The sequence below is a fragment of the Platalea leucorodia genome, assembly GCF_965183815.1.
Source record: "Platalea leucorodia genome assembly, chromosome: 21".
NCBI classification, from domain to species: Eukaryota; Metazoa; Chordata; class Aves; order Pelecaniformes; family Threskiornithidae; genus Platalea; species Platalea leucorodia.
Genome location: NC_138843.1, coordinates 4,840,189 through 4,903,505, shown reverse-complemented (window position 1 = coordinate 4,903,505; position 63,317 = coordinate 4,840,189). Strand labels below are relative to the sequence as shown.

The 63,317-nt window shown below is 53.7% G+C and overlaps 1 protein-coding gene across 1 annotated transcript; it reads left to right on the top strand.

Annotated features, from left to right (window-relative positions):
- The first annotated feature begins 3,938 nt into the window (after positions 1–3,938).
- Positions 3,939–63,082, top strand: ADAMTS10 (ADAM metallopeptidase with thrombospondin type 1 motif 10). Its single transcript, XM_082331103.1, has 25 exons — positions 3,939–4,071; positions 16,640–16,978; positions 22,355–22,719; positions 27,648–27,807; positions 29,906–30,123; positions 31,377–31,460; positions 31,839–31,984; positions 34,960–35,003; positions 36,217–36,322; positions 36,491–36,637; positions 38,427–38,568; positions 42,080–42,187; positions 45,381–45,526; positions 45,965–46,028; positions 46,866–46,968; positions 53,848–53,981; positions 54,857–54,980; positions 55,541–55,621; positions 57,070–57,233; positions 57,666–57,792; positions 58,756–58,885; positions 59,435–59,639; positions 59,865–60,041; positions 60,773–60,929; positions 61,344–63,082. Exons 2-25 carry the CDS (start codon positions 16,891–16,893, stop codon positions 61,451–61,453), a joined length of 3,330 nt encoding a protein of 1,109 aa, XP_082187229.1. The 5' UTR covers positions 3,939–4,071; positions 16,640–16,890; the 3' UTR covers positions 61,454–63,082.
- Positions 63,083–63,317: the final 235 nt, after the last annotated feature.

Sequence of the window (63,317 nt, the reverse complement as noted above, 5' to 3'; positions counted from 1 at the left end):
AGCTCTCAATCCTGAGCCCTCAGCAAGGCTCACCTGCACATTTGTCCTTTGCCCAAAATCCCCACAAAGTTTAGGCAATGTACAATGATCTTGATAATCACTGACCACTGCGCTTTCAAAGCTAGTGGTGGCTCTTTCAAGCTGGAATTACAAGTTTGGGAGACACCGACCCAATTTTATCTAACATCTGGGATTAATTAAACTGAGTTTTACTGTTGGGCAATTAGTTTGCATGTCTCTACACTAGTGGAGAAACAAAAACATTTGTTTGCAGCTGGTTTCACTTGCAGGTTCTCAATCTGCAGTATTTGGGCTACAAACAAAGCAGAGTAGTTTGTTTATTGCAGCAGTACCTAAAAGACTGAATGGAGCGTTGTTGTGTTAGGTACTGTACAACCATAAAAAGGGTTAGTCAGTGGCTAAGTAGCTAGTCCCAACGTGGACTTGGGGCCAGACTGTGATGTAGAGCCAGTGCTGGGAACTTTGCCCAGGCCCTGCAGTTTAGACGCAGCAAGAGAGAGTTTTTTTTATGTTGTGTACAAAATGGTTATACAAAATTAACCCGTCAGGCCTCAGCATCTTTCCCTATGTGTTTTAATGGCTACCAGGACAGAGTTTGCAGCCTTATAAGCCTTAAAATGACCACTGGCCTCAGTGTCGTGCAAGCTGGTGCTGCAGCTGGGCATGCTGGATACATCTGGGCATCGGCCAGCACCACTGAGAAGTGACGGTGCCAAGTTTGCCTGGAAGTGTTGCCCTTTGTGCTTCCCCAGGGTTCGGTGTATCATCCCTGCAGGGTTTCTACCAGCCTGGTGCTGAGCCTGGACCTCGCAAGATCTGAGCGCGCAGCCTCTGCCACGTGTAGCCACAGGAGGGTGCAGTGTCACCGGGCTGCTGAGCTTCGGGGACTGGGTCCTGGTGCTGTGCTGAGCACAGGGCTCCCCTCCATCCCAGGAGCGAGTGAAGGTGCAGGGGAGCCGGAGGGAGAGGATTTCAAGCATCTCCTGGAAGTGCATCATCGTCGTCTCCTCCTAGAAAGAGAGGAAGCGTCCGGCTGGCACTGTTTGATGTTGGAGATGAATTGTAGTGGCTGTCGGTTGCCTGTGAAACCCTTTTTTTTTTTTTCAGGCAGAGTCCAATACCCTCTGCCTCTTTTCTGTGAGTATCTGGTCCCTTTACCTTTCTCCATTTTCTGGGCTTTTGTGTAGGTGATGGGGGCCTTGGCTTGGGAAGGTGTGTGCAGCGCCAAGGTGGCTCCATCACCCCTTCAGAGACAGGTCCAGACTGGAGCAAGCCCTGGTTTTTGAGTTGAGTTTGCATGGCCTGGTACGAGTATGAGCGGATCCTCAGAGCAGTACTGCTTTTGGGTACAGGGCTGGGGGGGGTTGGTCCCAAGCACACAGATTGTGTGTCAGGAGTGTCTAGCACTATATTTACCATCTAGGAGGGACTAGAGACCCTGCACATCAGGGAAAAGCAAGCTTCCTTGGGAAGGGAGAGGGACAGGCAGCACCGAGCCGCTCACTGCTGAGCAGGGAAGATGGGCATCTGCAGCCTCTGTCCCTCTTCGTTACGCACCGAGTGTGTTTGAAGACAAGCTGCAGCAGACAGAAAGCCCCTGGCATGGCACTGGGCCATGCTTTCAGCAATTAGTTTTTCCCTGGCCAGAAGCAGCATCATTCAATTAAACCCGAAATACTTTGTTTAGTTGATCTCTTATGTATGTGCTTTGGGGGCTCAGACAATGGCTAGCACGGCCTGGGGAGGAAGGAAACTGCTCTTTCCACCCAGCCAGGGAACCAGCCAAAAATCCAGCCCAGCAATTGCAATCCCTTTGAACTCAGTTTTCAAATGGAGAGCCAGGCCTTTCCAGTCCAAATGCCTGTACAGAGTTGCCCTTGTGCTTGCGTTGGGATGCCCCGGGGTCTGGGGCAGCACTGGGAGTGGAGCCGGGGGCTGTGAACTCCCACCGTCAGGCATCTCCTTCTGGGAGCAGAGGATGTTTTTCCCTGTTTTTTCAGGGCTGTTAGGATGAGCATGCCTAGCAGGCAATACAGATTACTTCGAGACCAGCGGAGGCTCAGGAGGTCCCTCCCAGGCATCTCCTGCTCAGGTCGCACTGCTGCACCATCTGAGGAGTGGAGGTCAGTAAGGATTTGCACAAATTCATGGAAGAAAATGAGTTATGGCTGTTAAATGCAAAGATACAGCTCCTGGCCTAGGTTCAGCCTTGCACTTCACTTACTGATAGAGGGTGTAGGAGGATATACCGCAAAAAGTACCACAGCTTCTTGCTTTTTTCTTAATCCCTTTCCTTAAGCAGCCCATGGCCAGCATCCGATTAGGACGTAGGGCTGGCCAGGCCTTTGTGGTTTTTCCTTTCTCCATCCCCATCTAATGGTCAGATGGTTACAGACTAGTGCTGGGTCAGCCTGGGTGGCACCCAGGAGCATCGCCAAGAGCCCTGGCTGCTCAGGCCTGCCCCAGGGCCGGATCCTGTGGATTTGGCAACGTACCTACCTAGAAGGGCCACGGCAGGACACGCAGTCTGGAGGGGCTGGCTGTCCTGCAGGCTCGGCATCCACACCACACTTCACAGGGCTGCAAACCCTCCAGAGCCCCCTCTTGCAATCTGCTCCTGGGCAGAGAGGGTCTCATGTCCAGAGAGCTTGGTCTAAGACTTAGGTTACATCTTCCCCTGGCAACTTTTCACCCCCTTACTCTTCATTCAAGTTCTCTTCTACTAAAAGCCTCCTTGGGGACGATTTTGGGGTCTCTCTGTCCCCATTGATGGGTTCAGGGTAGAGGTCCGCTGCCTGGTGCTGCCATCCTTTCCCTGTGTCCTTCCTCAGGGCTTCTCTCTGTATCCAGAGAAAAGCAGGGCAGCGCATGGCAATTTGGAAGGGCTCGTTTTTATGGTATTTGCAGAATTGCCAGGTAATTCTCTCTTTACCACGGCTCACATATTCAGTTTTCTAATCTCAAAGACGACTTCAGAAGGAAGAAGGAAATGAGCTCCTGCCCTTTATTGTTGCTTATTGTTTTATGTGTCCTGAGAGGGCTTTGTTTTTAAACAAGCAGTATTTTATTATTTGTAATGTTTGTTCTTTACTTTAGAAATGCATTGTCCTCTGTAGGACACTCCACGGTGGCAGCAGAACAAGAGAAATTATGGCATCACAAGAGCCAGCAGGGCGAAAATGATGTAACTCGGGAGGGGACTTCTTAAAACATTAGCAAATTCTTGAGGGCTTTTTTAAATTTAAAGCCAATACCTAGCATTACCGTAGAGCACAGCTGCCTTTGTTAAGGCCATTTCATCAGACATGCACTGGCTTTTTAAAAGCATTTTGAAAGCTATGGTTAAAATGAAGGATGGGAGTGTTGTTCGTTGTTGGGGAAAAAAAACAAAACCCAAAAATCCTGGCTTGCTTTATCTGTTTTGTCTGCCGTCTGCCACCGTCAGCATGACCTCTTTGCTTTATTGCTTTTATTGGGGTGTTTTATCGGCCAGGGAGCTGCCTGCATCGCCTCTGGGCTCTGCTCACAGCCGGGGCTGCCCAGGGAAGATCGCTGCTTGCTCCTTTGCAGAAAGGCTTAGCTGATTAGTTTTATACTGTTGCAGGCAAGACCTGCCTTCTGCACTGATGTCAGCAGTCAGGGCGGGACTTTTACAGCCTTGTGGGTTTGGGGATTTTTTTTTTTTTTTTTTGGATAATCCTGGCAAAATTCCTGAGCAAAGTTTTTTTTTTTTTTTCTTTTTTTTTCTTTTTTTTTTTTTTTGAGCAGCCCCTATACATGCTGCCTCTGAGCCGCTCTCTTATTACTGCTCACTTCCTGAAAGGAGACTTTTTAGCAAAGCCTCTAGCTCCAGCGCTGCCTGAGTCTGACAGAAGAAGGTTATTGAGGAAGGCGACATAAACCCTCAGCCTGGAAACTTTCTGACACGCGCAGGACTGAGGGGGAGAGAGAAGCCTTTGGCTGCTGCTGGGAAAAAGAAAAAAAAAAAGAAAAAGAAGCTCAAGGAATTAAAAGGGGAAAAAGAAGAAAGAAGGGAAAACACTAGAAAAGGTAAAACACTCTTTAAAATAATTTTTCCAGCGAAAACTCTTTGAGGTTGGAGTGGGGTGGTCTGGGGTGGAGGGAATGCGAATGTTCTTTGAAATCAGAACCGTCTCCCTGGAGAAGGAATGAGCCCGAAGAGCATTGCACGCTGGAAAAACATTTATGAGAATGAAAACCATGTTCACCCTTCTCCAACATTCAGAGTTTCCATAAAAACGCAGGGTTGTGTTTCAAAGTGTCTGCAGACAGCAGGAGTCAGGCATCTGCACTCGCGCGCTGTCTCCCTCGCCTCCCCCATCCCCACGCTTTTTTTTATTGCATTAAGCCATCTGATCGCATGTTTGCTGCTCTAAAATATAATTCTCTTATGCAGAGCTGCTGTGGGCGAAACTCTCAATTACAGAAAGCAACAGCTATAATCCCTACTGCAGAATTATACATTCCTTGCTGTCTTCATTCCTGAGAATAAACACATATTGCGCTCCCTCTTTCGCTGCCTCTCTCCATCTTCAGGAGCTGCCAATGCCTCTTTTCCTCCTGTATGATGTGGTCAGAGGATTATAAACCGTCTGCCCTGAAAAAGTTGCAATGTCATTAACTTCGTGTGCATCACCAGGCATTTGACCCCGTTGCACTAGCGATATATTTCTTTGCTTTGATTATGTTTTAAAGGTTTTTTTAAAAAGATCAATCCCTCAGAACATGTTATTTTAAACATCAAAGTAAATATTAGTGATGGTGAAATGCCAGAAGATTATCTCATTAGAGCTGAAGAAGCTGTGCTATAAATAGAAAGGAGTTTATAAAATAACCTTGGCAAATATCTTCCAGAGGGGAAGAATCAAACCAAGTGGGAAGCGCGGAGCCGCGCTGGTCAGAGCCGCGCTCCGGGGCAGGTACCCTGCTTCGGCGCCAGCCGCGGCTGTGCGGCAAAATTTAAAATTTCAAAACGGAGGCTCGTTTTGGGGGACTTTTCTGGTCAAGCGTATGCAGGGATGTAAACCTCAGGGGGCGTTTGTTTTCCTGTTTCAGTCCATGCCAATACCTATATTGGCTGCAGATAGCTCAGCCGCACCAGAGATCTGTTTCTTATTCTGTTCATTAATATTCTTGTTAGCAGAGCTCACGTGGTGACAGCGTGCGCTCCAGTGCATGATGGGTGATAGCAGGAAGATTTTTGAAGTCTTTGTTCATTTCTGGTCTCCCCCCATGCTGCGGATGGTAGAAGGGGAGATGCTTTGTCAGGCGCCCAGGTAATTCCCCAGCCGGCACAGGGGTGTTCCCTCTGCTCTGCTTGCCATAGCCTTGCCCAGACTAGTCTGAAATGCCTCCGTCAGTGAGGCTTCCTCCAGTTCTTGGGAGGTTGTTCCAGTGTCATGAAGTTTCTCCATATATGGAACGTGCCGAGTGCTCTGGTTGCTCCATCCTTGGCTTCCCGTTGTTCCTGCGTCGCCCCACGGCAGCACCCTCTCCTTTCCTTCTCCTCCTTAGATCCCTAAAACCCCCAGCGCTCGTCAGTGCGTCTCCAGTTGCATTCCCCAAGCAGCTGCTTGTTGGGTGGAATGGGAAAGGTCCTGTCATCTCCTGTAAATCATGCTTTTCCCCGATAAGACTCAGGGGCTGAACTGTTTCATTTGGCAGAGGAAGACCCCGATAAGCTGCGACTGAGCTGATGGGGTGAAGCGTAGCCCTAAGGGAAGGTATTGCCTGCTCAACATAAACAGTGTCTGCTAGTCATGCGAGAGGCCTTTTAAGTACCAACATGCAAACCTGTAACGTGAGAGGCTCTGTTATCGCTGATGGCTCAAGGCCACCCAGAGACTGTTGCGGGGAGGAATAAGTGTGCTTATCACCACGCGAAGCCCTGGTCCAGAGACAGCGTGGGCTCAGCTGCCCAGAGGAGCCGCTCCGTGGAGGGCTTTTCAGCGCAGGTTGCATCAGGCCCACCCAGGGGATGATTCTGTTCGAGCACTTATCTAAAGCTTATCTGAAACCCCCAACTCCAAAAACCACTTTTCTTGCCAAGTTTCCAGCAATTAGTTCATTCTAAGCCAGAAACACCACAGGATGTGTTTGTCACGTCCTGTCCTGCCTAGATCTCAAGTTAACACAAATGAACTTAAAACAAACAGAATTTAGACCAAATTTGTCAAGTTTTCAGAAACAATTCACTAGTGATTTGGATGATGTCAGCTCAGATGTGCTGAAGATATGCAAGTCAAAAAGATCTTTGCTTGACCCCACCACCATAGGAAATGTTTGCAGGGCGAGTAGTTACAAACATTTCCTAGGAATCTGTAAGCAGGTCAAATCTCATGCAGTGACTGGGGAGTGCGAAACATGGAAAACCACCAGCCTGGATACAGACTCATTTTTCAACACTGAAGGAGGTTTTAAAGGGACACCATCAAAGCAAATTTTCCCATCTTGGTTACTGTGAGTGCCTTCAATTAAGTCTGCAACCAATTCAAAAATTGGGAGATTCTCCACTGAGAAACTGCCAAAATATTTTAGCTCCATCTGACTTCAGTGGAGCAATGTCAGTGGCACGTGTGAAGTGCAGGGTCTCCATCCGGCTGCTCCACTGCTGCTACTCTCTTATCTTCTGCATTCTCCCAGGCTGGGAAAAGAATACTTGGAGTATGCCATGTCTGACTATTCAGCATCTTTACACTGCTGTTTATCATCCCAACCCACCGTTACTGCTATTGTGTTTCCTACTCTTCCATCGTAGCTTAATTTTTAAAGGGAAAATGAGTTAAAATGAATCTATTCCTGTGCAGTTCTGCAAATCCTTCTGAACTCAAACATTCATAAAATGTTGGTTCCAGCTGAGCTGAACTCATGGATGAAATCCTGGCCTCCCGCTGTGAGAGTTGTGGCATTGACCTCAACAGGACCAAGACTTCACCCCAAAGTGGCTTCAGTCAAAACCACACTGCAAACGATGAGTTCAGAGCTATCGGGGTTAGTGGCTCTTCATTCCCTGGCCATGAAGGAAGGCAGCTCCTCCACGGCTGGGCACAGAGAAATGTACTCGCTGGCCTTAGGGCTGCAGCTTACTTGTTAGGAAGCCACACATGCTTGTGAGTCGGCATATTTTCTGTTGCACCCTGCCATACCCCATCAAATCCAAACCATCTGGGCCATATGTTTCCCTGAACAGAGAACCTGCAGGGAGGGGAAAAAGGGCCCATAAACTCTCTGCACAGCAGATCTCACGGAGTTCGCTTAAGGGAGCCGGAGCCTGGAAACGATCTGCAGATCTTCCAGATCTGTAAGGGCTGGATGAAGTCCATAGCCCGATGCGGTCTGCAAGAATTCATCCTGCTGCAGAGCTCCCCGGCATGTTCCTCCGTGGTAATGTGTCTTGGGTTCTGTGGGTGCTCGCTGTCATGGTCATGCTGCCTTGCACAAAGGGGGCCCCAGGGTGATTGCATGGGGGGGGTGCCCATGCTCTTGCACAGACTGCTTGCCTTGGTTTGCCCTGCTGTGAAACGAAGCCAGTAGCATTCACCTGCTTGCAGGGAGACTTTGAAAGGCAAGGAGGCTACGGGGACGGCGGCAGAAGCTAGGCTGTGTGTTTGCATTATCGTGCTCTCAGTGCCCTGGGAGGCTGGGCGCTGCCTGCACGTCTGCAGAGCGGGGGGCTCAGTCCCAAGGCACTGGAAGCGCACAGCCAAGCAGGCAGCGAGGCGGGTAGAGCAGATCAGGACGAGCCACCTCTCTGGTCAGCCAGGGCTCCTCTCCCTTTCTCTGTGTCACCATGATGGAGCCGCTTCTCTGAAAGGACATGTTTCTGATTTCCTGGAAGGACAGCGTGGTCCAAACTGACTTTGCTGCTTTAGGGTCCCGCTCCACAGCTCACTGCGTTTCCTCCAAACCACTTCTGTATGTGACCCCCTGAGGTTTTGTGATCCAAACCTCATCTCATGTCAAAGTTAACCCTGTTCTGAGAGTGGGATGGGACCAGAGATCCCCTCGAGTCCCTTCCAACCTCAGTTATTCTTTAATTTAGTCTGGGCAGGACCCAGTCAACAACGGGTGCTGGAGACAGGCAATGCTGTGGATCCCTTCCTCTGTCCGGGACTGTGCTGTTGCTGGGTTCAGCGTTAGTTGTGCTGTGGGGATGCTGTGCCATGGTGGTGGTAGAAGGAGCTGCTGATCTCTGTGCTCGCTGCAGGTCCTATGGTGCTTCTCACAGCCCTTCTGGGTAACAGGAGTCACCTCAGATGCTCTTCTTGGGAAGCTCGGTGGGGCTCTCTTGTCTCTTCAGCTTCAGCATAAGAGACTCTGCTGCACCATGGATGTACGTGCTATGGCAGGCGATGAGAAGGGCTGTTGTGGGGCTCTGCCCTCTAGCATAGCACTTCCAGTCTGATGACCAGACACGTCTTTGTCGGAGGGTCCCAGCACAGGTACAGCACTACAGATGTGTGGGGTGTGGCCCTGCCCTAAGGCCACGTTGATGAAGGAGTCAAATTTAGGGTGCCACACTTGGCGTGTGGGCTGTGACAAGTCTTTGTGAGGTATATAACATGTATAAAACATGCTACTGCCTCAACTGGGACAAACAGCACATCCCTTTCTCAGACCAGTTCCCTCTGGAGAGAGCCGGTGGCGGCTGTGCAGGTGAGTGGAGCTCAGTCTTGGCACAGGAGGGTGTTTGTCTTTATGCAACCCCAGGGCTCGGTGCCTTGTGTTGCTGTGTTGTGTAAGCACCAAGAGAGCTGCGGCGGGAGCCAGCTCCGCCGGGATGCAGATGGCTGTGCCGGGCTGTTGCAGTGGCCGCGTCTGCTTCCCTGCCTGCTCAGAGGTGTGAGCACTCCTGGCCATTCTGAGGGCCTGGGGCAGTCTCCTGGCATCCCGAGCGCAGCAGAGCCATGTTGCTTGCTCCATGGTGGTGCAGGGAGAGCAGTAGGAGCTCGGGGAGGGAGTTGCTTGTGTGGAGGCCCAGGAGATCTGGATTCTCTCTTGGCTGCACTGAACCCCGCAGAGAGAAGGGGTAGTTTTATGAAAGCAGAAGGCAGTCACGCAGACATGGAGATGCCAGATATAAAAACAGCATTTGTGCATGGCATATCCAGAGGTATCGGTGGTGCATGATGGCATGCAGAGAGGCATGTGAGTACCGAACACAGACGTGCCTGCAGGTAGTGTGTATGTACGTACGGATACCGTGTATCCTCATGCATAGCCACACACAAACAGCTGCATTCAAGGTCTGTGTGCATGTGGACGACACGTGCGTACTTACATGCATGGTGCATGTGTGTAGTTGGCAGGGACACCGTATGGTAGGCGAGATGCACTTTCTTTTAACGACTGCTCTGTCGTCTTTTTAATTCTGCTGTTTTGTGCATGGCTGAAGCCAGCAAGGAGAGCGGTGGCAGGGGGCCAGCAAGTCTGGGTCACATGGAGCGGCTCCAAACTATTGCATAAGTCCCGTCTGAAAGTGGACCTGCTTGGTGGAGTCATCTCCTTAAAGCAAAAGAAGTCCAAGGCTGGAAGCATTGGTTGCTCGGTAGCCACCTTAGATCTGGCTGAAGTTGGCTGGTCTAGCAGCTAGATTTGGGCTCAGCCCTGGGGCTCGCACTGCCCCGTGCAGAACACCCCTCCCTGATGATGATAGGACCTGGCACTTCTCTCATGCTTTCCTGTTGAGGACCTCCGAGCATTTTACCACACTTGGAGAAATGCAATGACCCCAGCTTTCCAGATAGGGCCAGATCCTTATATAACAAAGAGATAGTATTTCCAGAAAGCAAAGCAGTCGGTGTCAGAGAGAGGTCGGTGCTCCCAGCTCTCCGCTCGTGTGCCCTCGCTTTGTCATGCGTTTCTTTTGCCCCTTTGCTGGTGAAATTAAAGATCCCGCTGGATTTTGGAGAGGAGCAAGGGGGTAATTCAGTCCTTTCCTCACTTAGATTGCGCTGAATAGACTTGACTGTAAAACAATTCCCGTGTTTTTTAAAAAAAAAAAAAAATACTCCCACACAGTACTGGAGTGAGCCCAAACCCCTGTGAAGCTTGCTTGTACAAAGGGATAGAGGGTGTGCCCGGCTAGAGCACAGCAGGGCCCGGCGTGGAGTGCAGCAGCGAGCCTAGGCGAGGGAGCTGGTGGTCCGAAGGCAGCGAGGGTGTTCCCCTGCTCACCCAGGCTCGTACCGGGGTGCTGGCAGGGGGACGGAGACCCGGGCTCAGACCCCTCGCCTCTCGGGTTCAGACTGGCAGCATGTCTGGATTTCCCACATTGCTGGTGAGCACCTTTGGACGGGGTTGAATCTTACTTTAACAGTGTGAAAGCAGCATTTCTCCTCCAGGCAAACTAAATCTGACCCTGCAGTCACTGGGATGGGTGTCTGCAAAGAACCGCTCTTAGGGTGAGACGGAAGAGCCCTTACAAGCAAGGTGGGCTGCAGCGGGTGTCGTAGGTCCCCTCTCAGCCTGGTGGATGCCAGCAAGAAAGGGAAAGGCAAAAGCCCTTCTCCTTACTCCAGCGTGGGCTTGATAACTGGAGCAACCAGAGGGATGGCGAGGGGATCCTAAAGGGTTGCTGTAGAGCAGTGTAGGCAGTAACCACCCCATGGCTGGAGGCTGCTGTTTTCTGGTGAACAGTGATAACTACGTGTTTCTAATTCTTTGCTTGCCGTGCCCCCAGAGAGGCCAGGCTTGGAGCAGCAAAGCAGATTAAGGTTCAAGCTCTTGTTTTCAGTTCTGCAGACCTGTGACTTTAACCCATTTTTCGCATTCTGCAGCCGATGCTCCTAGCAGCAAGCTGCTGATGAGTTAATGCTGATTTTTCTGTTTTTAACCCATAACGCTACACTAGAGCTGAGAAATGACTTCCCAGTGGAAGTCCTGTCATGCTGGCAGGATGACTGCAAAAAGACTTCTGCCATCTGCAACTCAGCATGTTTTCAACTTAGCAGTCCAGCCAAATATTTTGTTGGGAATATCAGGACGGTCTCTCGCTGAAAGCCGGGGAGGTCTCAGGAAGCTTTGCATCCACTCGCGTGCTCGCCACCCGCCTGGCCTCTCACCCCCTGCCGCAGGAGGTGCAGTGTGTCCTCAGGAACGTGCAGGAACCTGCCGGGAGCTGGGGTGGTGACTGCACACGCATGAAACGCCCGGCACCCCAGGGGAGCGTGGCGGGCCAGCAGCCCCGGGCCGGCAGCGAGCACACAGCTGCATCAGCAACCCAGCGCCTGGAGGGAGGGACCTGCCTATTGCCGTACCCTGGGGTGCACAGAGTCGAGGTGATGAGAAGGAGGGACGTAGAAACGGTGAGAAGTGATCTGGGAGCGGTTTCAAGGAAAGGAGGCAGGAGTGTCGTCGGTGGCTTTCCTCATCCCCCACTGCCCTTCCCTTCCCCTCCTGCAAACAGCAAGGAGAGGCCAGAGGCACTGGTGGAGATGGGAGAGCTGGCGGTACAGAGCGGCTGGGTGCAGTGGGGGAGAGCAAGGAGATGTCCCCTTTGGCCACGAACTGCAAACAGGTCCTGTCCATGCCTGGCTGTAAGGGCTGAACTCTGATTTCTTGCTACGGTAGTGACTGGCCGACATTGCCCGCTCCTTCGATCTGGACCAAGAAGCCTGGTAAATTAGGCATGCAGATCGGCTACATGGAAGTCCATGTTCGATGGGCTTGGTTGAAAGTGCGAGAAAATTACTAATTTTCCGTGAAGACTCTGGTTTTGGTATGTGGGGATTTTTTTATATCTGGCTGGAGAATCTGACTGTGTGTTTTCTTATGCCGAAAAGGCTGGCCTGGGTCACTGGGGGTGGCTTTCTGCTAGGTGCCTTCGGATGCATGCTGGAGACCTTGATGCCTGGGGTGGCCACTGGTGCGTGCAGCTCTCTGCGAGGCTGACCACACAAAGGTGCAATGAGGACATTGAGTTGTGCCTGGAGCCCCGGGCAGGGCTTCTTTTGGCCACTGCCCGGCAGAGCTCACCAGGGCTTTTGCTTTTAAGACGTCCCAGTCCCCAGTTAAACGATTTCCTCAGCCCTCAGGGTTTTTGTGAGCCCCCCTGTGCGCTCGCTCTTGCAGGGAGGTGGAGATGAGGCTGGTGGTCTCAGTGTCGCCTTGCTCTGATGGCACTCGTCCGTGCAGCAACAGGCACATGGCAGTTTTCTGAGGGTCCCCTGAGCAGAGCAGTATGGGCTGAAATGGGGACAGTCCCTGAGACCACGCAAAGGATTTGTCCTTTCGCCTTGCAGCAGTATTTGGGAAGTAGATTTCAGCCGAGGGTTTACAGCCAAAACTTGTGGGCCTCCATGAAGCAGTGACAGCAGGTAAGAAGAGGGCTGTTTTTTCAGAGAACGTGGCAATTTTAGGATTGGCATCCATGAGCTACAAGCACTGTGAGATTTGCTGCGTGGCTGCAGTGGGCAGCTGTGATAACAGCCAGTAGGTAACAGCCCGCTGTGCAGAGCAGGGGTCCGTGCAGGTGGTGGGCAAGCCTGAGAAATCTGGTGATGCTGCTGCCAAGCACCTCTCCATGGCACTGGCATGGCCTGGGAGCCACACATCCCAGCACCCTGCAGTCCCTGCTGTATTTAGCTCGGTTTTCAAAGAAAATAAGGCCCATGGAGCAAGCCGTGTGTTTGCAGCTCTTCCCCTCGATGATAACTTTGAACAATTTCAAGTTGGAGTGGATGGAGGAGCAGAAATCTCTATGGCGCTGTGCTTGCAGGGGCTGTGCATCATGGCCATGTAGTTGCCCTCCTGCAGGGTTAAAGTCCCGCTCATCCCTTGGCGGGGTCAGGAGATAGCTGGGGCCGAAGCTGGCCAAGCTGTGGGACGTGGTGTTGTGATAACCCTGGTGTGGTTGGGAAGTGCCAGTACCCCGTTTTACAGAAGAAAGAAGTAGTAACCATCAGGGCCGGTGACTTTCATTGATTTTTTTTAACACCGTCGCTAATAGCACAGCCCAGAAACACTCTTCGGGGTGAAGCGGCGCGGCCGCAGGGCGCTGCTCTCGCTGCTCACGGGCGCTGCGCGTCGGGAAGATGTCAGTGGAAGGGCTGGGGGCTAGGGGGGTGCACTGCGAGTATTTCCTCCCACCGGGGAAAGCTGGAAGCAGAAATCTGTGTTTGTATTTATTTCTCTCTCAAAAAAGGGAAAAGGACACCTGAGCTCATAATTTGCAAAAGTTGGATGAGAAACCTGGAAGCTGCCGGGCCCTGCATCTTTAAAAGCAGTTAAATTCCTCTTCTCTGCACTAGGAGGCACCTTGAACCTTCCTCTTGGCCCCGAGCAGAGCCCATCTGCTTCCTATTACCTTCCCATAAAGCTGCCTCCCTGGCCAAAAAAGCCGGGCTTTCAGGGAATTCTGTCTGCAGCCCCGATGTTGAAATTAGTAACAGTTGTCATCTGTTTTTCTTTTTTTCCTCTTCTCTTTGCTTTATTCCAGCTTGAATTTTAACCCCCCTCCCCAGCTCTCCCGCTTCTCGCGGGTTTTTGGTGTGGGAAGAGGCGACCTCGAAGCCGCCACCGGCCCCGGTGGCATCGGCCCCCGCTCCCCTCATCCCCGCCGCCGCCTTGCGCGGGCGGCCCGGCCCGGCCCACGGGTTCACGGGGCGAAAGCCACCTTGGCGCGGGGAGCGGGGAGCGTCAGCCGCTCGCGGGGCGCCTGCCAAGGACAACGAATTCCTCGGGAAGGAGCAAATCAGAACCGGCCCAAGCGAGGGAGGCACGAGACCGGAGAGGTCACCCTGTGCCCCTGGCCTCCCCGCGGCCCCTCCATCCTGGCCCACGAGACCCCAGCGTCCCGCCGCCCCCAGCATGGGCCTGGGCTCCTCGGGCTTGTCCGTGCCTGCCGGTCGCTGCTGCTCAGAAAGCAAAATCTGAAAACTGAGGTTATGGAAAACTTTATATGTATTGAAGCAGCCGTGGAGCCCGCGCTGCTCCAGCTCTCTCCTTCTTGTTACGGGTCCTTCTCTTGCAGGAGACGGGCTCATCGGGGTCTCGGAAGCGAAGCGCCGCTGGGAAGGGGCCATGTTTTCCTTGCCATGTGTGTAGAGGAATCAAAGCCGGGCCCTGCCCCCAGCTCAGCTTACGGGAATTTTGCAGCTGTAATTCCTGACATGTGCTGCTCCAAACATGCCTCCATCCCCCAAGGTCAGGGCCGCGGGGTCTCCGCGCCTGCAGCTCCCTCCCAGCCCCTGCTCCGGGGGATGCCGAGGAGCTGGGGCTGAAGGGGAAGAGCAGAGGGGAGACGAGGGCACCAGTCGCGACTGCCACGGCTCAGGGTCGCGGAGGAAGGACAGGAAATAATGACAGCCTTGAGGAAGCAGGTTCAACAGCTGGAAAACAAGAAAAATTAGTAGTGTGAAGCCCAGGAGAAAATATACTTCAGCTGAGCAGCTTTCTGTCCGCAGACCTTGGAGCCGTGACAGGATTTAAAAGCTGGAATCTCGAGCTTTAATAGATGCTGAAAAATGCTGACTTAGGAGAGGGCCGCAGCACGCCCGGCTTTCGTTTCGCCTTCTCCCTTTTCCAGTTCACTTCCCGCAGCCCCGCAGGGAGCAGGCACAGAGCAGCTCGCAGCAGCCGCAGTGCTTGGCCGTGCATTGCTGCAGCCCCAGCTCTGCCCTCTCTGCGCCGCAGGCGGGGGGTGACGCTACAAAGGATGCTGTCACCAGGTGGACATGGCCTCGTGGACCTGCAGTGCTGATCTCAGCATCCTCCTGTCGTGGTGGAAGAGGGCAGAAGAAGTCCTGCCAACCCTCTTGCCTCCACTGCCTGCTTCCCTTTACCTGTTGCTAGTGAGTGGAGCAGCCCAAGACAAGATTTAGACAGTTTTTCCCCAGTAAGGCAGCTTATTCTCACGGTTGCTGATTGCGTGCGCACTCTTCGAGGCTGCTGTCATGGGTGTTGTGTCCAGGCTTTGCAGAAACCAACCTGGCAGGTGGCACCAGATGTGACTGAGGAGACCATCCCAAGGCCTCACTGACGGTCTTTGGCCATTTTTAACTGTAAATAAACAGTTAAAAATCTTAATATTTAAAATGAAAAACTCCAAATTGTGATTTAAAGACACATATTAATCCTCCCGGCGGTTCTGTCTGGTAAGGAAAAAATAATTTACTTATTTAGATTAATTATTGGGGCAGGAATCATCTCTCTGGTTTCTTCTTGTACCTCGCCTCTGTAGTCTCTGGTGATGGGTGTTATTCCAAGCCCCCGTAGCACAAATAACATTAACTGTGTAGTAAAGATGGGAAAACAGAAGTAGAAATAAATTGCAGACTCCCCTGGGAACATGAGGTGAAGGGGAGAGCGTGGCAGACCCAAGGAGGAACCAGGCTCTCCTGCCCTGCGCTCTAGCCAGTAGTTAGTCTTTGCTATTTAAAACACACAAGAGCAGAGTGAGGCAAGGGTTAATGATGTTATTCCAAGTGTTTCCTTACTGGGATGAGGACCACACACATGCCATGGCTATTGACACCTTTGCAAAGAGCACCATCCTCCCGTCTCCAGCCCAGCCTTATCTTCCCAGCAGCTCAGGAGCATCCGTCCTGCCTCTCCCCGCACCGTCTGCTGCTGTGCAAGTTGTGGCTGCACCACCGGTCTGAAGGCAGACTTCAGTATGTATTTATCTGTTGCCTTTGCAGGAACTTTTGCATTTTGCTGCGGGGCTGCTCTCGAGCAGAGCATCGCTGTTCAGATATTTGGGATTCTCCGGGCGGTAGTTAGGTATGTGCCATATTCATTGCATACGTCATCTAATCGCTGGATAGAAACAAAAACCACAGGCTTTATGCAACTCTCCAGCACTATGTGAGTTTCGTATAATTGCCTCAGTCTGAGTGGAAATTATCTGCAAGCCAAAAATCTTTCACTGAAGCAATTAGCAAATCATTTTAAATAACAAATACAATTGGAATCTCATGATCCATTTGTGGATAGAGCTGAGGGTAAGGGTGAGTTCACTGAATGGGTCCTTTGTTTTCAATCACTTTTTTAGGTTCAGCCAATACGCTCTGGGAGCAAGTGCGCTTCTCTCAGTGCAGTGACGGTCATTAAAGTGTATTTTAAAGCCAGGGGAACTGGAGTAGAAAGGATTTCTTGGTTGCTGCTCACTACCACCCCACTAATGCTTTTATTCCATGCTTTCCTTTAAGGGATCAGGTAACTGAGACCAGGTCACTGTTCGGTCTGCGCTTCCTTGCGGGCATTGCCACAGGACAAAGGGTTCCCATTTATTCTGAGCTCCTTTCCTCCGGTATAAGGTACATAACAGACCTTTAGTGCCACTGTCAGAGTAGTGCAGAGGCTGCGCTGGGAGCAGGGTTCACCCCTGGGAGAGCACCCGCCTGTGCAGTGTCCCTGTAGCAGGATAATGTGGCTTTCCGATGCTGTGAACTGATGTGGTTAATTGCATTTGCGTTTGCTTCCCATCCTTTTCTCCCCTTCCTTTCTCTTTCTTTGCATCTCACTCTTCCCTTCTCTAAGATCAGGCTTTCCTTGTTCACCCTGCACACCGTTTTCTCCCTCGTGTCCTTCTCCATCCTTTGTTTCCCCTCTGCCCGTCTCTCCCGTTGACTCATCCCCACCCTCTCCTCCGCAGGGGCAATGCCACCGAGAGCCTGCTGTTCGAATTAGCCCATGCTGACCCCGCTGCGCTGGCTCGGGCACAGCACGCTGCAAAGACACCGTCGGCCTCACTGCTTTTGGGAGAGCACGGAGCGGCCGAGGATGCCTGCGGAGGGACCGAGGACTCCTGTCTCTACATAAGCGGTGGCCGAGGGAGAGACATGTTGGGACAGCGCCCTTTCGGCTGGCACATTACTCCCTGCACTGAGACAAGCATCGCTAACCATGGCAATAGCTTGGAGGCTTCTCATGTGGACTGTCATCTTCACTGCAGCTGTGTGCAACTTTCCCGGTTACACATTCCAGTCGCAAGGTAGGGATCTCTGTGGGGAGGGGAGCTGGATCCACCCACCTCCACTGGCAGAAACCCTAATGATGACCCCGGGGGAGGTTATTATGGTAATGTTGTGCTGGGGAGTGGGTGGAGACACCCCGAACTCTGTTCTGCTTGCTGTGCTGCAGCAAAGCTCCTCCTGCTGAATTTGCAGGTGTTTTCCGTTGACCTCCGAGGAAAGGATGTGTTTTGCTCTCGGATGTTACGCTCCTTGACTTTTTGTAGGATTCAGAGCAGTAGGGTCTGTGTAAGATGAGAGCCACGTACAGGCTTAGAAAGCAAAGGGGATGTGGTAGCAATAGAGGAAGCTCCCCTTCCACTCGGGTGGAGTGGCGCATCCTCGGATGAATAGAGGCTTTGTTACGAGGGTTGTGTGTGCGCAGCCAGCCGGTGCGCTTGTGAGCCGTCCTCTGCGTGTGCGGGGATGGAGGTCTCTGCTGGATCATACAAATACAGCTGAGTCTGGACAGATGTGTGCTGCTGGAGGAGCAGTTTTAGTTTGTGCACACGTTTCTGTAAGTGCTACCATTAGTAAACGCTCAAACCTGCTCAGGTGTGAGCACTTTGTACCTGTCTTGTATGTCTGTGTGTTTCTAATGGTCTTGTGTTTAAATACAGAGCCGCACATGCAAGTGAGTGCAAGGAAAGTAGAACGTGGGTCTCTTGTACATAGATTTGTGCCTTTGTACATGATTTTATTCCAGGTTAGGAGTGAAGGGGCTGGAAAGTGAGGTGGACTGCCTCATACCCAGCCTAGAGTATAAATACAGCACTGATATTAAGCAATTTAACTACCTTGTTTTATCTGCCCATGCTGTATTTCTGCACGTTCTTAAAAGGCAATATGAACACTCCCATTAGGCACCAGAGGTAAGAAGAAAGGGCTCTCAAGTTAGACGTTTATCTGTGCAAGGTGTTAAAACCTCAGTAGCGTACTTAGGCAGCCATAATCCTGAAATACCACGTGTGCCCAGATTAATTGCAGTAGGACCAAAGCCGGCGACGTACCCTGGCTCTTGAGTAGTGCAATGTCATCGGGCTGTAGTTAGGATGGCTGTGGGTTGTCTTGTGAAGCAGAACTGGAAAGAGGAACATAGGCAACCGAAAGCCACGTGCTGTCCTGGGTCTGAACACCGTCTCGTTGCTAAACATGGGGCACTGCCGTACTGCAGCTTGTGCTGGGTGAAAGGAGAGACAGTCAGACACAGAGCTGCGTGCTGTGCAGGCGCTGTGCAACGTGCAAGGTTACACAGGCAGATTTTCTTGAATCTGAAACAAACAGAGTTTCTGGTCCTTTTCGCCAAAGCCTCTGGCAATGCCTGGGGTGACTGTTCTGGGCTTCCCGCATCCGTCAGTTCACACCTCTCTCCATCTGCAGCACCGCGTTCGCAGCGCAGCGACGCTCTGACGAGGACTTCGCTGCCAGATTGCCTCCATCCTGACTCACAGCAGCTCAGATCCTCCCTCGCTCACGAGTCCCCGCACCGTTTGCTAATACGCCTCAGTCTAAACCCGAGGGCTCACCAAAATTAGTTAATGCGTTTGTGCTCTCCTAGATACTGGCTTCCCCTGAGCAGATCTGGGGGATGAGTCTGAGCCCGTGATGTTGCTGGGAGCATGGTGCTGTGGGAGCACCACGCGGGGGATTGCAGCCTGTCCCCTCCCCAGTCCCTGTCCAGTCCCGAGGGTCAGGCTTCCCCATGGGCCCCTCTTGCTGTCAGAGCGCTTTTTTTGGCTCCCTGCATCCGGAACGGTTGGCGTCAGGCTATTGATGTTGCTCAACACTTCTCTTCACCACGCTGCTGAGATAGTAAGTACATAATCCTCACAACACCCTTTCAAGAGGGTGAAATGCTGTTATCTCCTCTTAGCAGTTGGAGGCACGGAGAATAAAGAGCAGTGTTTTCAACAAGCCACTGATTTTGACCAAGTAACTTGCTCCAGTTAGCAGTGGAGCAGGATTCACGTGCCCCGTGTGCACGACTCCACATCAGTGTATTTATTTCATGCAGGAAAAAGATTAAGGTATCATAGTCATAAGCTGTAATTATCTTTGTGGGAAATAGCAGTCCAGCATTGAAGGCCTCTTCAAGCCAGCAGAGACGTAATGAGATTCAGATGTAACGTGTACACTCAGGCTGCCGTTTTTAACAGTGCAGGGAACAGCAGCTGAAACAATGGACCAAGGATTCAGCACATGCCCACCATTGCTGAATGGTTTTTAATCAAAAGGAAATTTTCTGCCAGTGCCTTAGTTTAACCATAGTGATAGATTAGATGTTCTCTGTTTTATAGAACGTTAGGTGAGGCTAACCTCACTGCTCCCGGCTCACATGTAAACCGATGGACCCTTGGAGGATGTAGTGAGACAGACACAATGCTAGGGGCAGCCTGAAGCCATGGGATCCCATAGCATTTTCCATAGCCGTCCCTTAGGAATCGTGCCTGGGCTGCAGCTGGGGCTCCTCTTTGCTCTGGTGACAAGACCAGAGCAAACATCTGCTTCCTTTTCATCCTTTAAGCAGCTCTGTAATGAGAGAGGCAATGGTAAGCATACAAGGAGGGAACAAATTCCTCCCTCCTCCACTTTCACCTTCCCTCTCTTCTTCTTTTTGTTCAGCTTAGCCCTCTACCTCCCCTGTCCCCTTTCCCTTCCTCTGCTGTCCAGGCCCCTGGAGATGTGTGCTCCCTTTCCACCAAAAATGGGGCAGCGAGGTACCTCTCCCTACACTCCATCTTTCCTGCTCCCCCGCTTTCTCCCTTGCCCTGTCCTGGGAGGTCTGTGGTCCTCCAAGGGTGCCCAGTGTCCCACACAGCCATGGGCAGGTTTTCCTGGAGAAAGGCTTTTTATAGCATCTCTTCCGAAGCAGTTTGACAGCTCTCTGGAAACACCAGGCTGCTTATCACCAGTGCAAACCCTTCTGATACAGGGGGTGCAGTACTGCACGTTTCAGGCCAAGATCTATTAATACAGCGCGAAGTGGCTGAGAGGGCAGAGGGAACATGATGGCTTTTCTGGGAGGAAGGAAGGAAGGAAGGGTCAAACAGTGCCACTCTTGCTGTTGGGAGCTCCTAGTATGGTCTGTAATATGGGGAGAATGACCAAGGCAGAGATGAGCAAATGAGGGAATAAGGGAACATCTGTGATGTTGGGTGGAACACACAGGGTTAGGAAGTAAAAGAGGTCCTAATCTCTTAGAGCCTAATCTAATCTTTTACATTTTTAGAGGAGAGGAAGGAGCCAGCTGTAACACTGGACGAGGACACTGGCTTCTTCCTTGTGTTGAAAGTCTCTGTTATTTTTTTCCCATTTGTGTCATCCCCATTCTAAAGCATCACTTCTTAAAACATTCATGTGGTGCAGGGCACTGCTCTTAGATCTTTGTTCCTGTGCCTCAGTTTCCAGAGTGACGTCCCTGAGAGGATGCATGGTGACTGGCACTACAGCAAAAGCAGGTTCTCGCACACAACCTCACCCCAGGCTCTGGGCACGTTTTATCCTCCTGGACGTACCTTGCAGGTCGGGATCAGAGACCGCAGCCCAGGGTCCCAGGCCCTTCCTAGCCACTGCATGCACAAACCTCCTTCCGAATCGCTATTTTGCAAGCCCATGTGGACTGCAGAGAGGGAAAAAGAAAAACAAGACACTTCCGATAGCAAATTTTTCCAAGCCTGAGGTCATAGCTTAAGTGCAAATAGTCACTCTTGTTTGCCTGGCTGCATTGCACGCGAGGCGGTGTGATGCAGGAGAAGCTGGAGCACAGGAAGTTAAAAAAATAATAATTATTTCTGGCTTCTTGAGGCAAGGGAGAGATGCCAGAAGTGCTTATGGTTTGGAAGGATGGGAGCTAACCCCTAAACCCAGCTGGTGGGAAGGACTGTCCCATTACCAGTGGCCAAGGAAACCACTCTGTCAGGCTCCCACACTGGAAAACACACTAGAGGAAAAGGAAACTTTCCAGTGCTGCCATGTGGTAAAAGTGTAATTTGGAGTCCAAATTTATGATGGCTGGGAAGGCTTTGAAGATGGGTGCTGTGGAGCCAGGCGAAATGCAGCCACCCTGGAGCAGCGTGGCCTCTCCCGTTTGCTTAGGAAACAACTACAAATAGGATGCAGAAAGCACAGTAAGAATATTCCAGAGTGAAAAGAGGGCAAATCCTCTCCCACTCCATGAGGAAGCCTCCAGCCATGAGGTTCAGAAGAACATGCTGTGATGGAGTGAGCTATCCTGTCCAGCGCCTGATTTTTTACATCTTCCCATGAAGCCTCTGGTACCGAGGGCTGTCAGAGACAGCTGGACCTCCAGTCAGATCCAGTCTGGCCGTCCCCGTGACATTTTGCTTGGAAAATGAGAAATTTCTGTAGAGGTTGCAGAGTGCCAATTTCTTTGACAGCCAAAAGCGTTGCGTTACTGTGTGAGTGCAGGCAGACATTTTGAACACTGACCTTGTCAGACCACATTTCCTAAGTGGTACGAGACAGGCTCAAAAACTCAAGTGCCCCAAGAGAAGGTGCTAAGCCAGGCTGATAATGATAAAGAGCACCAAGCTGGTGAGCGAGGAAGGCAGGATGGTGTCATAGATAGAGACCTGCCTGAGGAATCAGGATGTCTGCCTTCTGTTCTTGCTGCCTTTTCAGCACAGCTGGGAAATTCTGGTTACCCTCTTTCTTATTTTGATCGCAAGATTGGCATTGCAAGGACATTGTCTTTGTGCCTCATAGGAGGATGCCCAGTACCTAATGCAGCTGTGATCGGGGAGGCTGGTCTGGTGCTGCTGTTATGCGAGTTACCAAAGCAGAGTTAGTGAAGTTATGTTCTGAAGAACCCCACGGTTCCTTAGCAAGACTTTCTTCTCCTGAGATATTGTCGCCCCAAGGCTCGTCCTGGCTTGTTTTGAAGAGACCTTATTGCTAGCTTTGTTACTCAGAGGATCCAGGTTAAAATAACCCTCCAAACCACAGGATTGGAGGATCCAGCACAACCTGGAGTCCCTCTGTCCAGTGGAGATGGAGAGATGGGGGGTAGTCCAGGTCCAGATCCAGAATTTGGGTGTCCTGAATGGCCCCTTGGACCAGTCTGTTTCTCCCCATCACCTGCAGAGGAAGAAGATTAGGCTCCATAGGCTCAAGGCCTATTTATACCCCAAGGCTCTGTAGGCTGAAGGCCTTTGGGAATACCCCAAGGGTCCTGCAGCCTGGACAGATCAGACCCTCCGTGTCAGGGCCCTGTCCTGTGTCCAGGACCAGCTCAGCTGGGCTTAGGTGCAGCCGACTCCCTGCTGAAGTCGCTGGGTGTTTTATTCTGACTCTCTTTGCACAATGTCATTCCTCCTGTGTTTGCTTTCCCTTCCCAGAGGAGTTCCTCTCCAGCCTCGATCACTATGAAATTGCGTTCCCCATCCAAGTGGACCAAAATGGGGACTTCCTTACCTTTGATGTGAGAAGCCAGCTGAAGCAACGTCCTCGGCGCAGTCTGGGTTCCTTGCCCTACGAGCCGTCTGAGCAGCAGGTTTTCTACAAAGTCTCTGCCCACCGAACCCAGTTCCTCCTCAACCTGACACTGCACTCCAACCTGCTGGCTGAGCACTTCACTGTCGAATACTGGAAGCGAGACGGCGTGGACTGGCAACATGATTTCCACGAAGACTGCCACTACGCGGGCCACTTGCAGGATCAGTACCTGAACTCAAAGGTCGCCATCAGCAACTGCAATGGACTGGTGAGTCTCTGTATTTTGCCCAGCCAAGGGCAGTGCTAACAACTAGAGCTGCCCATAAAGCAGAGCTGATTGCAGCCTCTTTGATCTTTGCTGTAGAAGTGCGAGCTGGTTTGGGTCCCAGCAGGTGGGTCCATGGTGGTGGGAAAGGCATGGGGTTGGTGTCAAGCTAGAATATTGCGCATTGGCATCAAAAGTCAGCTGAGAGTGAAGAAGGCCGCATCCCTTCATTACATCTGTCGGGGTTCCCGATCCATGTTTCGCTTGTAGGCCAGTTTCTACCAAAGTCAGTGGGCATTTTTCCATTGATTTTAATTGGAATGGGATAATCCAAGCTCTAGACCGTTATTCTGGCTCTCACAGAACTCTCCCCTCCACTTCCAACAGCAACAGCAATAGATATGTTTCGCATGTGCTAGTGAGGAAGAAGTGCAGGAGGGCAGGAATTTCACAGCACAACTGGGAATGTCAAAAGTGCATTCAGATCCTTACAATTGCAGATACATTCCTGGGGTTTCCAGTCACTTCTGTCCAGATTTCAGGAGCTAAAAATGTGACTTCTGGGGGAAAAAAATGAAATAATCAGTTTTTCAATATGAAAAAGAGAATATCAAGAGGGGACAAGATGGCATTCCTCACAAACAGCAAGGCTGCTGCGAAGAGGATAGGAATGATTGATTTTGCACACCCTGACAGCTAGGACTGGACGTCATGGTCTTAAATACCAGCAAGAAAGCTTAATGGTAGACATTAGTGGTAAGGATAGCTGAGCTCTGGACTAGATTGCTTGGAGAGTACGTGGGCCCTACATCGTTGGAGATCTTTAAGACTAGGCCAGACAAATGCCTCTCAAAAATACTCCAGGTATGATTCATTAGCTCTTCCAGCATTGGGAATAGACTAAGGACTCCCATCCTTATTTTTCTGTAATTTTCTGATATTTCTGGCTCACGAAGCACACTTCATGACCTGCCAGATGGAGGGATGGAGCAAACATACCCTGTTAGTGAATCCCAAGGATGATGGCTCCCTTAGAGCGGTAACGTGTAGAAAAAGACTCTGTAGGCCAGATTCATATTTATGCTACAGCCCCACCTCTTAGCAGTATTCTAGCAGTGTGGAAGAGCTTCCAAATGGGAATGAATTCATGTTTGATTTATTGCTAAATTACACTGCCAGAACAGTGCTGTGGGTTATTAACAAAAATGAGATTCTGACTCATTATATCATAAAGTCTAATGTTTCTATCTCACAGCCAAAAATCAGAGCTGCATAAACTCTTGGTTCCCTAGTTAGCCCTTTGTTTAGATATGGAAACTCTGCTGAAGTCCTAGGCAATTTACTGGTGTTCACAAAAGCACTGAAGGGTGAGCTGGATGCTGCTGGCTCAGAAGGGATCTGGCATTAGCCCACCTTCCCACTTCAGAGGGTAGTAAGTCCAGGGCAAGCAGTGGCCCAGCAGCACTTGTACTTGCATAATTTAGTCCACAGGCTGTGTTTAGCTCTGGAGAGATACCAGGGGCTGTTTGGAGGAAAATGCAGCCAGGCACAAAGAGGGATGGAGGGTCATCCAACAACCTCTCCTTTTCCTGAACTCTGTCCTTCTGCCCTCAAGAGCTATGGACATCAGCAAGGGGTGGGGAGGAGGTCTTCTGGGTTAGTGAGAATGATAGAGTCAGGAATTTGGACAAGAGGAGTCTGGCATCTTTTTAGCTGGCAGAACGGGGGCTCTATGTGCCACCAGAGAAGACCTTTGCAGAGCTCTGGTTGATCAGTAACAGCTGATCCGCTCGTGCCATCCCTCAACACGCTTCCCTCCAGGCAGGCATCAGTCCACTTTGGAGGGGACAGGTAAGGACAGAAGAGGATCTGCAGTTGCTGAAGTCTCAAGGTTCAGGTTCATGCTGACACGTGCTGAGGGGGGCTGCCCACGGTGACCCACGTTTGCGCAGACTTGACTCAATGATGATGCAAAGGGGGTTGTGTGTTGTGTTGTTGAATGGGCACAAGCAGGGACCAGGTGCTGATTACGGGGTGAGCTGCGCACGAGGAGAAGGGAAAGAGACGATTGCATCCACAGAAGTGTCCAACACAAAGCTGTGAAAATGAGGAACAAGTCCCAAGCCATCCTCCTGTCCTCAAACTCCCACATCCTTAAGCAATTTCTGTGTCTGCAAGGTGTACAACTGTAAACTGCTTTGTTTTCAAACACCCATGATGTATCTTGCACCTTATGGCACCCCAGCTTTGGAATGCCAATATCTGGGCATTGACTCATCTTCCCAGCCACAAGTACCATCACCCCAGCCTGAGGGCAGGCAGGCAGCGTGGCTCACCCCACACATCTCCCGTGGAGGGCATGCCATGCTGCGCTTCAGGCTGAGCAAGGGGAAAGTCACCCAGGCTTAAGCTATCAAAAGCAAAGGGTAAAATGGTCCATTTTCCAAAACACGCAGAGTTGTGAGCTGCCAGCAGGGCCAAGCACGAAGCAGCTGGAGCCTGCAGGGAGCAGCCCAGGCAGCTTTGCTTCAGCCTGGCCAGGAGCTGAAATCCCTGTCTTAAGCAAAGCTATGTTTCATCCCACTGGCTGCACGAGATCCCAAGGACCCGTCCTACCATCAAACAAATCGCAGTGAGGAGAAGATAACTTTAGGAAAGAAATGCCGCTTTCTTACCTCTTGTGTCAGAGCTCATCAAAGGACAGTTTAAAGGCCAGGTCTTCAACCCTGTGTGTCTGTGCTGAAATTGTGCTTTCACCTGAAAAGCCCTCCTGAAGTCAGCATGAACATTAAATGCTTGGAGCAAGGCAGATGGCCGCGCTGCTGAGGCTAACGTTGAGCTCCTCCTGTGTATGTACGAGGAGGTGGGAGAGCAGAATTGCAGTATGTGATGGTGCTTTTCTTAAGTGTGGTTATAAGCTAATAGCATAAACCATCCTTGCTCTGCAGATGACCTGAGTGAATCATAGACAGGATATCCAGTTTAGCTCCCCCACAAACCACAGGGATCTCTCTAAGGGCTTCTCGCCGCCCCCTTTCAACAGGCTTGTGTCATGTCCAGGGTCCAGACCTCAGAGCTTGGTCTTTGGGGTCAGCGATGGGGCAGTTTTCAGACTCTTGTGATGGCCAAGCTTCATTGCCGAAGGATGCCAGGCAGGCGGTGGAGCCTCCTGCCTCTCACGCTCTGCAGAGTCTCCGGGTTTAAGTAAGATGGCCCTTTTCTAGCGGTACATGGTTTTCAGGCAGGACGTGCTCTCCTCTCCTGCTGCTCTGCCCCAAGCCGGTGGTGACCTCCTTCTCCCCGTCCCACAAAGCCGGCAGCCAGCTGGCTTCGCAGGCCGACACTCAGCTTTCCGCCGGAGCCCTCGCCAGGCTAACCTCACAGTACCTCGCTTGTGTTTGAAAAGGTGGAGCTGAGCCAAGAGCAACAGAGCCTGGTGCAGGAGGAAATCCCCCGGCACTCTGGAGATGGGGACTTCGCTGTGCACACACTGCCCCGATTCAGCTTTCACGGCAGGGAGGGAGAGGGGGAGAAACCTATTACAGAGGCAGCGTCCACCCCAGAGAGGCTCTCCCCCATGAACGCCCAACAATAATGCTGTTACGCAGGTGGTGCCTTCTATGCAAGGACCTCAAGATGTTTTGGAGAGACCTGCTTCCCCACTCCCCATCCTGGCGGATCAGGGCTCCTGTCCCCCTTGCATAGAGGGGAGCTGGTAAAGTGCTGTGACACCCAAAGGACAACACCGGTGCAGAGCTGATGGCAGAAAGGGGGTGTCTCTGCACCCAGAGCTATGCTTGCACACGGGGAGTGAGAGGACAGCCAGGTAACGTGGGTCTTAGACTTTTGGGATGCTTCTTGTCCTGCTTGAGCAATGTCAAGCATGTTCCTGTGCCTCGGTTGCTTGCTGGTGAAGTTCAGCTGATAGCACACCCACATTTCTAGGTGTTAGGTGAGATTCAGTGCCAGGAGTTGTTATGGCGTTGGAGCTTCTACTTGTATCGTGTTGGGCTGCCAGAAACTTTTTAGGTTGCTCAGACCTTTTAGGTAGAGGGAAAGCTTGCTGTGAGGATAGGACCAGGTGCAGAGGAGAGATCTTGCAAGCACCAGGTGGGTTTGGCTGCTCATCCTGCTGGGGTCTTCTGCCCAGTCGTCACTGTCTCGTGCGTGGGTACACTCACAGAGAGCAAAGTGTGGGCTCACAGCTGAGATTCATTCAGTCAAAGAAAAGAATAAGGGAGAACAACAAAAACCAACTAAGGGAGCAGAAATGAGATTATCTGACTGAGGTGGCCAGTCAGAGGTGTAAAAGGGGCAGTGATGCCTACAGGGCACAAGGCAGGTTTCAGGCTGCAGAGAAAGGTTGTGGCTCCCGCTGGTTGCCTTACTGCTAATTGGACTTCAGATTTTAAAGATTCAGTGTGTTTCTCAAAAGCCTCTGAGCATCTACACTTCCCTGCAGCTCCGTGCCCGAGTTTCCCAGCTGGTGGTAATGGTCCTGAGCTGCTTTTGAAGGTTTGTTGGTGAGGTTGAAAAATATAGGAGGTAGATCTCACTGCTGAGTTGTGCTGCTATTTGAAGGTGTGGTATTTAGGATCCCACAGACAGCTCTCAATTAGACTGAGTGGGTGGAATAGGAAACAACTTATTCATAATTTTGCAAGGAAAGACTGTGATTTCCAGAAGACTTTAGTGAACACAGATGTCCCAAGGCATCCACGACCATCTGGTTTGGTTTTCTCTGGTCTGTAGGTTCATATAGTTCAGTGTTTGTGCGTAAATGAAGGATTCCTTCACATTCTCAAAAGTATTTGTCAGTCCTCAGAAATTCAGTCGTTAATCATCAGAAAGCTCATTACGAGAAGCCACTGGTATGTCACTCAGTTTTCTCTCTACCTCTTTTATTGCCTTCCATTTCTTTCCTTCTGCAGCACGGGGTGATCGTCGCAGATGAGGAGGAATATTTCATTGAACCCCTGAGCCCAGGAGCCAATGTCAGCACAGGGAGCGAGGGCAAGGGCAGCCCCCACGTCGTGTACAAGCGATCGTCTCTCCAGTACCCACACATGGATGCAGCCTGTGGTGTGCTAGGTATCTGTACCCACCAACACATCCTCGATCCATCCCAGTGCAGGCTGGGAAGGTCCCGGTAGACCAGGCTTTAAAGGTCCACACTGCTCTATATGGCAAAGAACCAAATTTATCATCTCCTGCATTCGAGAAAGTTCTATGTATTTACTTTCACCCATGTTAAGGATTTCTGGTGGCCTGGTCTTTGGAAAGCTCTTGTACCCTCTTCTTCACAGCAGGGCTTTTAAATTTGTAACTAGAGCATGGAATAGAAGAGAAAAAACTGCCTCTTATTGTTCTTAAGAAAAATCCTCCCAGATTTGGCTAATTTACAAGGCATTGAGAAATTGTAGCTTACGCATGTTCAGCAGAGACTTGTCTTTGGGTTTTAGTCACTGAAGACTGTGTCCATGTTGAGATACACCTGCTGCTGTTAGAGACCAGGTGGAAAGATGCCTTGTAGGGTGGGATGTGGGATCTGGTTAGTCACAGTGGGCTCTGGGAGACATTTATAGAGAATGGCAATTGCACATCTACCCCATTTCTACGCTTACAGGCCTTTGACTTCCTAAAGGACTTGCACAGGTCTGCCCTGGCATCTCCCCACGTGCCTGTGCCCTTCTCATCTTTGCTAGCAGTCGGTCTGTGTCCCAGAGCCTGGCTGAAATCCCCAGCCCTTGTGAATGTGCAAAGTTTCTCCCTCTACCCAAAATGTTGCATGCACACAGGATGCTGCTCCCTCACTTTACAGAGGCTTCCCCTTGCTCCGTAAGGATGAGAGGAGATGCCATCCCTGCAGAGGGGCCAGCTCGCATTTTATGAATTAGAGTTTGTGGATGCAGAAGCAGAGCTGTTCCCAGTTGCTCCTGGCAGGTTTGTGTGTCACTTCAGGATGTTCATCCAGTGCCCCAGTGGTGACACTTGACCAGATGAGGAGTCACTGGAAGGGATGGAGCCTCCGGAGCCACCAGGGCACTGCCAGCCTGCTCTGAGCAGGCTCTGAATGTCCCCAGACCTGCCAGCATCTCTGGAGACAACCTGTGCTTCCCTGGCCCGGCTCCTGTCCCAGCTCCCAAAGTCACGTTGGACGAAGCGCCAGCAGACTCCCCTTCTGCTGACTCCTTGCCACGTTCCCCGGCTTCCAGACAAAAGTTAGCCTGTTCCTAATTGCTTCTTGGAAAGCAAAGACCATGCAGTGGGAGCCACAGGCCAAATACAGTTCAGAACAACCACATCGCAACTGGCCCCAGCAAAGCCGCCCCATCCCCTCGCCCCGCAGGCTGGACCTGTCCCGACCTGCCCGGCACAGCTGGGCCCCGAGCACCCCCACAAGCTCCCTCTGATCGGCTGGAGCTGATAGGATGTGGGGCCGCCTGTGATCTGCCTGTCTTCCCGGTCTTGCTGGACGTTTGATGATCCAGCATCAGAGCAGAGGAGGGGGATTCAGCCACCTCTCCTGACGGGGTAGAAGAGTGGTTATAATCTCCCAGTCAGCTCTCCTGCCCCATGATGGTCTCCACACTGCGGGTTTGGAGCTGATGGCCCTGCTGAGGACATCTCTAGGGTCGGGTCAGTAGCACTTGAAGCCTGGAGCAAAGTCCTACAAACCTGCTGCTGCTGCTTTGGAGCCTGCAGCCATTTCTGTGGAGGAAAAGCCAAGTCCTAAATTCAGGTCCTGGCAGGAAAAATAAAGTGGAAATGATCCGCAATGGCTTTATTTTCAGATTATGTCTGTGTAGTTTCTAAATCCACACCGCTCTTTCCTGCGACAGAGGCGAGGGCAGGGCCTTGCAGCGTGGAGGCAGTGACGTGCGTGGGGCTGCCGCAGCAGGACGGACACACGCCTCTGCGTGCAGCGCCTGGGCAGGAGGGCAGGAGGGCAGGCAGGAGGGCAGCGGGGCCAGCAGGAGCATGGGGACAACCCTGGGCTGCAGTAGGAAGAGCTCAGCAGATCCAGCCGATGGCAGTGGGGACATTTTCTGGGTCCGTGTATGGTACATAAAGAGCCTTGCAACGGCCTTTCCTTCCCTGAAGCCAAGCTTATACTGTGCACCCCTCACCTCTGTGTGCTGCTGAATTGCTGCTGGAGGGCAACAGAAAAATCTCTTTCCCTCCTCAGATGAGAAGCCCTGGAAAGGGAGACACTGGTGGCTGCGGACGCTGAAGCCCTCCCCTCTGAAGCCGTCAGGCAACCACAGCCAGCGAGGCCAGCTGCCCCTGAAGAGATCTGTCAGCACGGAGCGCTACGTGGAGACCCTGGTGGTGGCTGACAAAATGATGGTGGGGTACCACGGGCGGCGGGACATAGAGCAGTACATCCTGGCCATCATGAATATTGTAAGTGTTATAACCACATCATGAACCTTGGGGAACCCCAGGGCCTCACGCACCCAGCAGCAGAGAGCAAGCAGGAATAAATCCTGTTCGTCACCCCGGATGTCTGGGTTTGGCAGAGGGTGCCATGTGCTTTTTCTGCAAGAAGACAAGTGGGATGGGAACGCAGTGGGGAAATCAGATCTGTTCCAGGATAGCAGTAGCTTTTCCCCATCCCCAGAGCAAGACATTTAGGTCAAAAATCCTGACATGCTGCTGCTGCTCATGAGCCGTGATACTCTGGAGCCTGCAGGGACTCTCTGTTGTGTAGGGGAAGCACTGCAGGAGAGGTAAACTCTGGCCCGTCTGACCATGCTACAGGCCAGATCTGGACTGGGAGAACAAAGCCCTTTCTTTGAGCAGCATCTCTCATCTCAAATTAGCATTGCAAATAGGGCCAGCCAAGCTGAGAAACACATGGGAAAGCATAAGGACAGTGAGCTCTCACGCTTGGGGGCTGATCAGCGTGAGGGGTAGGGAGAAATACCCTCGTTCTTCCATACCGTGCTGCCCGCGTCTCTGGGTTACTGCAGAGGAGCTTCCTCTGCAGCATCAGATTTGGGTCATTGCTGGCGGCAGGATACCAGGCTAGATGCATTAACAGCCTGAATTGGCCATGCTGAATCCTCCTGTGAGGTGAGATAGGCTTGGAAGTTATCCATCAAACCAATGAAAGCCCCTCTGTGATGGTTCTTTGTCCTGTCCTCTGCAGGATCTCTTTTCATGGCTTGCTCTGTTTGCATTTCTAAAGCAGATGCCAGATTTTAAAACAATACTGTTTCATCTGCTGCAAAACACCCATCGTGTGGCGGCAGATTTCTGAGAGATGCTGTGTCATTCCCTGCCGATGGGCAGTCAGCAAAGGTTCGTCCCCGTGGCTGCGTAATGCCAGAACCATGGGGCTTCCCCACCTGAGCTCCAGGCGAGGAGCAGGTGCTGTGGGATGTCAGCTTCACTGCTCGAATCTCCCCAGAAGGGGACACCGAGGTCTGAACCTGGTTTAGGAGGCTCTGCAATCCCAGTGGTAATGTGGAGTCCCATACCCATTTCTGCTTTCTAAAAAGGTTGTGTTCACACCCTGCAGCCCACACTGATGAAGCAGCCCTGTTTCCCTCCACCAGGCGCCCAGCACGTGCCAGCTCACACACCGATTGCACTGTCACCCAGCCAGCGAGCTCATTTTTAAGACTCGTCTTTTCTTGTTTCTTGGAGGTCAGGTTGCCAAACTTTTCCAGGACTCGAGTCTGGGCAATATTGTCAATATCCTGGTGACCCGGCTGATTCTCCTCACCGAGGATCAGGTAAGGTGGGCTTTGCTGAGCCACTTCTGTCATGCGTCTGCACTTCCTTCGTGGGTCTGTGTGTTCCCCCTGGATGTCACCCCCGGGAGATGCCTCCAGTGCAGTCTGCTGGGTGCACCGCATCCTCTCAATGGCAGCTGGGGACTGGGTTCAGGCTACAGGCTGAGGAGACCTCTGGGACTTTGAGGACTGTTTCTATAAGGTGGCTTTAGGGAGGTTTAAGTAGCTTTAGTCCTCCTAAAGTCCTGCTTTCCCATGGCCTCCACGAAAAGGTGGGGGCATCTGGAGTGGTGTCAGTGCTCTGCTGACATGGGAATAGGCAGTGCCTTCATATCAGAGCTTTCCTGGGAACACACCGTCATACTGCTTCCATTCCAGCCCACACTGGAGATTAACCACCACGCCGGGAAATCCCTGGACAGCTTCTGCAAGTGGCAGAAATCCATTGTGAACAGGAATGGCAATGGGAATGCGATCCCCGAGAATGGCATAGCCAACCATGACACTGCGGTGCTGATCACCAGGTAAGGCTGAGCCCGGCCCTGGCAGCGCTGTCCTCATGGAGGGTGTCCTCTGTCCAGCTGTGCTCTATCTCTGTCCAAGTGGTTCATCCGAGGCTTCCTTCCCATGCGCTCCCCGCAAGCTGCCTGGCAGCGGCTGTCCCTCAGGCTGGCCACTTGCCCGTTCCCTTGCAGCGATGCAGATTATGGCAGTTCAGATGATAGTTATCGTCCTCCAGTGTCTTCCCTCAGTCTTTGTTGTGCTCAAAAGGAGCTTAGTTTGCAGCCATGGGTATTTGTGCACCAAGAGTCAATGGCACAGTGTGTACAGCACTGTTGGGCATGTGTGGGAACCCACCCCGGAGTCATGGAGCATCAGGCATCCTACTGAAACAGAGAGCGCCGTCTGCCCCTGCTGTGAAAGATGGAGAAGAAGATATAAGTGGGACCTGAGTGTCATAACAGTGACAGAGTGTCTCCAGCCAGTACGGGATCTGGCTCATCTCATTTTAGGTGCCTACATGTAGGGCTGAACCCTCTCCTTGGTAGCTGATGGACACCCTTGAAGTAGTGACTTCATCCCAACTCCCTTAGGACAAGAGCGGTCCTGCCCTGCCTGTGTTTCTGTGTTCCTGTAACAACAATCCAGGTCAGCAGCTCAACCTGGATGCTGAATTAGACCTCCAGAGCTGGGTGAAGGGGTCTGAACCTTCACACGCAGGACAAATAACCCCTGTCAGAATAGATGGGTGCTTGAGCTTGGAGCAACAGAGGGTACGGGAGGGACAGCTGGAAGGACAGACAGATGGTCGGAAGGAGAGAAGGTGCAGAGACGACAACAGGGACAGTGGAAGGAACAGGGGGGCGCCTGGGAGGACAGAGGATGCCGAAGGGAGAGCTGGAAGGACAGAGAGGACGAAGGGCACTGAGAGGCAGCTCTTGGCAGTGCTGCCAGTTGTGCCTGGGACACCGGCTCTCCAGTGCCCGCATAAACCCTGCTTGGGCAGAGGGGCAGCAGCCTGGGGAGAAGCCAAAGGCAAACCCAAGATTTGTTTGTGCCTTTTTTCCCCCGCTTGCGGAGTGGAAGAAAGTCATAAAACGAAAGCGCTGGAGAGGGGAGCCTCCAAGCGGGAGCCGGTTTCATTGGCGCCATGCACTGCTCCTCAGCTGCAGTTCCCGGCGGTGGCGGGAGCCGTGTGCAGCCTGGCGTATCCCTCCCAGGGAGCTCGTGAGAGCTGCCTGGTGCATCCCTCCTGGGGAGCTTGTGAGATGAGAGCTCACAAGCACTAGGGGAAGAGTGAGCGAAAGGCCCCTCGGCCCCAGCTTTTCACCCTCCCGGGGCTACGGCATCTGCTTTTCCTTCCCTCCCGCCACACGTGTGGGATGCAAACGCCGGCTCCGAATTCTTCGGCCTCCCACCAGATGTTTGAGCTAACCCGAAGCGACTCGCCGGCTGGCCGCGCCAGGCTTGGACAGCACCAGCGCATCCGGCCCCGTCTCTAATAAATTCCCCGTCTCCCGATAACATCTTGCTGAGCTGCGGGCTTTTTTCTCTTGCAGGGACGTGTCAAACCAGAGCCTCCGAAGGCTTTAACAGTATTCGCTCAAAACAAAGCAACAAATGTTTTTCACTCACTCGGTTTCCTGCCGGGGGTGAGAGGTTTGGACACTTCCAGAGAGCGCCAGGGGCCAAAGGGACAGGAGCCATCACCAGGAACGCATTACGCTTAACCCATCGTGTGCTATCAGCTTGCTTCCTCCCCACTCTCGTCCCCATAGGGCGGCTGGGGCGAGCAATGTCGGATGGTCCTGCTCGCCGTGCAGGTGTCCCCCAAACCCGCACCGCGGTCAGCATCCTACTCAGGTTGAAATGCACCTCAGGGCTAAAGAGCAACACCTCAACCCAGCTCTGGGGCATCCCAGCCCGGCTGCCGCCAGTCCCCCCGTTTGCCCGCCCTATGCAGATTCCAGCCTTAACCTTGCCCCTTTCAGCTCGCGTTTTGCAAAGACCCAAATGTATGGGGAGTCTCACCTTCTGGAGAAGGTATTTGAACAGAGGCAGGGAGGGCATGTGGTTTGTCTCCACAATTAAATGATAATATTGACTCTCTGGCCCAAACTGGTGTCTTTTGGAGCTGCTGCCGCGTCCCATTGCGAGGGTGCTGCATTTCAATTTGGAGGAGGTTTTACTTTGCTGTCCTCGTTTAGCTTTTCCTTGTACACGGCTAACGATGTGCAAACAGTCGATTCCTTGATGCAATGGCTGGAAGTCGAGGCCAGGAACAGAGGGAAGAGTCATCTTGAATCAACCCATATTGAATTTGTTTGGAAAATTCTCAGTAAAGAACTACACTGAAAAAAAAATATAAAAAATCACTTTAGCGTTTTAATGAAACCACAGTGGGTTTTGAAATGGAACATGTTTTCAAACTGAAATGTTTTCCTTATTTAAAAAAAAAAAAAATCAGAATTACAGATTTGATTGATGTGATTTGCTGCAAGGGACCTGAGTTTACAGACGGGAGGCCGGCCCTGTCCTCTTCCACCCTGCGCTGCTGGGGCAGATCCCTGAGCCCTGCGCCTCCCAGGAGAGAAGTGGCCGGATCCCGGGAATGCACTGGGTGCTAGTGAGCAGAGCTGGACCATCCACCCAAACCCAAAGAGCTTCAAGGCTGGAATAGCGTTGTCCCTGCTGATTCACCACGTTTCATCAAAACCAAACCTCTGACCCCACTTAGCACTGCCCCATAGTTAAGGGACAGGAGCTATCATTAAAAATCCACAGTGAGTCTCAGCCTGGGGAAAGTGAGTGTTGTACAATACGGATCAGAGGCGTCTTACCTGTTGCAGTTGGTACTTTCCATTCTGGAAGTGTTGCATCAGCCATGGGCTGATGTTTGAAGTGTTTTGGATGTGAACACATCAGTAAAATGGAGATGCGCTATTTTGGAGCCACCGAAATTGTAAGTGTTCTTAATGCTGCCTTCTGTTCTTTGCAGATACGACATTTGCATTTACAAGAATAAACCGTGCGGCACCCTGGGTAGGTTGGATTTTGCTGCCCCTTCGGCAGCGCTTCTCACCGGCACACGCGTCTTCGGGAGCGTGGCGAGGGCGGGCTGTGCCATCCCCCTTTCCTAGTGAGCAGGCTGAGGGGAAGCGCTTGCCCAACACTACCGCGAGCACCGGCAGCAGAGCCAGGAACAGGCCAGTGGTTTCCAGCCTGCTCGACTGTGTAGCCTCCTCACTTCTGTAAACACTAAAAGCAGCAACCCAGAGGACGGATGGGCTCTGGAACACTTCTCCGTTATATCCCTGGGTCAGGTCCAGCCTGATGATTAAGAGCCGCTCGCATCGAAGGCTGGTCCATAGCCTAGTGGAGTATTCCTGGCTTAGCAGAGAGAAATAAGACTTTTTTGTGATGACTATAAAGGGAGTTCTTTATTTAAACTGCTAGACGCAGACAGACCCTGCAGCTCTCTCTGGCTGTAGCTCCTAATTTGTCTTGCCCTGGTCTAGACTAAGCAGTCAGGGAGGGATTACTGCTCTGAATCACTGCAGTTAAAAAGGAAAAGTTGGTGGATCTCTGACCTGATGCAGCTGCAGGCGAGGTACCTGGGAAGGAGGTTGAGGCTGGAGGTGCCATGATGGCTCGATTCCTTCCTTTAACAGAGACTATTCCTTCCCTGGCCCAGTGCAGTGGGCACAGCCCGTGGTGGTGGAACTATGTATGGGCAGAGGGTTGGGGGGATCTGCTGGTGCGATTCAGGGGGGATTTCTGCATGATCCAGCCCTCTGGATGGAGTCAGGCTGGATTCCTGATTATGGTGGCTGTCAGCCAGAACGAAGTGCAGATGGTCAGGTTGGATCCTGGCTTACTCAGTTGTCTGGGCTGCCCTGGCTGAGTTCAGATGCCCAAGTGCTGGTGCAGCTGATCTCAGGTTCCCACCCCCAGCAGTGCCAGTGTTGTGACAAGGACTGCTCTCCCTCTGCACACAGTCTGCGGATTGGTTATGAAATTCAGAGGATTTTGACCCATTTCTGAGCCTGCCATTGTTAATTTAGTTGACAGTCTGAGTGACCATATGCCTACAGTCCATAAGAGCCATGGGTCCATCCCAAAGCCCAGTGCAACCAGTGGGAAGAAACTTGTTATTGACAGCAGGTGTGAAGCACCTCAGTCCCCAAATACCACCCGTGTCTCCTGCAGATGCTTTGTGCTGACCCTATGTGACAGCTCTGTCTGGCTTCCCTAGGCCTGGCCCCCGTTGGTGGGATGTGCGAACGAGAACGAAGCTGCAGCATCAATGAGGACATTGGCCTGGCCACAGCCTTCACCATTGCCCACGAGATCGGCCACACGTGAGTACTGTGCGAGAGGAGTGCCTGGAGTGGCCATCACAAGGAAGGGCCCCTGTTGGTTTGTTCCTGCCAAACTGAGGAGCTGAAAAATCCTTCCTACAGATGATACAGATGTGTCCAAAATGCAGCAGCTGATCATCTCTCTATTGCCTTGGTGATGCTTTCTAGGTTTGGCATGAATCATGATGGGGTCGGCAACAGCTGTGGCTCCCGTGGGCAAGAAACAGCCAAGCTCATGGCTGCTCACATCACCATGAAGACCAACCCGTTTGTATGGTCGACGTGCAGCAGGGATTACATCACCAGCTTCCTGGAGTAAGGAATCCATCTCACCTTGCCCTTCCTTCTGCCTCACAACCAGTACACACCTCCAACCTCTCACAGTCACTTGTGAGGAGTGGGTAAAGCCAAAGAAAAGCCCCCAAAGCACACAGCCCATGCACCTTCTGTCTTGTCTCCCAGCACCTCATCCTATCCCAAGAGGCACGTGCTTTCCTTCCTTCCTTTAGACTTTCCCATGGTTTGCTTGCCTGCTGAAGATGCTAACCCCATTTACCTTGCAGCTGTGAGACCTTTATTTAGGTTCCCCACTTCCAGAAACTTCACAAATGAATCAATAGCTTCTGGAGGAATTTGGATGTTTCTGAAGTTCAGCCAGGAATTGCAGAGAAGGGTTGGTGTGGTGAGGGAGGAGGATCTGGAGATGGGAGTGGGTCTGCATGGTGTAGGCAGCTTCTCCAGACACTGAGGAGGAGAGTTTTCAGGTGTGAACGAGCAACACAGGAGAAAGGGTTTGGGTTTTTTTTTCCAAAGCACCTTCAGCATTCAGGAGAAGGCATTTAGGCTCCTAAGTCCCAGAGTTTCGATATTGTCACCTTGCCTAAGTCACACCTCTGCAGCCTGAAAGAGCTTCTCATCCAGGGTTCAGGCAGTCCCCAGGGTTTCTATCACAAAACGAGCAGTCAGGATCATTTTTGGTGTGGTTTTTGGTAGGATACAGGCACTACCTAATAGAAGGATGGGGTAGAACTTGAGTCACAACTGGAAGAAGCAAGTGTGTGGGGTCACTGTGGCGGGAAGTCCCCGGGGAGCGTCAATACCAGACCTCTACCGGAGACACTGCTGTTGTAATGCTGCGAGAGGGGCAGCGAAGGCAAGCCTCCCCGAGGGGCTGCCGCCTGCCCCGCTGGCCCGCAAAGCTTGGCCAAACCGCACAGCTCATCACCAAATCCCACATCTGGCAGCTCACGTTTGGCCGCAGCAAAACCTATCGCCCTCGCTCTTGACCCCTGGATGTGCACCGCAGCAAGGCACGTTGCACGGACAGTGCCGGGAAAGTGCCGTGGCAGAGGCTGCCTTGTCCTCAGGTAACCCCGAGGTCTCGGCGGGGCTGGTGGAGGACAGTGAGTTCATGTCGGCCCTCTCCACGGTTCGTGCTGGCCGCCCCCGCCTGAGCGCAGCCTCAGGAGCCTCCGCCGAGATGGGGCCGTGGTGCGTGCAAGACCCCAGGACACAGGGCTGGGGGAGTGGTGACAGTGGCCTTGATTTAGGGAGAGCTCAGAGAGCAGCAAGGAAGGGGGAGGGAAAGGCGTGTTTCTTGCAAAATTTGGACGCTCCTACAAAGCTCTGGCATGCAGAAGGCCGGGCTTGCAGAGCAGGGGCTCTCTGCGCTCGGCTCCTCCGGTTGCTCTCAGCTGGGGCTCTGCAGCTGTGGGGTGGGAGGGCAGCCCCTCCACCTACCCACCGCCCTGGGGTTCCTGGGTACGTGCCTGCCTGCACACTGCCGTGCGTTCTCTGCTGGACCCAGGGACCTGTCGGGACAACCAGGGGCTGGCGATAGCCTGCAAAACCCTCAGATTAAAACTTCTAGAGTTGCCTAGAAAGAAGCATGTGGTTCCCAGCCCCAACGGCACAGACAGAAAAACTTCAGAGCACTTTCTCAGCACCAGTTTGGCCCAAAGGAGAGTGGTAGAGTTATCCCCTCAAGCAGCCAAGCATGTGAAAGCTCGGCCCATGTGGAGCCAGGAATGCCTGCTGCTGGTCCTCCACCACGATGCTCTCCTACGACTCCTTCTGAGCTCTGATTCTCATCTCTTGTTTCCAGCTCTGGGATGGGATTATGCCTGAACAACGCTCCTCCCAAGCAAGACTTTATCTACCCAACGGTGGCTCCAGGACAGGCCTACGATGCAGACGAGCAGTGCCGTTTCCAGTACGGAGTTAAATCTCGCCAGTGTAAATACGGGGTAGAGAGCCTTCCTGCTTTACTATCGGTTCCCAGGGGGTGGAGGATGGGGACTACAAGGGCAAAGGGGCCATGGGGCCATTCCTCTGCTGCCCACATCGCTTTGCTGTCCTGCTTCAAATGAAGGGCACTGGCACGTTCCCTGTGAGCTTTTTGCCTTGCTTCCCTGTGAGAGGACAGAGGAGCTCGTTTCCCATCCACAAAGGTTGACCCCAGCTCAGTTTTGGTCAGATTATTCCCATGGGAAGAGATCTCTTACCTCTGTCTTATACCTTGGCTGCTGCTGGACCCCAGGGGTTGCAGCTGAAAGCCAAGTTGCAGTCCCCTCTTCCAGACTCCTCTCTCAGTGGGGGTTTGTACATAGACGTATTTTTCATAATCATTACTAGAAGTCATTATGCTGCTCACACAAACTTAGGAGGAGAAACTTCTTTCTTCCAGGTGAGGTGGGTCGATGTGCAGTAGGTCTGTCTGGGGGACAGCTGCCCACCTAAGCCACTCCTGCCGTCACGCTGCCATCCCCTGATCTTTGCATCCAGGAAAACACTGAAAGGAAAGGTTGTTTCAGGAGAAAAGGTCTCAGCCTGACGTTTTGCTGTTCTTAACATACTGGACATTGCCAACTATCTGAGCATAGTGGTGAGGGGGAAGCATCTGCACTAAAGGGCTAATTGAAGTCTTTAACGCATCCACTTTCCCCTAGAGAAAACAGAGGAGCCAGCAGTGAGATAGACGGGCAGCTGTGTTGTCTGATGAACACACGTGTATGTGTACCCACCCCAGTCCAAGCCCCAGAAGGCTGTGAAGGAGGAAACCCATCAGATCAGGGTTTAGTTTCTCTTGCAACCATGTAAATCCAAGCCCAGTACTGCCATTGAAGTGACTTAATGTGAACCAGTTTATCAGTCTGAGTGTTCATCTACTTATCATGGTTAAACACTAAACCATCTCCTGGTGGTCTCACCAGCTCATCTTGGTGAACAAAGGGCAAAGCTCGGCTCTGCCTGGTCCAGTGCTGTCTTTTGACATGGCCCAGGGGCCCAGAGCCCACTGGACACGGGGCAGATGCAGTCTCGTGAGATGCCCAGAGCCGCAGCAGGAGAAGTCTGGGTCCGAATACTGTGGTCATGGTATCTGATGTCAGATCTGTGCCCCTCCTCAGCTGAGCCAGAGGCAGTGGAATGGAAACTTTCCACGTTTACATGCCTGTTTCCCAGCTAATTTTTAAAATGGGCAGACGCTTCCTGTATATATACAAGTATCACAAAAGCACAAGATGTCCTTGTGATGACCCTTCGAGCCCAGCCTGTCTCGCGTGTTGTTTGGGAGAAACCCAAAGGGCGTAAGGGCTCAAGTGTGTGCAGATAAATCTGGGTAAAAGTGTAAGTCCGCCCATCCTGTGCCCCATATAAACAGACTCCAGGGTGATGGCACAAACACAGCAGGATCCCTTCCTCCATGCCAGTACAGAGCGGGCGATTAATAGGTACGATGAGGACAGAATGAACAGATGTCACTGGTTGAAGCTGGGAAGTCCTCTCCCTTGGTGAGACAGAGAGAAGAGACCATACAGGAGCTCCTGCTTCCCAATAGTCACACTGGCACACACAAGAGCAGTATGGAGGGGTAGATGCCTTTTAAAGACAGGAAAGACTTTCTCCTTTCACTGGTTAAAGCCAGCTGCAGCTGGGCTTTGGTGAAGGAGTTGGGAACCAAAATCCCTTTGCATCTCAGAGCTGCAGTCCTCGGTGCAGACTCCGCAGTATTTTCCTTTGCCAGCTCGCCCTGTGTCACTCTGCTATCACAACCCCGAGAACAGGAGGGAAGCAGAGAAATCCCAGGCTCATCTTTTCATCCCTCTTGGTACCAGCACAGAGGATTCCAAGTTGTTGAGTCGGTTCGTCCTGTGGGGGTATCGGTTGCTATTTAGAGCACAGCCCTTGGCGGGGCAAAGGAATGCCTTGCTGGAAGGCTGAACCAAGCCCGGAGGCGTGATGAACAGGCTGCTACCTGATTTGAGGCAGGCGGCCAGCAGGAGCTGTCTTGTAGGTCACGCTGCCGTAGGGGCAGGCGGGAGGCCAGGCAGTCGCTGTGCTGGCACTGGAGCATGCAGCACAGAGCACGTCGGGTCCTTCAACCCGTGCTGTGGCATTGGTGTGCACCGACAGTGGCACCGACGTGTGCTGGGAGCGCATTAGCGGCACCTGTGGCTGTTCGGGCTCTGCTCTCACATCTCGAGACAGTTTCCTCCATTGAAAATGTGAACCTGTTTAATACTTTCAAGTATAACCTAAGTCACGGCAAGCTGCTCTCTGAAAAGCAGCAAGCTTTCCATGGGCTTGTTTCAGTAGGAATAGGAGCAGGATGGTGACCTGGCAGTAAACTCAGCTCTGGATTTTAGGTGTTGCTTTGCAGTTCGCAGGTGTTGAAGACCAGCCTGGTTGATTTAGTGGCAGAGCAGGTTCAAAGGGCCTGGACTTTCTGATTTAGCAGCTGTGACAACTTTGCAGAATCTCTGTCGTGAACCTAACTTTTGGGTGGGTTCTGGAACAGCCAGGGGAAGCTTTTTGTTTGCTGGTGCTCTGAGAGGTCAGGATGGGCTGAAGCTCAGGATCTGCGGCTCAGGAAACCTCCTGGGAAGAGGTCTGGAGTTCTCAGCCCAGTATCACTCCATGGACCCAACTGCACCTAGCAGAGACAGAGAGCAGAAGTGCCCACTTCTGCTTAACGGCTAGCTCGGTGTCTGGCATTACTTTGATTATTCCGAAAACAGCTCTAAATCTTCCAGAGCAGTCTTCCCTTTAGGACTTTAGGCTGGCTGGAGATAGATAGTCAGTACGCACTGATACGCTGTGACCTGCAGTGCATTCCTTTAGCAGGAGATGACAGATGTGCCGTGTTGATGCTCCCGGGGAGTCCCAGCTTCCCGCAGAGGCAGATCCAGATCCGTGTGGCAGATCTGGATCCATGTGGTGCAGGGATGCTCATGGCAGGTGCTAGGAACGGGCCCTTGTGCTCGGCCTCCACTGCACAGACCCAAAAAAGACAATGTCCGTCAGCCGTGGGGAGAGGGGTCAGCTGGAGCACAGCGGGATTAGCTCGGGACTCACCGGGATGTCCGAGGGGATGTGTCCTCTGTGGCACAAAGACCAGGTTTGGCTGCGCGGGCTGGCGGGGGAGCCGGCTCTGGCACAGCGAAACCTCCAAATCCAGAGAACCCCAGCTGCAGGAGAAGTGCTTAGGCTTAGTCCAGAGAAGGGGGTGAGCTGTCAGTGGCCTTGGGGTGGCTGCAGCTGGCAACGCCTTGCGAGATTTTATCTCGTTTTCCCCCCACCATGCTGAAAACACTCCTGTCCCTGTGTCCCAGCCCAGCTGGTGCTTCTCAAGTGCACAGGCATGCTGCTGCCCCGGCCTCGCAGCCCCTAGCACAAGCGAATCCTAATCTCGGCTTTGTTTCTTTGTCTCTTTCTTCCTCCCGCCCCCTCTCTCCCCCAAAATCTCTCTCTTTCCAGGAAGTCTGCAGTGAGTTATGGTGTCTGAGTAAAAGCAACCGCTGCATAACCAACAGCATCCCTGCTGCTGAGGGGACCATATGCCAAACCAACACCATTGAAAAGGGGGTAAGGAAGCTCGGGGCACCGTAGCGAGTTGACAGTGACTGCTTGAATCCCTCTTCCAGCAATAACCAGGATTATTGTTTGTGTTGGTGAGCACAGAGTTGATTTAAGAGCACCCACCAGCCTGTCCTCCCTTGCCTCCCAGAGCTGGGAGCCACCCCCACCCTCCCCACCAGCACGGAGGGAGGCTGGGATGTGCCAAGGAGCCCAGGGGCACATAATCACCCCGAAGTGCAGATCACCTTGCATATTGGTGGAAACGCAGAATAGGAAGTCCCTGCTCCAGCGAGCTTCTTGGTCTCGGCTGGGAGGCACCGTAAGGTGACGTCAAGCTATGGCGTATGCTTTAGATGAACATCTTGTTCTCAGGTCTGCTAAGGTCTCCTGGCTGTCCTGAGAAAAGTGATTTTTGCCCCAGTTTCCCCAGGAGGGACAAATGGGTTTGTAACATGCTTTCAGAGGAACTTGTGACGCTGCCTCACAAGGCTAGATATGATGAAACCTTCATTTTTCAGACTCAGCTGAGAGAGGAGGGTAGGATTTTTCATGACCACATATTTTGAAAGTGAATTTTTACTTGATTGTTCATATCGCTTCATTCCCTGCACCTCCTACACCCATTTGTGCTAATATAAAGCAAGTGTGTAGCGCTGTTAAAGTGCCTCTGCAAACTGAATAATAATTGGGACAATGGAGAATCAGGGCTGGGACATTCTCCATTAAATGGACATGTGTTTTTCCGCTAGAGGAAAAATAACTCCCAAGAAATAAAAGAATAATTTCAAATCCTTAAGAAGCTGGAGAAGCTGATGTGCAGGAAAGAGGATGGCTTTGACAAATGCATTATTCTTTGCAAACAGTCATCTTCCTTAGTTTTGCTGGAAATTAGATTGAAAAGGAGTAGACAGCTCCTGGGGCTGAACATCCCTGCTGCTGGAGATTCACCATATACAATGGCCATTTTTTTCTACTGGTGATCCTTTTTTACAAGCTTTTCCCACTTTTAAATATCTCTTTTTTTTTTCCCCCCACTCACTAGTTGCTTTTTAACCGGGGTTCTTCAGAAGTTCTAAGAGAAGTGAAGGGACAAGCAGTCACAGCCCCCAGGACTCGTGGGAGCTATTCCCACTGAAGATGCTGACTCAGTTTGAACCCCCAGTTCCCTTCCTGTGCTTCTTTTTATCCTTATGTATTAATTCATGCTTCAGAAGTGATTTGATATCCTTGGATGAAAGAAGATGCACCTTTGTATTAAGTTTCTACACCGTCCCCAGCTGGTGGCCCCTGCGCTCGCCGGACGGGTGAGCCCTCAGACCTCAACCCTTGGCTGGAGCAGCTCTCTGAGGTCTACCCTGGCTTCTCCCTTTCTAGATGGAGAGAGCAGAGGGAAGGATCAGGGCACAGAAGCTATTTACAGTATGCAAGATTACAGGAGAGATAGGGTGAGTTTCTGTGCTCCGCCATCCAACTGGGGAAGCAGTGGCAGGGGAAGACTGAGCCGGGCTCTCTTGGATGGTGGCTGTGCCCACATCCCATGCCTCTGGCTGTTTTCTCCTCTCAAATTCTCCATTTTTTTTTAACTGATCCCCTGTGGTTTTTATGGCTTCACCTGTCTTACCCCAAGAACCCACAGTGGGTGACTTCAGGCCCAGAGCTTGTGGTAGTTTCTGCTGCCCTAGGGGTGCCCCCAGCAGCCTGGCTCCTCAGACAGCGGGTTCACTGTCTTGCTGGCTCCTTCCCTGTCTGTTTTGGTTTTCTTTTCTTTTCTTTTTTTTTTTTTTTTTTTTTATTTCCATTAATCAAGCACTTGTTATGCAGGTTGTGGTCAGTGCACCCCGTGAGGATGGCTTTCATTATGCATCTTCCCTCCCCACATGCCCCCAACTCGTATCTTGTCTTGCAGCCAGCACATGTCCGTGCTTGCTGCAGGAAAGCGAGCCAGGGTCTGCTCCCAGCAGCCAGGACACAAGGGCAGAGCCCATCACGGACGCTTTCAGGAGCCCTCGGCAGGCTCCTGGGTCCTTCCCGCAAAAGCCGCAGCCCCTGTACCTCCAATCTGGAGCATCAGCAGGGACACCAGAAAGTCTGCGCCTGCAGAGCATCTCCTCTGCATGGGATCGCACCTTTGGAAAGGCACTCGTGTGCAAGGAGGTCGCTAGCTGGGTGTCCTGGGAGGCCATGGTTCCTTTTTCCCTGCCGGCTGTGCTGCCCGTGGAGTGCCTGGCTCAGGAGCCGGGAGAGGCTGTGCCAGCAGCTCCAGGGCGGGTTATCAGCCCCTGGAAGGAGCACACAGCAGTTTCTTCCTTCCTGGAATTATCTCAGCCCCCAAGGCATGGTGTCCGGCACCGTGCCCAGAGAACGGCAGCGGGTCTGGCAGTGTCCCGCTCCTTGCATCACTGTTGACTCCAGGGGGTGCGGGATGCTTTCCAGGTCCGAGGGAAATATTTCATAGGCAAGTTTGTGTGAGCATCTGTCGCCAACAGGATGGAGACAGGACGATTCTTTAGGGATCCTCAGCAGGACAATGACACAACAATGTTGTTGTTACAATCAAAACTTTATTTTAAACTGGACCTTCTGCAGATTGGGTCATTTTAACAGATTAACCACAACTTGAGCTCCCAGTACACATACAAAATTCACTCCATCCTGGGAGGAAGCAGCTGGCGGTGGAAGTGTCCGTACCCCCCGGGGATCCTGGCCCTGCCGCTCAGCAGCAGCAGCTCCCGTCCAGGTCCCTCCTGGGACTCACTGCTGTGCGCTTTTTTAGGCAGTGAGGTGTGTGCTCTGATGTGTCCCTGCTCACAACGTGTGTCACCCTGATTGACCCGGGTGCCCAGGACCCCTTTAGAGGAGAAGTGGGGATGTGACCCACTTGCCCGTGGCCGCCTGCCCCACAGGACGGTGCACCAAGGGTTGGGAGTGGGGGCACGGGTCCCAGCATCCCTGCGAACCCCGAGTACACAGCGTGCACAAGTGGTGACGCTGTGACTCAGAGGAGAGGGTGCCCGGGAAGAGGCGAATGCCCTCTGCAATGGAGAACTTGACTCCAAGGCCAGCACAGCTCTGAGTTCAGATTTCACAGGATCAAACCAGATCCCAGGTCTGAACTGGCTGCCATGTCTGATAGAGGCTGGGGAGCGCCCTGGGAGGAGGAGACTGTGCTCAGGGTGTTTGAAGCTCTATCTTTCCCCAGTGGTGCTACAAGAGGGAGTGTGTGCCTTTCGGCACCCGACCGGAGGGCGTGGATGGTGCCTGGGGAGCCTGGTCGTCCTGGGGAGAGTGCAGCAGGACATGCGGCGGAGGTGTATCGTCATCCATTCGCCACTGTGACAGCCCTCGGTAGGTGTACGTGCGCGTGGCCGTGTCGGCGTGGCCCTGCCTTGTCCTGCCTGCACGGCATCGCTGTTCGGGCTAGTGGGGAAGGCAGCAGCCAGGTGCCTGCGCAGCTCTGCACTCAGTTCCCAGGAGGGTCTCAGCTCCTGCACGCAAATCCCATGTCCTGCTTTCGCAGCAGCTCGATGCTTTTGCCTTTGGTGTTGGGTCTGCAGCCACAGACCCAAAGCCACTTGGACAAGTGCACTGTGCGCTTGCAGCTGAGCGCATGAAGTCTGCTGGGGGACTGCACTTCTGCAGTAGCCCCTCCAGGCAGGATCCATCCTTGCAGTAGTGCAGGATTGGGAAAAGCCGTGGTGCTTCTGCAAGCTTGGGGCAGCTGCCTGCCACAAACACAGCTCACTGTTCTGAGCTGGTTCTCCCGTCTTTTTCCCGGTTTGGCAGGCCCACGATTGGAGGGAAGTACTGCTTGGGAGAGCGGAAGCGGTACCGGTCCTGCAACACCGACGTGAGTACCGGTGGGCTCAGGGAGGGGAGCGGTGGTGGGCTAGCAGGGCTTTGCTGGTGGGGTAGGCAGCGCCGTGTTGCAGCACGGCTGCAGGGCATTGCGTGCAGCTGTGGGAGCTATGGGAGGAGGGGTGAGCCATGCTGTGCCGGCAGCAATCCTGTGATGGGGAAAGCCAAGCAGGACGATGCACGCCTGCACCGGCTGCGAGCTGGCTCAGAGGGTGGGTGGGAGGTATGTACCTGCAGGGCTTCGGCATCAAGAAGGGGCCTGAAAAGATAATGAGGAAAAGGGGGAGAGATCAGAGGCTTTCAGCACTGACATGACAGCCGTTGTCTCTCACAGGCTGCAAGTGCAGGCCTGGTCAGGTGAGAGCAGATCACGAAACGCGCTGTAGCACCCCGCTTCCCAGGGCTGGGGGTTAAACCTCAAGGGGAGCAAAGAGGAATAACTGTGCTGCAGGGAAGCTCAGCGAAGCTTTGGACCTGGGAAATGGTAGCTTTAACATCCACAGGCTGGTAGTGAGGAAAATAGATGGCTCCCGTTGCTTCTCCTGGGCTTTGCACCTAGCTTTTAAAGAATTGCTTGCAAGAGCAAGTGTTGCATCTGCAGACAGACCAGCTGGGGCCCAACGGCTCGTGCCGTTAGTTTTCATGTTTAGCTTTGCAGGAAGGATGCTCCTGCTATACTGTAACAGTGTCCAGTTGTCAGGGCTGGTGTCCATCTCCTAGAAGGGCTGGTGTTAGCCGCAGCTGGGAGCCCTGTAGCAGCTCCTGCCCTCCTAGCAGACAAGGCAGGCTGCTCCCACCAACATGCTCATCGCTGGCTGTGTGGCCACAGGACTGCCCGCCGGGCTCCCAGGACTTCAGAGAGCTGCAGTGTGCCGAATTCGATAATGTCCCCTTCCGAGGGAAGTACTACACCTGGAAGACGTACCGTGGAGGTGAGTGCTGGGGCTGGCCTGAGCATCCCTTGGCTCAGGCAGAACGGGAACAGGGCTGTACAGGGCTTTGCTCTCCCCCGTTCTCTGCAGGGACAGGTCTTGCAGTCCAAGTGGTCTGGTGGGCAGTTAGTCACCATCTCTGCTAGCCCAGGTCCCGCAGGCTGCCCGCTCTGTGTCCCTGGGGTGTGCTGCTTCCCCCTCACGCGACTGTGGATCGATGTGCATCCCTCCAGGCAGCTGCCCCTGGTGCTGGCCCATGACGGTCCTGCCATGCCCTGGGTCACCTACCCCTGTGCAATTGCTCTTTAACTTCATTGCTTTGCTAGAAACAATTCCAGCAGCACCAGAGCTGTTTAACTTCTTTCCTTGAGTCTGTCGAGGAAGACAGGCAAGAGAAGGGAGTTGCTAGTATCTGGTACCTGATGGGGAGAACGTGGGCAGCCTTCCCTGCGTAGGCAGGTAAAGCTTCCAATTCCTGCACAGGCAGAAGGGAGATGAACTGGTGGATCCTCCGAAGAGCAGCACTCCCCTCTTCCCAAGGTCAGTCCTCCTGTGTCCTGCAGAAGTGTCTAGCGAGGAGAGGGGGCAGGAGGAGGCCTCTGTGGCAGAAATCTCTTAATAATGAGAAAGAACAGCGCGTCTCCTTCATGTAGTTAATGAACTTGACTGGGGAAATCCTTCGCAGCTGTGTAAATAAGCACACCTCCCAGCGGGGCTCCTGCAGCTGGAGCAGATGTGCTGAGGCTGCAGGGGATGGATCAATAAAAATGTAATAAAATTGCAAAGCAGTAAGTCACACAAAGACCCTAATGGATGCCAAGGTGGAAGACAGCCCCGCAGGCTGGATCTGCCCTTGCTCGAACCTCTCTCTTCCCCAGGCATGGCCCAGTGGTTTGAGTCCAGGGGACAGCAGGCCAGTTGAACATCGGCCCTTGAATTGTAATCTGGCTCTGACAGGAATTTTTGCTTTGGCTTTCAAAAAAAGCCCCTTCCTCTCTCTCTGCTTCAGCTTCCTCTTCCATAAAGTAAGGTGATGAAACCTACCCCCTTCCCGGGAGGCTGTGAGCATTGGCATGATCGTGTCTTGAAGGGATTTGGGAGCTCCCTGTCTCAGCTCTCCAAGTTGGCTGTGGGTAACGGTCACGAGGAGCCGTGTTGTTTAGCCGTTATGTTTTGTTTATTCAGTGTCAAAGGGTATCACTGTCTTCTTCTGCGATGGCCCAGGTAGGGAAACTGAGGCACATTCACACAAGTAGAGAGGTGCTGGAAGCTGCAGCTCCTCATCCTGTTCTGGGAGCCAAGCCCATGGCCGGGAGAGCACCCGTCTCCCAGCTCTTGAAAAATCGTGTGCGCTGACACCCACCTGCCTGGGAGCTGTCAGCCAGGATTAGCAGGATCAGCTTTTCATAGCACGGGCTGTCCACACTGGACCCTCAGATCAGTTGGGACCGTGGAGGTGGTAAGGCATCATCCCTGTTCCACTTCACCTACAAACTTCTTTGCCCAAGTCTGGGCGCTCTGTCAGGATTGGGGAGACCGGATTGCAGCCATCTGATCATTAAGGGGGCTTCTAAGACAGAGAGAGACTTTTTACCAAGGCCTGTAGTGACAGGACAAGGCGCAACAGTCTTAAATGGAAAGAGGGTGGGTTTAGAGTGGACGCAAGGAAGAAATGGTGTACGATGAGGGTAGTGAGACACTGGAACAGGTTGCCCAGAGAAGCTGTGGATGCCCCGTCCCTGGAAGTGCTCAAGGTCAGGTTGGATGGGGCTTTGAGCAACCTGACCTAGTGGAAGATGTCCCTGCCCACAGCAAGGGGGGTTGGACTTGGTGGTCTTTGAAGGTCCCTTCCAACCCAGACCCCTCTGTGATTCTGTGACTATGACTTCAGCAGCACGAGTACTTGCATCTTCACTCGCCTGCGGGATTTTGTGATACTTGGTGTCATTTGGGTGTCAGAGATACATCTGTGGGGGAGGTGGGGATCATCCCTTGCACCTCCAGCCTCTCCATGTCATAGATCAGACCCCCACGGTACAGCCCCCTCTTGTCTTCCCCTTCCCGCAGGTGTTTTGCTCTCAGGACCCATGTTTTGCCCCTGCAGCCCCTGTGCTAGCAGGCATCCCTACCCCAGCATCGAGGAGGCAATGAGGGCTGGCCATCATCTCCCTCACTCCCTCCTGGGCTCTTCCAGTGGTGCCCAGAGAGCTCCGGGGTGGGCTGTCAGTCCCTCCCTCCCCACTGGCACAAGCAGCCCCCCAGGATCCATCCTTGTTGGCAGCCTCGTCCCCAGGCATTCTGCCCTCCAGCTGGTATCTGCTCTTCAGGTTGCTTTTGGGCACGTGTCCCCACTTTGGGAGCCGTTCACCACCCTGGCCCTCTGCTGAGCTTCTTTCCCTGCTCAGCTCAGCCACTGCCTTCGGCACTGCACCCTTGAGCCATCCCGTTGCTGAAAGGTGCGGTGGTGCCGGGGCGCTTGTGCCGTTTGCCCATCAGACGCTGGCCCCACATCGGTTCAGGGAAGTGTCCTGGGCACAGAGCACCCCCACCCTGAAGACAAGGAGTACCCCACTGGCTTGGATGGGGGAGGGCACCGATCCCACAGGGAATTTGGGAAGGAAAGGAGCCACCCGCTGAAAGCCTGACACCAGCCGCCAGGTCACTGGCAAGTTGAGGTCGGGTTTTGCGCGGGGCCAGTACGGCGTGTTTTTCTGGCAGTGATTTATAACGGTCCTGGAGCCCAGACCCCGGGATCGCAAGACCAGCGAGAAATGCTGAGCTCAGCCTTTCGGAGCTCAACAGTCAGCAGATAGCTTGTGGAATGTGGCTTTAATTGTTTGTTTATTTTGCTTTATTCGCTTAGTTATTCATTTTGCTTTTGGCGGATGCAAGAGCCAAGGGAGAGTGGAGCAGCTCACGGGGCTGGGAGAGAGATGGGGAGGAGCAGGGTCTTGCAGAAAACAGGAGATTGCTCATCATAAATGGTAATGCGCTTTAATTCCTCTATGGCACAGGGCAGGCAGGAGGAACAAAACGTCCTCTGAGGCACCGCATAGCCAACCGAAAATATTCTATTCTCTTTTAATAGCTATATTAAAAATTAAAAGGAGTACTTGCGGCAGACTTGGCTGTTGCTGACCTTGGACTGCTCAGCCCAAAGCGAAGGGTGGGCAGCTCTCTCCAATGCGTGGCCGGGGGGTTCGCCTCTCTGGGGGCTGGGGACCGGCACAGTGTTTATGGCAGCCCCCGCGCTCTTTGGGGTTGTACGGTCTTGTCTGCTGCTCGTTTCCCAGTCAATTAGTAACATTCACCAGGCAGCGGGCAGGCTGAGGGGGTCCCACTCATTCTGTGGAAGTGGGCTCTTCTCCCGTGGTGGTGGACCCACCTTGCACAGGTGACGACGGGCACTGCAGAGCCTCTCCTGCCCCTCTGCTGCCAAATGTCTCAAGGGGCTTGTGCTGAGGATCCCGCTCGTGCCCTGCAGATGTGGGTACCACTGGGCAGCAGCGAGCTGGCCTGGGAGGATGCAGAGCACTGCCTTGCTCTGCCAGACCTAAGGCTCCCACCCCAAAAAGCACAGCTCCCACCAAACCATTCACACGCTGGGAGAGGAGGGGCTGGATCCTGCTTGTTGGTGAAAATACCGTCCTTAATTCCCATCTCCAGGAATGTCAAGGCGTGTCGTGCTGTTTCAGAGGATCTTTCTGGGGTCCAAAACTCACCCTGGACAGGTCAGTGTTGCTGTCATGGGGACACACAGTTGTCACTGGTCTAGGGCTTTAGAAAGGTGCCTTTTTAAGGAACCACCTTAACAAGGAGAAGTTGATGCCCAGACCACCTGAGTACCTCTTGGCCAGCTGAGTGCCAAGCAAAGTCCAGTTCCCGACAGACGCAGGGCAGTGATACCAGCCCCCCTTTCCTCTGATCGGTGGGAGGGTGACCTGGCTGCCAAGGGCAAATCCTGGCTGGAAGTTGTCACCAGGGTGGGTGTGTTGGGGACTGGACCTGAGCTCAGGTGGCCCAGCTGGCTCACTGGAGCAGCTGCAGTCAGTATGCAGATACCAATGCAGGGTCGTCCCTCTGTCTCCCCCTTCCTCCTTCAGTCTCCCTCTCCCCATTTCTCTTCCATAAGACTTTTTCTTTTAAGGGCAGAAATCCTGCATCTGCAAGCCTTTCCTAACTCACTAGATGAGGAGAGCCAGCAGGGGTTCATTCCACGCGGAGCAGCAGCTGGGTGACAGTGTGACCACAGGACCCCAAGTCCCAGCTCCGTGCACAGACCCCAAGTCCAGCACCCGCTATCAGCTCTTGCAGGCAGGACAGTGATGGGTGCTGAGTTCCCCCTGCTCAGCGGCTGCTTCCCAGGCTCCCTCTACACACACGAGATGCTCGCAGCCACTGGGATACAGGGCCTGCATCAGCAGCAATGGGTCTTTGCCAGTGGTGGGCTGGAACCAGAGCAACTGTCCCAGCATGGAGGGCTTGCTGTCTTCCACGTGCTTTCCTCCCTCTCTGCTGATTTCACCTCAAAAGATGGTTAAATTGTTAGGGATTTAAGCATGCATGAATCCTCCTGGGCTCCAGCAAGGGGAGGGCAATTCCCCGTGAACACTCCTGGCTCTGCGATGAGCTGAGTTCATGAACTCACACCATTTTTGCAGCCCTGTAACAAAGTCAGGGCACTTAAGACAAAGGAATAGATTTGGCCTCGTGCTGCCAATCCCCGATCTTTTATTTTCTCTCTTTTCTTTCTTTTTTTTTTCCCTCCAGCTTGTTGGGTTTTTCATTCCTGTTTTCCCCACGGGCTCCTCTTTCGAGGCTGTGATGATTACACTTGGGGCTGCTTGCTGCTGGAGGAGGCTGGGCACCAGCCTGGGCACGGGGCAGCAGCGGTGGGCAGTTATGATAGAAAGGAGGATCACGCAGCCAGTTGGGAGCTGCTAAAACGGAGCCAGGGCTGGGAGAGAGGCAGAAACAGGCTGTGGCAGGGGTTAGCTGCCCACCAGGGAACTGCTGCAAGGTGTCTGCAGTGGGTCTGGTTTTCCTTGTAGCTGGAGACAAGGAAGGGAATAGGGAGTGCATGTGAATAGCTTAGCAAACCGATCTGAGCGCCCTGAAATGAAAGCCCAAATTTCTGGCTGTTTCTCAGCTCTGCTTCATTGCATATTCTGCCCTGCACTCCAGTGATGGCAGGAGAGAGCGCGGCCTTAGAGAGCTGCATGCGGACAGGGACGAAGGGTCCCACGCAGCCGACGGAGCGCACCACTGCGCTGCCAGGAGCAAGGCCACCCCCAGGAGAGATGCTCCCGAACCAGCAAGCACTGGCTAAATCACAGATAGGTCTCAGGAAGGGCCCACACAAGCCTCTCTCCCAGGCTGGTGGGACAGTTGCACGCACAAGGTGTGCGGTTGCCAGTGGGGCTCGGAGGCACAGCCTCTCCAAGCTGGGAGATCCCGTAGGCAGCGTAGATCCCTTGTGACTCGTGTGTTCTTACTTTGCTGGTGATGTTTTGCACCTGAGGTCTGACTGGACAGACCTGGGGTCCAGGCATGCCATGGTTAAATGGCTGTGAGTTTTCGGGCTCATGCCTGCAAGTTTTCAGGCTCATGCCTGCGTTGTCCCCCTCGGCGGCCCGGCCCTGGAGTTCCCTCGCCTGGCAGGGGAGAGCCCAGGGTGCTGTGGAGGGGGTTGGCTCTCCAGAAGGAGGATTGATCGAGTGCCTTCTCTAGGGGCTTGCCCAGGCAGCCGGTTCGACAGCATGCCTCCAAGCTGCTGAATTCCCCTCCCGTGTCTCGTGTCTCCTCCTGTTGCCTCCCTCTCCTGGCTTTGCTCTTTCTTCCCCCCAGGCTGCGTTTTGTGCTCCCAGGCACAGCTGGGTCACTCCTCCCCTCCATCTGCCCATTTGATGTGCTGTATCAAGTTGCAAGTTTTGCAGATTTTGCTTGCTCCCAATCTAGGTGCTTCCCAGCTCTGCCACACAGCTCACAAGTGTTGCCGGTGCCTGCAGGAGTGAACTGCCACTGCTCAGGCATGCATCTCTCTGCCAGGGTCATGCAGGCTGTTGAGTCTACTTGGGACGCTCAGTAAAGGCAGCAAATGCTGCGATCTGCACCAGCATTTGATAAAATCCAGTGACAGGAGGCAGGAAACTGCTGTGCTCAGGTGTCTCCTTCCATAACCGGTCCCACATCCTGCTCCCAGGCACCATAAGCCAATATCCAGATATCCAGCCTCTTATCCTTAGGCAGTGCTTTGGCAAGGGGCGTTGGGAAGCAGGTATTTTAGCTATAACTTGGGCATCCTTCTCCTTCGTCCTCATGCTGCTGTCGTCATTTTTGCTGTAAAGGACTCAGTATCCACCAGCCTTGAACAGAAAGAAATGGTTACTCTGGTCTAGGAGCTGAAAAACTTGGTTGCTCTGGTCTACTAGCTGAAAAACCTTGGACAAGTTGCTTAAGAGCTGCTGCCTCAGTTTCCCTCTTTGTAAAATGGGCACAAGGGTGTCGACAGCCCTTGTAAAGTGCCAGGAAGCCTAGGAATGGCTGATACCAGATAAGAAGTCAATTTGTTTCCTTCCCCATCACATACAGCCCGTGTTTCCCAGGCTGTGCAGAAGGGACAGTGTCTCACCATGTGTCGGTGTCCGGTTCAAGGGTCTTGGCTCAGTGCTGATCAGTAAGGAGGGTGTCTGGGTCCCTTCGTGGGTCCCTCCACTCAGCAGGGACATCCTCCTGGGCACCCGGAGCTGTGCAGTGGGCCAGGCACAGGACGGAGGCTTGGGGAGGCCGAGGATAAGGCAGCCATTATCTAGGTCTGGCTCTCCACTTCTTTCCTTTCTCTCCTTGGCAACGTCATTTGAACCTCTGCTTCTTTCCCAGGGGGTGTGAAAGCCTGTTCCCTCAACTGCCTGGCTGAGGGTTTCAACTTCTACACAGAACGAGCTGCAGCCGTGGTGGACGGGACACCGTGCCGGCAGGACTCCAACGACATCTGCGTCAACGGGGAGTGCAAGGTGCTGCCAGAGTCTGGGACAGGCTTGGGAGGGGGAGGCAAGGGCAGACCCCCAGGCAGGGGAGCGCTGCCCTCCACATGCCCGCACAGACATGGGCATCTCTCTGCCCGGGCACCCGGTTCACCTGCGGGAGCAGGAGCACATCCACCTTGGGCTTGTGCCCATCTGCTCTCCATGGGTGCCACGTTGGCCTGCATTAGCCATGGGTCTCTGCATTTACGGATCGTGTAGTCCCAGGCACTTGATATTTCCCTTGAAATGGGATCTGGAGGGCTATAAAAGTTTAATTATAAGAAAGCACTGTGGGAGTGGTGAATGTCCCCCGGCAGGCAGACAGGCTCCCTCTGTCTCTGTCTGTCTCCCTTCCTGTGTCTCTGGGATCTCTTTGTCTCTATGGGGCTGAATATACTGTGGAACAAAAGGGGGATTGCACCATAGGTAGCCACAGCCCTGCTGGTGACCCGCTTGCTAGCCCACATACTGCAGCAGCAGGGCAGATCTGGAGCCTTCATGTGGGCTCGCTACTGCGATACTTACTGGTGCTGCGGGGACACGGCTCTCCTTGGGCTGCTGCAGCTCTACCAGCTCAAGACAGGCACCCTAACCTCCGCCTTGTCCCACAGCCACAGCATCTCTGCCTGTGCCCCCCAGCCTTGGAGAGAGACCCCCCCCCCAGGGCTGTCCCTGGAGAGGGGTGGCAGAAAGGTGGAGCTGGGCAGAGGTGGTGTTACTGAGCCCTGCCTGGTGTACGGTGCAATGGAGGGGAGTGAGGTGGAGCCCAGGGAAGTTCCCCGCTCCCCGGGATGCTGCAGGTCAGATTTGGGGAGGACAAAGCCCCACCAGGACGGCTAATTCCCTGCTGCTCCTTCCTCCAGCATGTGGGCTGCGACCGTGTCCTGGGCTCTGACTCAAAGGAGGACAAGTGTCGCGTGTGTGGGGGAGACGGCAGCTCCTGTGAGACCGTTGAGGGCGTCTTCAACCAGTCCCTGCCGGAGGGAGGTAGGGAGCAAGCAGCCTGGCCAGCACAGCCGGCGTCACCCACCCTCGAGTCCCTCCTCGGCTTCACCTGCTCCTGGGGATGTGCAGGACAGGCAGGGATGTATCCCAGGGAAACACCCCAAAGGGTAGGACCAGGCTGCAAGCAGGGAGCAAATCGCTCCTGTTCACTGACCAAGCTGTGACCCAGCCGCTGCTGGCACTCAAGTCCCTGACACAGAGCGCCCAGCTCTTTCCCTGCTCCCCAGCTCATGCTGCCCTCAAGCCAGGCTGTGGAGTTGCCCGTGGAGATCCCAGCTCCACAGCACCTCCCCAGCACAGCCAGTCCCATCACAAGAGCCCGCATTGCAAAGCAAGCAAGCCACTGTCCTGGCGGGCCATCGTGCTTTTTCCGTTTAATTGCAGCGGGTGGCTGAACAAACACCTCTGCACTGCCAGCATCTCATTTAGCGTTTAACCCATGGGTAACAGGGTGGCACACACTCCCATCCAGCTCAGGGCAGGGTTGGCTCCGGGCTCGGGGGCTGAGCATCACTGCTCACCGGCCCGGGGTTGTCTCACAGGTTACGAGGAGGTGATCCAGATTCCCAAGGGCTCCGTCCACATTGACATCCGGGAGCTGAACCTCTCCATCAACTACCTAGGTGAGATGCAGCTGGGGGACACTGAAATCCCAGCCAGACACTCATTGCTCTGCTATTTGCCTGCAGTTAATATGGTGTGGTAAAGGCCCAGCACAGAAAACCTCCCACTGCAGCAGAGGATGGGGTCGGGGGTCCAGGCTTGGGGCTGGGGGCAGAGGAAGGCAGCAGGGCCTGCTGGCGGGGCGGTGTGTCCCAGGCCAGCGTGGGCCATGGCAAGGTGGCGCACACAGCCCCTGTCTCGCTGTGGTGCTGCCTCCGTCCCGCGCTCACTGTTCAGCAGCGTAACCCTGAGCAAACCCCACACCCCGCCGTTCCTGGCGCTGCCTGTGGCTCCTTGGCATTCCCCCCTCCGCCAGCATGTTGGGCTGGGGATTAAAAATAGACCTGCTCACATTTTCCTTGGGCTTAATTTTCCAGCCAGACTCTGGCTGGTTTTTACAACAGGCTTTTTTCTTTCCCCTTTTCTCTTTCTGTCCTCCAAGCGTTGGACTGTGGTCACGGAGAGGTGGGCAGGGGTGCTCACTGCTGGCTTGCTGCCTGGTGCCTCGGCAGTGGCTCTCCAGGAGCAGGAGCCTGCCCAGATGCCAGCACCGGTGGGAGGTCGCAGCGGGGCTCTCCTGGTAGCATCCCTCCAGGCCAGCTCCCTTTGCTGGGTTCGGGGATGCCAACATCCCTCCCTGCCCAGCCCAGGTGTACTGGGGACTCCTCGTGTCCATCCAAACTGGATTTCTGTGCACTGGAGGCACAGCCCAAGCTCATGTCTCTATTGACTGCTGCCACCAGTCTCTCCCACTCCAGGAATTGTCCCTGCGCCCCCGTGGGAGGGGAAGGAGCATCCTCCATCCTCATTAGTATGAAGCATCCTCCCTGCCCTAGAGCATCTTGGCACTGAGGTCGTTGCCAGCAGCGAGGGCAGGAGTGATGCAGAACTGGGTGCCAGCACGGTGTAGGTGGCAGAGAGCAAGCAGGGAGAGCGTGGGAATGCGAGCAAGCGAGCCCATCTCCCTCTAGCGACCCGCTTGGGCAAGCACAGCCGGGCTCCTGGGGACCGGCCTCCTCCAGTAGCCCCAGCAGCCAAGAACCAGTTTGCACAGCTGGATTTGAGCCTGGCTTCCTGGCCACAGCTTGTCACGCTGCCAAGTGTCCCCATGACCACCCCGGGCAGCTGGCTGGGCTCCCGGCAGCATCATCCTTCCACAGCGAGGTGGCGAGCAGGCTGAGACAAGAGGATGGGTACCTTAGTCCCACCTCTGCTAGTGACTTTCTGTGACCCTGACCCAGGCACCTACTTTATTTGCCCACCTATTCCCTCCCTGTAAAAGGAGGCTGATGATATTTTCCCTCTGTTGTAGCAGTGCTCTGAGCCTGGCAGATGAGAAGCGCCCAGCCAAAGCTGGGTCCAGGTGCGTTCAGCCTTTCTGCTAACCCTTGCTCCTCTGCCCTCGCAGCGCTGAGAGGGGAGAGCGGCGAGTATTACATCAATGGGAAGCTCTCCATCGACCCCCCGCGGCGCTTTGACATCGCAGGCACGACATTCCACTACAGGAGATCCCCAGAGGAGCCTGAGTCCCTGGAGGCCTTGGGACCCACCAACATCACCCTCTTTGTCATGGTTGGTAACATGGTTCCTTCATACCCCACCTGGTATGGGCCTGGTCTGGGCTAAAGAGATCTTACCATGACTACATGGGAATTGGAGCTAATCAGCCTCTGTCCTTGCTGTCTGGAGTAAAGGGGCACAGAGATCAGAGGTAAATTGGGCTAAATTCTCAGGTCTCTATCCCTAATCTGCCAGGCTTTGGCACGATTCGATCTGTAAGTGCACGGGAGCTTGTTCTTTGATCATGTCACCTTCACGGCTGCACCACTGTCATCACTGGTGGCTGTCATGTCAATGCTGGAAGGGACTGGAAAGGGAAGGGGGGGAGATTTCAGCTGCCCTGGATTTTAAAGAGTGTGCTGAGGTCATGGGAAGCCATACAGACAGTCACGACCATGCTGGGCTTCGGTGGCACTGATGCCTCGGTGGTGCCTTTCTCTGCAGGTCCTTGTGCGGACAGAGCAGCAGGGGATCCGGTACAAGTTCAACGCACCCATCGGCAGGGATGCTTCGAACCAGTACTCCTGGCACTACTCCCCATGGACCAAATGCTCAGCACTGTGTGCAGGGGGTGAGGTTTGACCCCGTGTCGGCTGGGAGGGGACACATGTCTGTGCTCCTGTGACTCCCACGCACTGTGTTTGGGCCACGTGAGACAGCGCACAGACATTAGCATCTGCTTTGCTCAAAAGGAGCTCTCAGGTTTCTACATATTCCCTCCCTGCACTCGGCTACATGCGAGCTGGTGTCAGGCAGCAGGATCTTGTGGGCAGAGTGTCAGGGCAAACAACCTGGATGCCGTTCTTCGGCTGGACCGCGGTGTAAGCAGTAGAGGTGATGGAAGGTGGCGTGATATGCTTGAAATTCATTTATTTGCATGATGCAGGACAGGTTAGCCGATCACAACAGGCTCTCTGGCCTTCAGATCTACATGTCTGTGAACTGAAGCACTGCTGATGCTTCCCTGAATCCCTTGTGCCCGTTCCTGTGGGGGTTGACACAAAGGTTTGCGCCGTGTCTTCTGGATCTGGCGAACCTGGCTGCGGGTGACTGAGCTGGTATTCAGAAGAAGGGAGAGGCGGTTTCAAAAGCAAGGCTTAATCGTGTTCCCTGTTTAAAGCTAAGGGCCCCGACCTGGTCTTGCGTGCTAGGCCTCGACGAAGTGTTGCCCCCTCTTGTTCCAGCTATTCCCCCCAGTGCTGCCCAGAAAGTCTCACAAGGCCAAGGTTAGAACAGGTTTATTTGAGGACGAGATCCTTGGAACGCTTTGATCCTCCCTCCTCTGCAAACTCTGCTGGGTCCTGCCCTGGCTGGTAAGCCTTCACCCCATCCATTCTTTTCTGGAGATGTTAGAGGCAAAGGAGACCTTGGTTATGAATAGAGAAGTAGGTTCAGGCTTGACGAGGTGCAGTGACAAGTGGCTGCTCCATCCCATTGCCCATGCAGGAGCTCGGGGGGACTCGTACCCGCAGCCTGGCTCAGCGCTAGCCTCAGGGTCCTCCTCTCTTTCCCCTTTGCCTCTTTTTCTTGGCAGGCAGCCAGACCCAGTCTGTGGTGTGCAAGAAACTTTCTGATGGCTCAACCGTCTTCAACCATTTCTGTAGCCCTGAAACCAAAATGCCAGAGCGACAGAGGCCATGCAATACCGAACCGTGCCCCCCAGCGTGAGTACCATGGCTTGGAGCAGATCAAGGGAGTGTGGGTGGAAAAAACAGCGTAGAGGGTGAAATTTCCCCCTCTCTGTCATTCCCAACTCAGAGTCCCCTGCCACAGCCCAAGTGCATCGCTGCGGAGAAGGGGCAGCAGCGATGCAGGGAGCAGAAACCTGTCTCTACTGCAGTGCTCTGTGCACGAGGCTACACCGTGCCTTGCTCGGTGAGAGATGTGCTGAGCACATGGTGTGTTGGCCAAGGATGGTCTCTGTAGCGTGACCTCCTCCCTCCGCTGCTGTGCTGCTTGCAGAAAGGAGCCGTCCCCATCTGGTCCTTTGGTGCCAAGCAAAGGACAGTCCCTCGGAATTTGTCCCAGCCCCCCCTTGGCTGGCCTTTGCCCCCGTCTTGCAGGGGAAGGGGAGATGTGGAGGAACTCTGTAGTTCAGACAGAGCTGCCTGGGAGGCTGCGGCCGGAGTAGGAATAAGGCTGTGTGCAGGAGTATGAGAACAAGCATGGACCACTGTGCCCCTCGCAAGCTTTGCTGTTTTACCTGTCTCCAGCTGGGTGATTGGGAACTGGTCTGAATGCAGCCGAAGTTGCAACGAAGGCGTCCGCACACGCAGCGTCTTCTGCAAGCGTAAGATCTCTGCCACCGAGGAGAAGACCTTGGATGATGCTTCTTGCACCCATCCACGGCCAAAGATGCTTGAGCCTTGCAATAATCAGACGTGCCCTCCAGAGTGGGTTGCCCTGGACTGGTCTGAGGTGAGTGCTTAACATCAGCCATCACCTCTCTGATGGCACTGGTCCTTAGGAGGACAGTGTCAGTCACTAGGCCAGAGCATCGGTGACTGCTGCTGGCCATGGCGAGCGTAATGTGGGAAATGGCCTTGTAGCTCAGGAGACAGGCAAGGTGGGAGCAGTGGTGGGGAGAGCCAGAGCTGCCTCTCTCTGCCATACATCCTGACCGCGTGTGTCCTCCCTTCGCAGTGCACCCCAAGCTGCGGGCCAGGTTTCCGCCACCGCATTGTCCTCTGCAAGAGCGGTGACCACAGTGCAACGCTGCCCGCCTCCCAGTGCTACGAAGGCTCCAAGCCCCCGACCAGCATGAGATGCAACCTGCGGCGCTGCCCACCACCGCGCTGGGTGACTGGCGAGTGGGGAGAGGTAGGGACAAGCCTTTCCATGGGGTTATTGAAGGAGAAGACTCTGCCTCCCCAGCCCCTCAAATCCTAGTGCACATGAGGCTTTTACCTGCCAGAACCCAGCGTGGCCACCGCAACTATCTGGGGGGCAGCAGGACTCCATGGCAGTGTTCTTTGCCCCCCCTTGGCTCAGGAAGCCACTATGATGGCGGCCCAAGCGCACAGCTGACCCAGGGAGTCTCCTGGCCCTAGCTGGGCCCCACAGAAATCATGGGAGGGCCCCCACGGGTATCTGGGGGGCAGCAGGGCAATGAGGACAGGGAGCAGTGCAGTGCAGTGGGAGCGATGGGATGCAGAGGTGGGATGGGCTGGCTGCAAACAGGGCCACCACTGGTCCACCTGCCACAGTCCAGCCCTGCGTCTGCAGCAGGGCGATGCTGACAGTCCTTCCTTCCCTCTAACACCCCTTGAGCTGCAGGGTGACATCGGGGTGCAGGAGGCCTGGGAAAGGCCGGTGATTTAGGGCTGGATGGAGAGACCCTCACTGAGCCCTGGAGCTTCGAACCAAGCTTTTCAGGAAGCGGGGCCACAGCGCTCAGCCGTGCCGGTGAGGTCCCTGCAGCTTCTGGTGAGGGAAGGGACGACTGCATCCAGCACCCTTTGCACCTCCTAGGACCTGGCCATGCCCTCTCCCCCCGCGTTATTGTGGCCTTGGTGGCCACTGCACCTCTATGCTGTGCTCTTTCCCGGCAGTGCTCTGCGCAGTGTGGCCTTGGCCAGCAAAGAAGGTCCGTCCAGTGCCTGGCTCACACCGGGCAGCCGTCCAGCGACTGCATGGAGACCCTGCAGCCGCCCAGCATGCAGCAGTGCGAGACCAAGTGTGAATCAGGACCTACAGACAACCCTGAAGGTGAGGGAGACAGGGGGACTAGGGAGGGAAATGCAGAGCACTGCCAGCCTTGGGGACCACGCGGTACAGGGACATCGGAGCCAGCACAGCCCAGTTTGGGCTCTAGATGCTGTGCTGTGCAGTAAGGCTCTTGTGGGGAGACCTGGTGCTGTCCCCTCTGGTCCCAGGCCAAACTGGCACGCTGTGACCCTGATAAATGAAGTAACTGCGCCTTGGCAAAGAGAGGCTTTCAGTAGTGAGGGTCTCAGTAGCTCCTTCAGCACGGCTGCATCTTGCTGCTTCCTGGCAAACAGCCTGCAGGAGCTGGGCATCGGGGTGCAAAAGGAGCTTGCAAAGGGCTGGTTAGAAGTCTCCCCGTAGGGCTCCTCACCCCCAAGGCAGCTGTAACCCTGCTTCCCTCTGTCGCCCATCCAGAGTGCAAGGATGTGAACAAGGTGGCCTACTGCCCGCTCGTCCTGAAGTTCAAGTTCTGCAGCCGGACCTACTTCCGACAGATGTGCTGTAAAACATGCCAGGGGCACTAGGGACACAGCGTGACCCCTGTGGGAAAACTGGAAGGCAAAAGCTGCGCCGGAGGGCTGTCGAACCATGCCCTTCCTCTCCGCCCCGGGAATCTCTCCTGGGTCCAACACAGACACTGGTCGTGCTTCCAGTGGGAGCCGGCGTCACCCAAACCCGTCCCCCCAAAGACATGCACCCTTCGCCCCCGAGCTTCACAATGGCAGGTTCCCAGTTAAACCACTGCCAGCCGCTGCAGACACCGTCACAGCCCAGTGCGACAGGAGCCAGTGGATGAGCGGTGGGAGAGGGAGAAGCTGGGCAGAGCGCGGCAGCAGGGACATTACTTGAAATTCTGACGTTGTTATTTATTAGTAGTGGACCCAGGTCCTGCAGGCGTTGAGACAGCCACCGAAGCGGCACCACTCGCCCCGCTCCTGCCTCGTCCTGTTCCACGCCCGTGTCCCGAGGGCATCGCGGAGCATCGTGGTCCGCAGTGGGGCATCCCCGGGGAGGCTGAGCGCATCAGGGGCTGCTGCCTTTCCCTCGGGCACCCCAGGGGAGGAGGTTTCAGGTGCCACGGGTGACAAGCATGGCTTGTGGCTTCTGGGCGAGGGATGAAGATGAGCTGCCATGGGGAGTGGGGTTGGAGCAGGAATTTTGTTCTCTTGGTTTGCATCCTGTCACCCTGGGACACGCAGCAGGGGACAGAGAGCAGGTCATTCAGTGAGCAGAGCGGTGACACCAGTTTAACTGGGAGAGGGGGTTATTCAAACTCTCTTAACAACCTACTTTGATTGGGCTGTCCCCCTATTTTTCCTTAAAGCCCTTGTCACTATTATGACCATTTTTTATTCCAGAAACACCTCAAAGCATGAGCTGAGGTCAGGGCCAAGGTGTGCTTGGGGTTGCAGTCACTTAACGGGCGTCAAGGCCATGCCGGGCTGTGGGAAGCAAAGCAAAGGAGGATGCGGGACGAGAACTGTCTTGGTCACAGTGTCCCCATTGCCAAGCCGTGACTCGGGACCAGTCTGCCTGGTCCTGGCAGAGCCCTCCCCAGCAAACGCCATGGCCTCCGCGGCTGCTTTGCCTCTAAAGGTGCTTTAATTCTAAAGGTGCTTTGCCTCCAAAAGGTGCTTTGCCTCCAAAGGCAGCCTCGGTGCATGCTCCTGTGGCCTCGGGGTGCCGGTCCCAGTGCCACCCGCAACTCTACCCCCAGGAGACCTCCAGTGATGGGAAAAGAGCAGGCTTGAAATTCCTCCAGGTCACCTCCTGGCCAAATCTGGGCCAACACACGTCTTCTCCATGGGCCACCACAGCCTGCGGAGGAGACCTGAATTTCAAATCTACAAAGTATGTGCTTTTTGTTATCATTATTATTATGATTATGATTATTATTATTATTACTTTCTGGCCTTTCTACATCACAAAGGTGGGAAATCTTGTCCAAAGCCATGTTCTGTTCCCTTCGGGGGTCATCTGTATGGTGCAGGGAGGCGGGCAGCCCTCTTTCCCCAGAGCAAACCTCTCCGCCCTGCCAACCCTCATGTGTTACTCTGTGTTTTTACCCGCTCATCAGCCGATCGCAGCTTCTCTGGTGCTCAGCAAATCCCATTTGGCTGTCGAGCGGGCCTTCATTTGTCTTCCTTCCTGGTGCCATGCTCCGTTCTGACATTTTGGTGAGGGGAGGGGGTGTTTTCACCTTTTTATATAGAGATATATATAATGAAAAATGTTTAAAATACTAACTCTGAGGAGGAGCGACGTAACGGCATGATTTATAATAAAGGAGTAGCTACGATCCCGGGCGCAGCTTCTCGTCCCAGTCTTGTTTCTCGAGCCCCACACCATGATGCTCCTGGTGCTCATGCTGAAGGAGGGGTTTGGGCA

Coding starts and splice junctions, on each gene's coding strand:
- ADAMTS10 (XM_082331103.1), top strand. CDS start 16,891: ATGGCAATAGCTTGGAGGCTTCTCATGTGGACTGTCATCTTCACTGCA. Junction 36,638..38,426: donor TACATCACCAGCTTCCTGGA/GTAAGGAATCCA, acceptor TCTTGTTTCCAG/CTCTGGGATGGGATTATGCC. Junction 57,234..57,665: donor ACATCACCCTCTTTGTCATG/GTTGGTAACATG, acceptor CTTTCTCTGCAG/GTCCTTGTGCGGACAGAGCA.